Source organism: Sipha flava, unplaced genomic scaffold, assembly GCF_003268045.1.
Source record: "Sipha flava isolate LNK unplaced genomic scaffold, YSA_version1 378_pilon_pilon, whole genome shotgun sequence".
Taxonomy (NCBI): domain Eukaryota; kingdom Metazoa; phylum Arthropoda; class Insecta; order Hemiptera; family Aphididae; genus Sipha; species Sipha flava.
In genome coordinates, this window is record NW_020273085.1 from 198,148 (window position 1) to 250,426 (window position 52,279).

The 52,279-nt window shown below is 29.1% G+C and overlaps 2 protein-coding genes and 1 pseudogene across 4 annotated transcripts; all 3 read left to right on the top strand.

Moving 5' to 3' along the window:
* Positions 1 to 3,799: 3,799 nt before the first annotated feature.
* On the top strand, positions 3,800 to 17,596 carry LOC112688100 (elongation of very long chain fatty acids protein 7-like). Its single transcript, XM_025561125.1, has 8 exons — positions 3,800 to 3,985; positions 8,274 to 8,416; positions 8,659 to 8,849; positions 10,257 to 10,349; positions 15,207 to 15,263; positions 15,374 to 15,479; positions 16,986 to 17,122; positions 17,221 to 17,596. Exons 2-8 carry the CDS (start codon positions 8,323 to 8,325, stop codon positions 17,467 to 17,469), a joined length of 927 nt encoding a protein of 308 aa, XP_025416910.1. The 5' UTR covers positions 3,800 to 3,985; positions 8,274 to 8,322; the 3' UTR covers positions 17,470 to 17,596.
* A 7,608-nt stretch (positions 17,597 to 25,204) lies between these two features.
* LOC112688097 (elongation of very long chain fatty acids protein 4-like) lies at positions 25,205 to 38,336 on the top strand. 3 transcript variants are annotated; one of them, XM_025561120.1, is made up of 10 exons: positions 25,288 to 25,327; positions 26,468 to 26,521; positions 26,956 to 27,051; positions 27,195 to 27,385; positions 28,023 to 28,112; positions 28,658 to 28,729; positions 31,177 to 31,233; positions 36,406 to 36,511; positions 37,728 to 37,864; positions 37,943 to 38,336. In XM_025561120.1, the coding sequence occupies exons 3-10, from the start codon at positions 27,000 to 27,002 to the stop codon at positions 38,105 to 38,107; spliced, it is 870 nt and encodes a 289-aa protein (XP_025416905.1). In that variant the 5' UTR covers positions 25,288 to 25,327; positions 26,468 to 26,521; positions 26,956 to 26,999; the 3' UTR covers positions 38,108 to 38,336. The 3 variants fall into 3 exon arrangements, with proteins under 3 accessions (XP_025416903.1, XP_025416904.1, XP_025416905.1); XM_025561118.1 differs by lacking the exon at positions 26,468 to 26,521 and having other exon boundaries at positions 25,205 to 25,327; positions 37,943 to 38,333; XM_025561119.1 differs by lacking the exons at positions 26,468 to 26,521; positions 28,658 to 28,729 and having other exon boundaries at positions 25,205 to 25,327; positions 37,943 to 38,330.
* Positions 38,337 to 42,046: 3,710 nt separating this feature from the next.
* Positions 42,047 to 47,847, top strand: LOC112688093 (annotated as a pseudogene).
* The last annotated feature ends 4,432 nt before the right edge of the window (positions 47,848 to 52,279 follow it).

The following is a 52,279-nucleotide window of genomic DNA, read 5'->3' on the forward strand; positions in this document are numbered from 1 at the left end:
ATCTAAAAATGTAAAAATCATTAAAAAATGTGTATTTATGTATTCCCTATCCCCTCCTGAAAACCGCATATTAATCCGATATCACTGGACAGAATTATTTAGTGTTACCTTTAAAAGCAAACACACTGTATAGGCGAGAGCCATCAACAACTGTTATATCATCATCACGCCACATTTTCGAAAATAAAAACCATTAAAAACTTTTTTTTAACATTTCTGCTAATTTTTTTTATCTTCTTATTCCGTAGAAAACCTAATTCTAATAAGCTTCGGCATAAAAATTGGGGCGCAATGCAATTTTCGAAACACCAACCAAACGTTATTCTTACGTAAATTTATTTTATACTTGTAAACGATAAACTAGAAATTTCAATAGAAATTTAATTTTTAATTTCACGTTAAGCCAAAGTAATTTTTGTGTTTGTACGGATGCATTCTGACTATTTCAAAATATTGAAGCACTCAGGAAGTTAACAAGTCCCAATATACTTATCTTCTTTGTTTTTATATGCACAAATAATTTGTTATTTTTTTTTTTTTTTTTTTTTTAGTATGCTAGTAGAAGTATGAGTAAAAAGTAACTGCACCATCATAAAAACAATTTCGTTTTAGATTTCTTGACGTTTATAAACATTTTGACTTATAACGAAATGTACTCACTCATAGTACGAGCTAAGTATTATTTATCGATATGACATAAGCTCATATTTAAATACGTCATGAGTTCATAAGACAGTAAATCATATTTATTGTATGTAGATATAATTTAATAATACCTATATATATTGAACGGCCGTTTGAGGTAAGTAATTAAGTATATCTAATAAACTTTAATAATTAATTATGTAGATTTTACAGGTATTTTATGACCTATTCTGTACAGTAACAAGAACTACGATCACGAATATTTGGATGAGACGACCTTAATATTTAATAATATATAAAAAAAGTCAAATAAAAAAAAAAAAAAAAAACAACTTGTTGAATATTATTAATAATTAAGATAATATTTTTCACTTAAGATTAACATTCGATATATAAATAAAGAGAAGAATGAACAAATGTTACATTAGTGAAATAATAATTGCATATTAATAATAATAAATTTACAATCATGCACTGGGTGAGTGAATGGCTAGAAACGATGAAGGTGGGTGAAGTTGGCATGAATTTGTGAGAAAAAATAACAGTATACAAAATAATATTGCACCAGTTAAATAACGTACACGCGAGCATTTAAATAATAATAAGACGGTATTGCAATATCCGAAACTATTTGTTTACAAAAGGTAGGTCTTATGCTTTTATAACATATAAACATTGATGTGCTTCGAGTCGTGAGCAGTGGTTGACATACTCGAATAAGTGTCAACCACGTACCGACTGACTCGGGGCCTCAACGATTAAATAATCGGAGTTGAGGGGTCTCAAGGCGATAGCCGTGAAAATAGCTGTTTTACAGTCAAGCCACGGATGTAGCTACAATACCGAAAACCGCGTACAAAGCCGCTGGTAATCATGTCGACGGCGATCACCTGGGTCGTGTTGCGGACTGCGTGATGGATTCGGTCGGAAACGGTAAATCATTGTTTAGCAAACAGGGGGGCGCTCGTCAACCGATATTCACCGGTTACCGTTCTCCCGTCCACCATCGTCGTTCCCAATCCACGTAGATCACCGTTAATCCTTGTCCATCGCCGTTAATTTTCGTCCACTGTTGTCGTCACTATTATTCGCCGGTCATCGTCGTCCTCGTTCTCTTCGATTCTTCCAACGTGATATCGATCGTAAGAGTTTGATTGAAGGGAATGAGATAACATTTTGTCGAGATGCATGTTGTCTTGTTTGAGTTTCTGTACCGACTAATGATAACTATTGTGGACGGCGGTTTCCCGTGTGCTTAGTGATATTTTGACGTATCTATATGTAACTCCGTCGTTATTTTTTGTGTGAAATTGAGGTTGGTCTTGATAGAAAAATCTTGGATTTAACTTTTTCTCGGTATCCTCTTTGGAGTCTGGTTACAAAAAGAGTGGCTGGTAAGTTGCCTTTTTGTGTCCCATGTATCCTTGTTTGTTGGTATACGGCGCAGCACACTGTGTTTTGATTCGTCGAATAGTGTAAACTTGCTAACCTTGAAGAAGGCCTTTTTGTGCTTGGTATGTTTTTGCGTCCGTAACAATATTATTATCATAGGTATTGCAATGGCTTTACCGACTAGTAGCCGCGATTGTCTTATGGAAGGGTACGACATAACAGTACCAAATGTATACACGGCCCTAAAAACTTTAATTACACTTAGCATTTATTCGATTATAATTAATAATATATAATTAGAATCATATTAAAAAAAATTATTATGCTCTTATATTTTATATTCCGATCACAGTAGCTAATTCATACCTAGTATGTTTTTCGTTTCATTTAGTCATAAATACTTTTTCTGGTGAAGATTGTGAAATAAAACCATTACATTGTATCCTCTTGTGCGTGCTTTTAAAATTGCTTCAATTTGTATAATAATTATAAAGTATAATTTTCGCTATATTAACTTTGCAATCCAAAGAAATCTGAGAAACTTCGAATGACTATGAAACAGAATTTCATTCAGACCAAATTATTTGGACGACACGATTTGTGTTCTAATTCAAACAATAATTGATTCTAGAGATCAACGCTTTGATTGATTATAAATTGTATCGTCATTTTTAAGATTGTTAATTTAAAAAATATGCATTTGTGTTAGGATTATTAAAGAATTTAAAAAAAAAAATATATATATATATATATAATTGTTTTTAAATTACTACCCATAAAATTAGTTTTTGCAACCCCTTCTAGTTCCTTGAAAATGGTGAATCATAATATTTTAAACGAAGTACAATATTACATAACTGTACAATATGTAAAATTAGCTATCGTTGTGGTGAATAAAGTTAATTTATTGCAATATAATCAAAATTTTCTCTACAATGTCAGATAAAATATGATAGGTACGATATCGAAAGCACTAAAATTACCCAAACTAACTTATTAATATTTAAAATGCATATTGAAATCACTAAAAACAAAAAGTTAAACTAATTCAGTAGGTACTTAGTTATGTCAATATTACCATAACAAATGTGTATATTATTTCGCAACTAGTATCACATAAATTACTTTCATATTCATATTATAAATAATATTTCTACTTGAAAAGTGGGACCTAAATCACAAATGTATTCAATAATTATAAAAATGAAAAAAATCCTATTTATAGTGATAGTTAAAAAAAAAACAGAAATAAAACCATAAGATATTCTAATAACTTACGGTCATGGAGTACCAAAAATAATATTTATATTCAGTTATTATGTCATATTATATTCTGTATTATGAACAACGTCTTCAACTGCATTGTAACGTAAATACAAAGGTTATAGCACCCGGCTTATCGAATTTTTATTCTGATACATTTGCTGAGTACAATTATAAGATTGTATGCCTGATAATATCAATAAAAATTGGTAAACAACTAGTAACAACTAACAAGTAACCTGTTGATGCACATTAACACAATTTTTGGTATGCACGTCTTTGTATTAATAGGCATTAAAAACGATCATGTTTCCTTAAAAATAATAAAAAGGTATAATAAATAACCTATTGAAAATGGGGGCTTTACAACATAACGTATACATTAAACAAATTAAATCAATACGCACTCGTGACCGTACATTAGTTGGATTATAATTAGACAAATAGTTCACGAGAAGAATATGAATTTCTAATAAAGAAAGCACTATGCAATAACAAACAATTGCTTCGTCTTAATGATGTCAATGATGTGTACACATCACCACAAAGTACACGACACGTCGTTGTTTTTTCATAAAAATATTATATTTGTCTCAAGTCAAGTGCAATAAAAAGCAATTTGTTCACGTTGATTATTTTTCCAGAATTTAAGGTTCCAAAAAGTATTTATTTTCCTATAAATCAGGTAATTGTTTTATTATAAATACATTTTTATATTTCAATTTTTAGAACTCTTATTGTTTAGTTTTAACAGCGATTAAACTACATAACCAATATTAATATAAAGAACACAGAATTTCCATTAGGTTCTTTAGTTAAATTTTACTCGCATACATTATAAAGGACGACATTTTTAACGAATCAAATTGTAATCAGTACAGTTATTTAGAAATGCTTTAAATACATTTTTTGTTTTAGTAAAAATCAATTATACCAATGACGTATAAGTTTAAATAAATAATACATTCACATGTTAATAACACATCCGTACTACTAAATTTATTCAATCAAATTTAAAATAAATATTTCCGTACAAAGTTTTTTTTTTTTTTAATATGTGACTTTATTTTGAAATTATTATTATTACAATCTATACGTATTTGTACGATAAGCAATATTTAGGGCGGGTAAAAGAACTGGGAATGATACTGACATTGTAGAAAGTCTCACATTAGAGACACCTAGTGACTTTAAAGTTAGTCTTAGTATTTACCATACACTTATTACAATTTTTACAGTTTATACAATTTTTAGAGTTTATAGATTTATTAAGTCTCGATACCAGTTCCGCTTAAGACGCCTGGTCTGATTTTCAAGTAATTTTGGTAGAACTAGATCCTTGATGAGCTGGTTGGCGTTGGATTGAAGTTTTGAGCTGAGGCGTTTGTAATAGAGAGCAGCAGTTTCTTTGACTGAACAAATCCTGAGGTCGGAGTTAGTTGAATTATTAGAGAGAAACCATGGTGCTCCAGTCATTATGCGATAACAGAATTCTAGAAGGCTTGTATAGTTCTCTTATTAGATGTTTTGGCAGAGTCCAATATTACTACTCCGTATGCCCACAATGGTTGTAGGAGAGTTTTATATAATATTATTTTAAGAGTTAATGAGAGGTTTGAGCGCGGAAGCGGTCTTAATAGGTGAAGTCTTGAATTTAATTTTTTACGTTTGTCTTTAAGATAGGATGACCATTTCAGGCGTCTGTCGAATATCAAACCAAGATATTTTACTTCATTTGAGTGAGGAATAGTAATATTGTTCATAGTTATGGGAGGGCATATATGGGGCTTGAGTGAAAATGTGATGAAGGAAGATTTTGATTCATTAACTTTAATTTTCCATTTGACAAACCATTCTGAGATAATATCGTTGTGTGTTTGATGTTGAAGGCTTGCAGTGATATTATCTCAAGCTATTGATAAAAGTGCAGTATCATCTGCGTAGGTACCGAGGATTGCTTTTTTTGATTTGGGGAGATCAGATGTGTAAATCATGTACAGAAAAGGTGCAATTTCGCTTCCTTGTGGTACCCCGGCACCAATGGGAAATTGTTTTGAATGTTGAAGGTTGTGGCGAACCTTAAATGTGCGATTTTCCAAGTATGATTTTAAGATGAGATAGAATGAAGCGAGAAATAAATATTTTAATTTGAAGAGTAGTCCATCGTGCCAGACTGTGTCAAATGCTTTAGCTACGTCAAGAAAGACTCCAGCACAATATTTTTTTATTTCTAAGGCAGTTGAGATTGCATCAGCAACCCGGTGTAACTGGTTGATTGTGGAGTGATTCGTTCGAAATCCGAATTAGAAGTTTGGTAAGTTTTTATTTTGTTCGGTTATTACAGAGAAGCGCTTTAGTAGTATTTTTTCCAAAATTTTACCTAGAACTGGTAGGAGACTTATGGACCGGTATGAGGATGGTTTTTTGGGTGGTTTTCTTGGTTTGAGAATAGTGACTATAACTGAAGATTTCCAAGTGGTTGGGAAATAAGACAGACGAAGGGTAGCATTATATATATGTGTTAGATAAATTATTGTTTTGGTTGGTAGGTTTTTAATTACTTTGTTGGTTATAAGATCGTGACCAGGAGATTTTCTGTTAGATAGTTTTTTTATTATTCCGCTTATTTAGCTGGTGAGGTAGGTTTTGTGGGTAAAGCCATAGGTAGTGGAGAGTAGAGTGATTCAATGACCGTCTCTAGGTGCAGCGGTGGTGGTGAGATTGAATGTGGTGTGAATACTGTTTATAATTCTTCAGCTAATGTATCTGCTTTTTCCTTGTCGGTAACTGCTAGAGAGTTGTTTGGTCGTAAAAGAGGAGGTTTGGTTTCCTTTAATCGAAAAATTGATTTTTTTTTTTGCGCCAAAGCGAGCCATTTTTTAATGAGAGACTTTGTAAGTAATTTTTGTATGTGTCATTTTTATGTACCTAGTTATGTCATCAGAATAGTGAGTTCGTTGCCATATCGATATTGCTCTTCGTTTCTCAGCTAAAAGTTGCTTTAATTCTGGAGTTAGGTTAGATGGTAAATTGTTGATTGACCTCGGTGTTGAGGACTCTTTAGCTAAAATCTGAATGTTATTGGTAAGTTAATTGATTGCGCTATCAATGTGAGCAGACGATTTTAATTTAATATTAAGTATTTTTTTTTCAACTAGTATGTCTCTGAATTGACTCCAGTTTACGAATCCAGGAGTGATGGTTGGTAGATTTTGTTTGAGTATGGGTTGAGCTCCTATATGAAGTAAAACTGGGGTAAAGCTGAATCGTTTAAATTTGTAATGTAAGTTATGAAACAGTTTGGCATGCTGGAAATAAAGAAGTCAATCGTATTTGGATAATGTTTAGCATGAGATAGCCAATAGGTCAGAGTGGGGCTTGTTAATACTTTAAGATGTTTTTGCGTAATAAGGTTGTGAAACGCACGGTCTCTAGTGTTAGTAGAACGGCTCCAGGTTTGATGTTTGGCATTGAAGTCCGTACCTATTATATAGCTATGGTTGAAAGATTGAAGAAGGATGATAAGTTCAGGTGTAGGAAATGTTATTCCTGGGGGGAAATAACAGGATGATATCGAGATAAGCACAGAGTTTATTTTTAAGGTTGTGCTAGCTGATTGAATATTGCTGCTTCTAATTGATGATAGAGGGGAGTGTTTTATTTGTCTGGAGTTAATGAGTGCAGCTCCGCCATGTGTTGTTCCGTCTAGATAATCTGCTCTAATTATTTCATATTCGAATATTTTGGGTGGGGAAGATTTCGTGAGATGAGTTTCCAAAATAAGTGCTATTTTAATTTTTTTCTCATTAAGTACGATTTGGAGTTCATTTAGATGTTGAAGAAAATCTAGCTTTCCATAAGAATATGGTTAGTGGTTTTATATTATTAATTGATATTTTTTATTAGTTTTTCGATGACAGTAGTAAGGACTGAAACGAGTGGATTAATTAATGCTTTTAGATCATTTATAAATAATGACAGTTATGTTGTGAGATCTTGGTTAGGATTTGGGTTATTGGTTTTGGAGTGGGGGGAGATTCACTGTTCAGAGAAGGAAAATTCTGAGAGAAATTTGGATGAGGAAGTTCTTGATTAATAACGTTTGAAGTTTTAGAATATTGGTTTTTATTATTCCAATTATTGTTTTTAGATTGTGATAGAGCTATGGCATTCAAATCCCGAGGAATCAATTAGTTCTTTCATTTTCGTATAAAATATGTTGATATTTAATTGTGTATGTATAAAGATTGGAAGTGGCTTAGACGATTGATTTTTTTTTTCCCCCAAGCATTTTCGTTTTCATTTGTGTTGTCCATTTGGTCATCTTCGATAATAGGAGCGATTGGAGAGAATCGATTTAGAGAAATAAATATATTTGGATCGGTTTTCTTTGAAGAAGGTGAGGCTACATTAAGGGATCTCATAAGTTTATTGTTTGATTCGACTGCTTGCCAGATATAACTATTGGAGTCCGATAGAGATGTTTCTCCCCTAGAAGCTTTATTTGAATTGGTTAATTTTAGTGGTGGAATCGTTTTCTTAGATAATGGTTTGTCGGCCGAAGCCATATCAATATAGGTAACGACTGGATAGTGAGTTGCTTGCAGGCCTAAACCGCTGGGACACCGACATTAGTGGGCTTTATACGATAACAAAATATTATTATACATTACCGATTTGAAGCGGCGCGTCTTAATCAGACGATAATGCTATCGGGAGCTATAAAACGGCGCGTGTAAATTAACGTGTGGTCTCATCGACGACTAAACACGAACTGACCGTACAAAATTATTCGTAAAATATCTTATCTGCATTATTTTAAACTGTGTAATAACAATCTGATTTTGTGTTTACTCAGTTATTATAAGATTTTTGGACGAAATTTAAAAAAATATATAATCCAATTAACCTATATTAAACTGTTACGTAATGTTAATTTATTGATGTAAATATATTTTTTCTACTCGTACAAGGAACCAAACTTATGAAATTCGATTTTATTCATTCAAAGTAAATACCTTGATGATGACCGACACAAAAAATTATAATATACTTCACTACATAAATCAGACAAAACATTATATCAAGGAGATCGTGGAACGCGAAGTCAAATACGGTAAGCAATATTTGTTTCGCACAATAATTAAATTGTATAGTAGATATCATCACAACAGCACTCTAGTATAAAATAGTATTTATCACAGAATCTTATAGATTATTTCGAGGGAATCAACTTGAGAACATATATAACTAACGATTAGGTTTCAATCATAACATCATCATATTTTACAATGTATAGCTCGCAACACGTCTTTTGATAAAAAAATCGAATTATAAATAATAAATTATTGTTAATAGACGAAGAGATCGATTCGTGGCTTTTGGTAAGCAACCCTTGGCCAGTGGTCATGATAATCATAGTATACTTATTGTTCGTGAAGAAAATCGGTCCGAAAATGATGGAAAATCGAGAGCCGTACAATATTACGAACATCATTCTGATTTTCAACTTCTTGCAGTTCTTGTACAACAGTCTGCTTTGTTTATGGGTAAGCTCATGTCTTACAGAAACACCGATAATATTTTGAATATACAACTTGACTGTTTTATTTCAAAAGTTTTATAATACGATTTTAATAACAATGTGACACAGTGCGTTTAGGGTACAGTTAAGACACACATAAGAACTATTTTGAATCGTTTTAAAATTACTGAAGATGTAACGTACAATCGTATAAAGCATAGCAACATAAATAGTATCGTAACAATTTTATATCATTAATATTTTCCCTCGTAAAATTAAATCCTACAAACATTGTTATAAACGTTTTAAATCCAATAATAACAATAAAACAACCAAAACAACCGTAAAATTAATATTATACGACATTATTATATACAGATGACGGGTGAAAAAAATAGTAAGAGAGATGTTTGCAAACCGCAAAATCCTAGTGTTCCTTTAAATATATATAGCTATAATATAGAACGGACTCATACACATTTTAAAACGATAAGCTTTGCATATTCCATATTTGTTGTAAACACCTGTAATGCAATAATCAACAATATTAACTATTCTGATTTTTTTCTTTTTACATTAATTATTAATTATAATATCACAAATATAATTTTTGGAGATGGACGTTTGTATTTCAAGTTCATATACGCGATATATATTTAATAACATAGATTACAGTTAGAATATATAAATATATTTGTATAAATGTGTTTTTATGTGTGAAATATTTTAACTAATTAAAAACAACAAACGTACAGGGCGTTGCCTTCAATTGCACGGAAGTTAAGTAAAAAATCGCATATTTTTAATTACCCATTTTGCAATTGTATTTGTACGCTCGTTTGTGTAGATTATCATTCAAACAAAAAAATAATCAATTTAAATGACAAAAGAATTAATTAATAGTACGATATAGATTAGCATCTGTTATATCTATAATTTATTATAAAACACTGAGAGAAGAAATTTAAAACTATTATAATAACGCGAAAAAATATTAATTTTTAATTTATGCGTTCCATTCACTTATAATAGTTATGCTCAGTTAGTATTTCTGAAAACAATAATTTCTTCTGGGTCCAACAATAAAATATAATTAACATTCCTAACTGTGATTTTACTATTTGTACAACCAATATGACGTAAATTTTAATAAAAAAAATTTAAACCAAAAATAATGTTTTTACCAGAAAGATTTAAATGACACTTATTCTTACACCATATGCTTAGTAACACAAGTCAATGTAGAAATACTATAAATTAAACTATCTCTTTTCTTTGCTTAAGGTTATAAAACTGAAAAACGTAAACGACATAGTCCAGAGACGACATATTTTATTAAATAATAATATTTGTCATCACATTAAAATTTGTTATTAGAATAATACATTTTTAAGTTTTATTAAACGTTTACATTTTTTTTTTTTAATTTCAGATAATTTTGACACCCGGAATACCAAAGTTTATATTTTTCAATCTATGTACTATAACCAGAGAAACCCCACATGAAAAGTATCTAATAAAATGTGTAAGTATACTTTGATCGGATTATTAAAAAAAAAATTAAGAATTATTGGTCAACTGTGTTGATAATTAACACGAACTGATTAAACACAAGTATTTGACATATATACTTTGATATTAGTTATTGTGTACTTCCACATGACTTAATATTATGATAAAATTATCTATTATTCCCTTGTCATGAGATAAGTAAAACTTTTCGTCTGAAGTCGATATCCTTAAAGATAAATGAATACATATTTTTCACAATCCTGTTTTTAATCGGTCTTCGTGATACACGCGCGCATATGTACACACACACATACGCGCACATAAAAGGGTACTAGAAAAGTTAATGGGTTTTTATATTCGATTTCTCTCAACGCTGCAGAACCATTTTCACTCACCACTCCTTCGGCGTCTTCTGCGCCATGACTAACTTTCTAATGTCCAGCTGCAATTGTACCAGGTGATAGAAATTCTTCGATTTCCGATCAATAAATCTTTGACTCGTGATAAACGTGCTCGCTGCACTTTTATATTGGTCAATTACATTCTGACAGATCAAACCTAATCATGTGGATTTTTATTCAACTTATCCTTTTTGTAGGCTACTGTCCGTTCACGTTCGATACCAAATCTCCATCCTCCTATCCAACCTCATATCACCATAGAACTAACAAAAGTCCTTGAAAATATTTCCTGTCGTTTATTTTTAAACTTAATACTTCAAGAAAACGTTTCAAATGTAACAAATAAATCTTCTTAAAATGATTGACTCAAATTTTTCAGAAGTTTATCTTATGTTTTGAAAAAAAGTCAGTGTATTCTTATTTTAAATCATCGAAATAATTTACATTAACTTTATCGTATTAATTTGATCGTTTATCGTATTTTCAATCATATTCATGGCTTGTATTATTTATAATGAATAAATAATAGTACGTCATTGTATACATGAATGAATAAAGACATCAGAAAGTATATAGTTTGTAACCGACTTATGATCGCACTAATACAAATGTTATATTCATAAATCCTACACAATGTTAAAAATGTATTTAAGTATGAATGATATTCCAAATATATTCTGAAAAACGAAATTATGATCCTATAAATAATAAAATAAATAATTTTATTATATTCTATCAGTGTTTTCGGATATATATTTCGCGATTGCAACGAACCCTAATACGCCTCCCTCTACCCTATTTTCCACCAATTCAACCAAGCTACTAATTTTATTTCATTCTGGTTCAAACTTCAAGTATTTTCATAAGAAATACAAACGCACGCCGAAGTTCTGAACCCATATAATTCAGTGGGATTTCAGTTTTCGGTCTTCAGATTCTGCGCGAATTCTGGTGGTCACACGCCGATTTATGGCCATAGGCGTGTACAGACCTTAGTATTAAAATAGGCCAATCCAATTTCGAATCAGCACAAGGGCATATTTTTAAGGGGGGAAGTGGCATTAGTAACTCAAGAGTCAAATTTTTTTTGTAGTTATATTTATTATTATTTGGTTATAAAAATTATAACAAAACATAGTTCATAATTCCATTCTTCTATTATTAGGAGTTACAGTTTTAAATGCTCAATCACTTCATCTACATTGATGTTATGTACTAACTCTTAGTATTTTGAAAAATTTTAAATATTTAGTTTCTCCTCTACAACAAGGTTCTGACAGCCATTTAACCTATTTTTCAATATTTTTATCATTTAGTACATCAGCAGTAAGTATGTTTTAGCACATTCATTTCTGTGACTAGTGTATTATTGTATACATAAAATATGTCTTTTAAGAAATTAATATGGTGTTTGCTTACTTGAAGATCCAATAACATAGAAAAACTTTTTATTAGGTCAATTATCAAAACATATAATGTAATTTAAATACAAGTCCATGGAAAACCATGGTTAAAATAAAATATCACGAGGTGTATGATCGCAAAGGTTAGGCGAGAAACGTGATAAGTATGGAGTAAAACTGTTGTGTCTTTGATCCTTGTGCGGCAATGATTGAAATATCATTAAGAGCCGACGGAAGCCGTGGTTATAGTTCGAAAGGCCCGCGAGTCGAATGTATATCGCACTAGGCACGAGATCTAATGTTATTTTTGCTCGAATTAAACGTGTACGTGTGTTGTCCCAGTTTGCAAGAAAAGTTACATAACATCGCCTCTATGTTAAATTTGTGTTTCATAGAAAATATTTCCAAATAATATTTATGTGATATTGCATGTGGGTTGCCTAGAAATAATGTCTCATAAGTTACTGAAAAACATTGTATACCTGTTTAAAATTTACTCAGATGCCACAAATACAAATTAACACAAATGCGATGTTATTCTACAATTGTTTTATAGAAATATATATTTATATACTTTTTCTGGGGGTTTGTACGCTTTCAATAGTTATTGTTATTAGACGACGTGTGACGACCTCGGTTGACTAGCAACTGTAAACTCTCGTGTGTGTCTCGTGTACGGAGTTAAGGTTTTTCTTATTTTACTCTGATCAAGTAGTCTTAAAAGGAAAATTAAAAAAATCATTTTATACACATTTCATGTTATTAGTTGCTGGTGTTAAACTATTAATTAATAATGTTACATGCCAAATTCATAAAGAATTGGCTGAGATATTTTTCAAACAATTTATTTCTCAATATTCAACGTTATACGGAGATCATTTAATATCATACAATGTTCACAGCTTATTACATCTTCCCATACATTGTCCATTAGACAACTTCAGTTGTTTCAAGTATGAAAATTACTTACAGGAATTGAAAATATCAAAAAAATGTTCTAAATATCGTCTTAGAGAAATTTATTATAGGATTATTGAAAAACAAAAATTGTTTATAGCAAAATCTCTTCAACCACAATATTATATTATTAAAAAAGAAATAGAAAATCGCACACCTTCAGTACATTATAACATAACAGATAAGCTTTTCAAAGAAATTATTTTAAATGATTTAGGAATGAAAATAAATATTATAAACGAAAATGATAAATATGGAAGCTTAAGGAATAATTTTATTGTTAAAGTCAAATATATATGAAAACACCATAATGAAAATTATCTTAAATAAATAGTGCAATCATTTTCAAACTGTTCACCATTTTATTTTAACCCTCTTGATTCTTCAATTGTAGGTTCATACATAGTTGATAATTTGAATTTTTCAGAATGTTTTTCTATAAACATAAGCGATATAAAAAATAAATGTTTCCTTATTCCCATTAATTTAAGTAAAGCTATTGTAATGGAATTGACATATTCATTTTTTGAAAAAATTTAAAAAGATGTATAAAACTGATATATTATATTATATTTGAAAATACGTACAAAATAAAGTTTTAAATCCAGAAGAAAAATTGTAAAAATGTGTTTTGTTTTACTATTACAGACTACAATACTATAAATTAATGCGTATTTGTGGTTAATAAAAATTATAAATTATATAACTATGTTATTATTTATTCCTCAACAACCTATTTCTTCAATATTACCTATTATTGATTGAATAACGATTTATCTTTAATACAGATAAAAATGTACCTACATTAAATAACATTGAATACAATAATTAATAAATCAGGTATTTCAAATGACTATTTTCTCGTTCTATAGTAAATAGTTAGTAGTAGCTCAGTATGTTAGGCGTCCCCCATTAATACGTTAGGATAAGTTAGGTAGGGTAAGATCGAATCTCGGCGACGAACGATTAGTGCGATAAAAGTTTTCTTTTTATTTAATTTTATAGTAGATTTAGCTCTTTAAATATCATATTACAATGTTGTAGCAACATCGCTATGAAATTACATTCCTTCTCATGTAATTTGGTAATATTACTTTGATGTTATTTTAAAACATCTCCACCATATTGCCTGAATGACAGCGGTTATGAGCATTAGCAATCACATACATATTTTAACTACATTAATAAAACTTAAAATGTGATGTTACATGTTCCTATGAAACATCACTTGAATATCTACGGAATATGACATTGCACAATGGGGTGGTTCGATATGTTAATGCGACATAATATGCGTTGTACGAAAACCGGAAAGCATATCTTAATAATAATAATAATAATAACAATAACAATGATAATAACGCGCGAAAAGTCCGGTGCACAGCGTTAGTATCGGGTGGTCGGTGGTTATGTAAACACGAGAAACAACGAGACGAGTTAATTTCGAGTAGGTGTATACAAGTTACTTTTCGTCGGTTTATTTCAACGGCAACTTTCCCCGTCTGCTTCCCATTCTCATAAATATTTATGTACGTTTAAACTCGTCCAAATGACTACAGTCAATACGGAAACTTCGTTGTACTGTTAAATTGTAAATAAAATGCTCGAATGCCAATTACTTTCAGAAAGTCGTTGGCTATATAGCAAAACCGGTCGTCTCCGACGTAAATATTGGTTTCATTATTTTTCAATTGTGCTGGTCACGAGCCGACGCGTAAGATGCTCAGTAAATATTTTATAGAGCCACGTGTTTATTACATTTTTTTGATATGAAACGCCTTCCGTGCATTACGCTTAATATTTTCATCTCGAAGTCGACTTTAAGTACAAATAAATAAATGTCGATTGTACAATACGTTTTTATTTATTTACTATCTAATAACTCTATCGCAAGACCAATGCTTACGACTTGGTGCACCGTTTTCCACGCTAAAAATCGTGTATAAATCCATAAGTCCACAATAACAGGCCACTGACATCCAAGCACAGGCATAGCGCATGCTATAGAAATTACGACAAATAGGCGCGACGAATTATTTCGCTGCTGCGTATCTATATCACCCCTGAATAAACCATATACTAATTCATAATCATTTATTATTCCCGCAGCTGCACACTGTTTCATGGTTCTACTTTATATCGAAGATCATTGATTTATTGGACACCGTAAGTTCGTCTACAGTACAATAAACGAATAACACGATTTTATTTCCAAACCATTTTATCGCAACTGTATTAAATAATCGATTATTTAGACCCCCCTTGTTTTGCTGCAGGTGTTTTTCGTTTTGAGGAAAAAACAATCCCATGTATCGTTCTTGCATGTTTATCACCATACAAAAATGGTAATGACGTGTTGGCTGCATATTCGATACTTTAAAAGTAAATATTATTATATGCTAATCTGTGCTATAAATCTTATTTTTATAATAGTACTTCGTGGTTTGTACAATTGAAATCAACAAATACTCATTTGTATACTAAATGCATAACAACAAACTCAATATATTATAAAGTAATATTTGATTACGGTACCCGCTAAATTATACATGTTTGAGTTTTTCAGCAGTAATTGGATAATTTATAACTTAATATTAAAAATTAAAATGCTGACTTAAAGAAAATAATTTTTTTTTATATTGTTGGCCAAGTGGTTTCGTAAAACAAAATAAAATAATCTTAAGTAATAAAATTTAATTTTCTCTACTGAATAAAAATTTTGAAGCATAATAATGAGCAGTGGCGTACTATTGATGGATCAGACGAACCCCTTTATCTGTAAATATAAAACATATTTTATGTGAGCAAAATAGATTATAATATTACGTGACTATAATTTTGTGTTTTAGTTGATACGAGCGAATCATATAAATTCTGAATAAAAATATACATTTTTATATCAAATAACATAATACAGTCAAGTCGCGATAATTCGAACCTCGGTAACTCGAAAAACTTGACAACTCGAATTGTGTTTTATTCCCCTAGAAAATTCTTTCCCTATAAATTAGTTAGAAATCTCGAATAATACATATCTCGAAGTGAATTTTTATCCCCCTTCAACTTCAAGTTATCGCGACTCAACTGTATTTGTATTCAAATATGTTGAAAATATTTTTTACAGAATTGATCAGAAAATAAAAAAATAATAAATAAAAATAATTACCTACATTATCACTTCTGTCAAACAGTTAAATCATAATATTATATTTATGGGATATAAAAACGCTTGAAGAGTGTAATCTAAGGAATTATTTTTTTAAATCCGTACGTATTTCAATTTTTTCTCCAGTTAGAAATTATTAGTACGCCACTGGGCACTAATAAAGGACTGCGCAATTGATAGTGAGGACAATAAAAAGAATCATAAAACACTTCAAAGGATTTTTAATTTAGTATTAAATGAATTGGGTCTCACCGATTTACATGGCCGACTCAAAACCAATCCTGACCAAACGATGCTACTAATAACGATAAAAAGAAAAAATAATACTTTGAAATTCCTATTTACGCATAATATTTCATACGTACTATAATTTATTGTATACAAGCACTTTTATCGGACTTATTTAATTTAATTAACTTATTTTATATTTACTATCTATTTGCCTACTTATTATCAACTGACAAATGTATGAGCCGTTAACGTTTTAAGTTAACGTTGAAATTCTATCGGAAAATTAATCCAATAAAGATATTAAACATTGCAGTGTATCATAAATACTAAGTGTCCTGTTTGTATTCGTATAATTGAAATCAATTGTTCAACGTCTTGTACTCGCACACAATAATAATTCGTCTGCTTTAAAAACATTCGTAGCATATTCCATAAATTCGACTGAACTATATAATTTACAATTATTTTTGATATTGTATTATTATTTGTAGCCGAACATGCTGCTTACGGTGCAATGCTCAATTCAGCTGTTCACATAGCCATGTATGGTTATTACTTTTTAGCCGCTCTCGGACCGTTCATGCAAAAATATCTATGGTGGAAAGTGTATGTGACTCGATTGCAAATTGTTAGTAACCGATATAGCGAACCTAACCGAACATTTTAAAACGGTAACAAAAATGAAAACCGTGTATGATAATTATTGTTTTAATATTTTTTTTCTAGACCCAATTGTTTATCGCAGTGACTTACTTGGTGTTTTTATACAAATATGATTGCAACATGCCAAGAGTATTATCGTCCATATTGATTATCGATCTGTTTGCCTTCATCTATTTGTTCATGGATTTCTATAAGACCGCTTATAATAAAAATATAACGAATAAAATTGTTAAGCTCGACGTAAGACACAACATAAGTAAAGTGAAACAAGTTGATGAAATGGACAATACTGATAAAATCAAATCATCCTGAGTACGCATCACATGAAATACAAACAAATATTATTATTCAATAATGTGAATAACCAATCGAATCTTCTCGTTCATGTATATATATATGAAGTGTGGTAAAATAAAAATAAAAGTACATCAATATATAATTATTTTGTCTTTCATGTACGTTAAACACTCCATTTACAAATAAATACTGTCAATATTATAACAATTTAAAAAATATGATCATCTGTAATAATCTTAAAATATTTACAGCATTTGTATAAACATATTATTGTTATTACTTTTTTTATATATTTTAATAATGATGTATTAACTAATAAAATATTTCCATATATAAATATTTAGTTATTATGATTATGTGTTCTTAGTCATAAAAACATGTTATATAAAGAAAAAATAATTTAGTTTTATCAAACAAAATATTGATATCAAAAGATTTTTATTTTATTTTTTTAATTTGCCTTTATCGTAAACATTACAGAATGCAATTAGATTAACTATACATAGAATTTAAGTACCTAGTTAATAATATTTTTAAAAATAAGGTAAAATATAAAAAATAAAAATAAATAGAAATAAATGAACAAATAAAAATATTTATGTAAACAATAAAATAAGGTAGCTGGAGGATTTGATGAAATTAATGATGAAATAAATGATATGAATGGAGTGAGAGTTGAGGAGAAGGTTAGAGTCGGAAGTTATATAGCCAAAGGAAGATAAGAATGAAAAAAGAAGTTGTCTACTAGAAAGAAGGAAAGGGCAGTTAAATAATATTTAATAATATATTATATTGTGGTTAAAATCGCATATTAATTCTTCTTGAGTACTAATACAGAGTGGAGAAGAATTAAGGGAAAGCTTAGAAGAATGGTGGGGAGGACACTGTGCTCAATACGGAGAAGATTAAATCCTACGATCAGACGACTAGAAATGTTAAGTTTCCTGAACTATGGAAACTCAGGTATTATAGGGACAAAATATCTGTGCCATGAGGCGAATTTATGAGGTAAGGAGAACCAAACAGATTACCAAGTATTGCAGAGGAACGTACGATTGATAGAAAGGAGATCGAAGCAGGACTTTAGGAATTTTAGGAATAGAAAAATGTGTGGAGAAGTCCAGGTGATCAGATCGCTCGTTGCCGGTTATACTAACATGATTGGGAACCAATAAAAATTGACGATCTTATCATTGAGGCTAATTCAAAAAAATTAGGGATGTGATGATGAGAATTAAGAAAAAAAGAGAGGGCTTGAATGAGTTTGAGGAAAGAGCGAGGAGGCAAGCCTGTGAGTCAGAGATAATGAGGAATTTTTTGGTATCAAGAGTGAAGATGTACTGAAGAGCATTAATTATTACATAACATTCGGTGGTAAAGGATGATGTGAGAGAGTTCAATTTTTCAGAAATGGAAATATTTAGATTAGGAATAAAGAAGGAGAAGCCAGTCGAGCCAGATAAAACAGAGCCATCTGTGAAGACTAATAGAAAGCGTGGGAAATTGAGTAGGACAAAATTGTTAAACAAATAATCAATGAGGGAGTTTGGGAGGCAAGATAGTTCACTTGAGGAGTAACCGAGGAAATAAGGAGAGACGGTTACTTAAAGGATATGAATTAATGTTAAGTACAACGGAGTGTCGTACAATTGCAACCATAGGCCTGAGCAATAAATGAATGGGGTAAAATTCGTAGAAGAATAAGTGACAGAGGCTAATATGAGAAGCGTTTTAGTGTAAGTCCAAGAAGTATTGATAGAAACAAAAGTGTTGAAGAGGGATTGATTAAGTGAGGATAAGTATTTTATAAGAAACTTCCCAACAAGGTGCCGACTTCTTAGTTCGTTTGGAGAACAAGAACATTCCACCACTAATCTAATTAGAGGGGATGAGTGCCTCAATGATCGTACGAAGACAAGAAGCTAGAATGAAATTGATTTTTTTCCAGTGAGTAAGAGAGGCAGAGGCATAAAGGAATGATCCATAGTTAGATTAAGCTATGATGACTACGTTAAATATTTTTATGAGGCTAGAATGATGTGACCATCAACTAGTGTCAGTTGTGGTCCGGAGAAAATTGGCCAAAGAAAAATTATACCTTTGAGGAAATTCAAGTGAGGAACTTATCTCAATTTGGGGTAGAGTTTGATGCCAAGGTAAATGACAGAGAATGAGTGAAAAATAATTTGGTGTCGAGTATGATATGAGGATGAATAACTAATTGCCTGCTAATGAAAAACATATAGTGAACCTTCTCTGGAGCAATGGTAAAGAACGCGTCAGAGAGTTTGGATATGAGTGTACTTAAGTCATTGTTTCATTGTTTAAGGTATCAACGAAACTTTCAAGAAATTTGTTAGAAGAAAATAACACAATATCATCAGCGTAAAGAAGGAGTCGAAAGCTTTATTTTTGTAAAGTATTTTACAACGATATTTGAATACCAAATAAAAAGACACGAATACATTTAATTTTATCTAACTATTTCTTCATACAAATACGAAGATATTATTTTAATATCAATAAATTAAATATTTGATCTAACTTATTAAATTTAAAAAAAAATTCAGTTTCAGACAGTTGCAATTATTGTAAAGTATTACTAAAATTATAAAATATTACTTAATCGTTGACTTTTATACTAATATATTTGTGTATTAAATGAATGACATAATTGATTGCATTAAATTGATATTTTTGGTAGAATCCACATAAATGAATTTTTAATTATTTTACATCAATTTTATTTTATTTATTAATAATTGAATGGGACGCAAAAAATATAAAAGTACTAATTAATCAATGTAGTACATAGGAAATAAAATTAAATAAATATATATATTTATTTTTTAATTTCAACAGCCTAAGGATAAGAAATTGTTTTTACTATGATTTATTTTATAAGATTTAACTATTTCACGAAATAATACGAACTTTAAAAAAAAAAAAAAATCATTTTATTATGAAAAATATTTGAATTTCGTATTGCACAGAAGGATTAAAATATATATTTTAACAATGCTCTAGAACTTGCATTCGATTTTTTTAATGAAAAGTTACTAGAAAAAAAAAATGAATACGTAACGATTAACCGATAACCGATCATCACCGTACTAATATTTAAACACAATTAACTAGGTAGGGAAAAAAAATATAATTACTGATTTTAGAGTCTAGACGTTTTATTATCAACGAATTCCGTCGGGTATTAAAATTTCGGGCCACGGCTGTTATGTATGCCGAACACGTCCACAGTCACAGCTCACAAGCATAGAAACAACTGCAATCCGGCTAAAGATAATTACGATTTGCTGAGCAAATCCAATAATAATAACCCGCCGATTTGCATAAATGCAAAACCACGATTTCAAATCGTCGTGTTACAAACGAGGGATACAAACCGTTATAACCGAAATTTCCAACGTAAGTGCACGATACGATAAACCGACAATAAAACGCTCGTATACGTTATTATTATTATATTTTGTGCTATTCTACTATCGATTGCCGAGATGGACCGTAATTGGTGGCAAGTGAAACGTAACATTTATCCACTAACAACTAACAAATACGTTTTAATGAATCGATTAATTTGTTACTTCTTATTAGAAGAAGTTGTTTTCCGTTATTCGAATAAGTTAAGTAGAATTATAGATCAAAATCACCACAAAACCACAAATCACTTTATTTAAAATTATGACGTTATTATTAAATAATGTTTAACTATTTCGAGCTTTGGCTACATTATAATTATTTAATAATAGTAATATTATATGGTCAATCGTAGTACATCAGAGGATCATTTGAAAATTAACAACATTTACTCTATGGAAATATAGTCGCTCCTCCGGTTATATTAATTGGATATGATAAATTATACATGCATATAATAGCGTATTCTAGACTTATTTTTCGGGAGATTTCTTATATATATGATAAATGTCAGCGGACCTGTTAATAAAAATAAAATATAAGAAGAAATAAATAATAATATAATACAAAAACTTTATTTTTTTATTTTTTTAACTTAATGTACTAAATGCATGTAACATTATACAAAATTAATAAGAAAAATAAATTGTTTTCTTAATTTTCTTCTTTTTTGGACATAAGTTTACGGACGCCCTCTAATATACTTTATGATCCATATAGGAGTTCGTAAATCAAAGTTGAAAACATTTTGGTGTACACGTAGTTACAAGGTATTTATAAAAATAATGAATTCAATAATTAATGTTAACAACGGATCATCTATCTTATTTGCTACGATAAAAAATATTTATTTAATTTACTTTTCCATTTTGTCACTTGCACGATTGTTTGATACGCATATTCGAGAAGAAATGCTACTTTTATTATACCATAATTAACCATCCTACTTGCAATATGCACAGGGTGAACATACTTTACTTTAGAACCTGCAACCATTCAAAATTTGACAATATAAAAATTGAACAACGAAAAAACTCCATATTTTCTTAAAACAAACCGTTCAGTTTTTATTGATTTATCCTTTAGAGTTTTAGTAGTGTGCAGCTGAATGGCTCGGAAATAATTCATAATATGGTTTACAAGCGTTATTATGTTTTCGTCATTTCCGTGAAAATTATGTATTTGAGTAAAACATATTACGCTATTAAATTCGAGTGTAAAAGGAAAGTGATAGCCTTTATGCAAATATTATGTGTGTTTTTTTCTTTTGTTTTTAACTTTTCCGAACAAAGTATTTTTATCCAAGGGGCTATTTAATATTATGTATACGCAGCGTGTACAAATACAGCAAACTGTGATCGTAAAAGATCCACGCTTTTTTTTTGCGATAGCACTCGGCAATCAGTTATCAATGGTATCCGACACAATGCGAAAGCCACAAAATCGTTTGCACGTGTCATTTTCATGCAGTACACATAATACTGAACATTTGCCAATGAAATAAGGGTTATGCAATTATCGACCACTCCACTTCAGTACTGAGATAGTAGACATTGAGCTCTCATAACCGTATAGGCTATTCGTTCAAAAAATAAAAATAATAATAGTTCGTATTATTAAATAATGAATACTTTTTAACAAAAATATTTCATTGACCTTTTTATTTTACCTTTAATTTTGACAATAACCGTTATATAACTTAAACTTAAAGTTTGTCCAAAAGGACAATAACCGTTAACCTTTTTTTAAAAAAAAAAAAAAAAATACATAAATGTCGAAAATATTAAAATTATTTCTTTATAAGATCATAAAAGTATTTTGTACCGTTGATAACTTGGTAAGTAATTTTTCAGTATCAAAAATATTATCTTTATGTGAATTTTTTATGTGAATTGTTTGACTATTGATTCAAAAATGTACATAATAATTAATTTATCGTTATCAATAAACATAAGTGCATTGTTAAAATATAATTATGAGTAACTTGGCTCATCTATTATTATAACTTCAATTTAGTAAATAGAAATTAATTTTTAACTCAACTAATTATGAAAAATATTGATAATTTCTCTTTAGTAACATATTTAAAAGCATTGTTTCAAACTAAAGATATTTCTGATTTATAGAGTAAATTTTCACTTGATTGTGAAAAATATTTTAGTTTACTTTAATTTTTAAAGAAAGTGAGTTTTACCTTTGAGTATATCATAGTTTTTCAAAAAACTTATAAAATAAAAAATAGTAGTACGTTTCGGCATGTTAATTCCAAATTTATTTATAAATATTGAGAACCTATATTTTTCAATCCTTAAAATGTCTGTAGTATTCAAAAATAGGTTACATTATAAGCAATATTCAAATTTTTTCTACTACATCAATGTATCGAGTGTCCGAACTTTTTTTCGTAATTCATTTTATAAAGAATAAGGATTCCATTCTATTAAATTATATTAAGATTCGTAAATACACAAAAAAAAAACTTAAATAAAGCATCACAATTTTTAAATTTACTCAAATTTTGATTATTAAGCAATTAATTTTCGTCCAATTTAACAATAGTTTACCATTTATATAATTGTTGTAGATAAATATGTATGTAAAGTATTTCAACGTAAGTATAAATTTTTTTTTATGTTAATTTATTGTATCAAATTAAAGTTAATAGCACCAATGGAAATTATTGGAATAGTAATTGGATAAAGGGTGAAGCTCCCTACTAATCTGTATTAAATAATGTTTCAGTAGGAATGCAGTTTTAAAGTAGTGGCTTTGAGATTTTTACTTAATTTTACCTAAACTCGAAACATTGACTACAAATATATTTAATAAATTAATTTAAATTTAATTGACTCCAAAATATAGTATTAATAATTCTGAAATACAAGAGGCATCAAACTTCTGATCTTGAACTTAATACCACTCCATATCACCAAAAAACTTTGTTCAGCTATATAGAGCACAGCAGCGTAAATTTAAGGACTTACTTAACAATAGTTTATAGTATATTACTATGATGTTATACTATATCATCATGAAATGTCAGATATGACTTATTGCATCAGTCTAAATCACTCAATTTAAAACTCACAGCCGAAATATAATAATTATCATCATAAAAAAGTATTATTATAAAATGTTATTAAATGTATTTGATACATATAAAATAGTAAATATAAAATCAAAAGCATAATTTCGGCCCGAATTATATTTGATAGTAAATGAATATATAGATATAAATATAAATTGTATGCAAATAAAAATAAAGTGTAATAGCATCATATCTAGGATAAGATGTTGTTTTTTTATACTATTTTATCACTAATAATCAAGAAATGAAAAAAAAATGCTAATTTAGCAGATCAACAGGAAACTGATGAGTCAATGAACGATAAAATGATGAGATACAGAAGATGAATAACATTTAAAGATTCAAAAGGATCCTGAGTGGAATTATATGTAGATAATATGATTAATTTGAAATTGAAAATTTCTTGTTTTGGGTTATTATGGAAGCATAATCAAATCAATATAAAAATATAGAACCATACAATATTAAGTCAAGCAACAGTAAAAATATAATTAAGAATCGTTGACATTAAATTGTATCATGTTAATGTAGGTAATATCTGAGAATGAACATACGAGAAAATGACAAAACTCTAGTATTGTACAAAAAATTTATAATAAACATTTATTTCGTAACCGTTGTACCATAAGTTATACAGTACACTTACTCGGGGATCTCAAATAGATTTCGAAATGTGTCTAAAAAGCAAAAAAAAAAAAATTCCGAACATGACCTCTTTCGTCGACCATGTGTGCGATGATTTCCGGTTGAACGATAGAGTTCCTAGGAATTTTCCGCAATAAAAAAAAAAAAAGGACTCACAGAATTTCAAAACCTACAAGATCTTCGTTTTGTTCAAAACATATTATTTTTCATCCTAACAATATGTGAAAAATCTACTTCGTTACTATACATAATATAACATATTTCTTATAAATTAATTACGATGACAAACGGTAGGTATTAAAAGTATACAACTGACGAAAGCGGAAATTCCTCAATTCGTAACGAATTTATTCAGTTCTGCACTCTGTGAACCTCAAGTTAAACGTACATAGTTGGAATTTTCGTTATTCCTAATATTCATAATGATCATTATTATAATAGCAATTATTATTATTATTATATTATATCCTTACGTTTCCAATATGTGATCATCGTCTGGTTCACGGCTGCCATTAGACTCTCATTTTAAATATCGATTAACTAAATGTATTTAAGCATTTGGGTTTTATATTAACATACATTTTAACAAAATATTTGATCGGACGCACAACGCAAGGACGTTATTGATCATTTAATTTTACAGCCATTCGGGAGTTTACATCCGAATAATTCACTATAAAAATAATTTGTCGCCGCGCCTACTAAAAAGTAAGTATATACTTTATATATCAATCAATCAGATATATTTTTTTTTTTATGTGACCACATAATATATTATTATTATCGTCAGTAGGTTTAATTATAATGAATGTGTTAAACAAATCGATTCCATCTGTTCGAAATCGTTTTATATTCTGTTGCCTTATATCCTACAAAATCCATCTTAAATAATGGATTTAATCAACACACTTCTTTTTGGACATTACAAAAAATAAAATATACGTTGAAGTTATAAATTGGTAAGAGTAATAACGGCTTGAGCATAAAGACAAAGGTTAGATTTCCATCTATTCTTGTTTAGTTTTGCAAATAATTATACGAGTTTTATAAATATTTCCTCGAAAAAGTAGTCTACAAAAAAAGTATTAAAATATAGGACAGAAAAATGTTCTTTTCAATAAGCACCTACAGTTTTTTATTTCCTGGATAACTAACGACTTGATTATTTACACTTTTAGCTTGCAAACACACATAATTTATTTATCTATAAAGCGCATAAGCCAGTAGACACTAGGCTATAAATACAGCTGAAATTCAAGTTCGGATAAAATCTAATCGTTAAAAAAATTTATATTTATCTTGCACGTGTATAAAATTAATGTATTGTGACTGTCCGTAAAATATTGTTTTTTAATTAACTTTTAATTTTAACTCAGCTCATCTGCATATAAGCATATGCTTATTAGATGAACTTTAAACTTGTTTATTTAATTTTATATTTTCTATGTTATATATTTTAATTATTTCATTAAATATAACTACTATAAATTATACACAAACGTTATTAATCTAATAGCAATATGTATTATAAAAACAATCGCAATAAATCCAATACTAAAATATTATCAAAAATTATTAAAATACGCCTACTGTTCATTACGCGTCACGACAAATTTAAATAGTTTAATTAGATGTGTTTCTTTTACATTGTGTACCTATAATATTACACGACGTAAAAAGACAATAAATTAGTTTTCAGTTTTAACACCCATTTCTATCAAGCTGTACGAGTATATAACCTATAGACTATGAAGAGTATTTTTTGTCTATTATATTTCAAAGTTTAAAAAAATTACAATAATATAGTAATAAATATTATCATTATACTTATTTATGTGTTTTCATTAGGAATATGTTCATTTAATCATACTGTACGCTTTCGCTTCTTTTTTTCATTTGAAGGTAAGACGATATGACTGTATGTATGCTATGGCATTTTTCAATAAATAGTGAATTTTTGTTTAAAAATGTAACACTTTATTGCTTTTTTTCGTTAACGTTACAAAAAGTTGCATAGCAAATTATTAACGTTTTTAACAAAAACAAATATTAACAACGTTCATTTTTAATTATTTTAATTATTTCAAAGGTTATGTTTTACTTTTAAACTGTAACAGTCTCTTCGTGAAATAGTTATACAAAATTTTCAATTCAAACAAGCTATAAAATAAAAAATTAAAATTGTTTAAACTCAAAACCCGAGCTCGTTCATAATACAATTACATTTTTTTCTTGACCTTTTAGTTTTAGACAGTCCTCCATAACTTACATATTATTATTATTATTATTATTATTGGATGATATGACTGCAACGTAAATTATATTATTGTTTTTAGGCGATAATTCAAGTTTAATTTTGAAAATAGTAACTCGTGGCGTCATGAATGGTATGAATGAGGTGTTTCAGTTGATCCACAAAGAGTTCAAGTCTGGTAAGTCATTCGAAATGCATGCATAGCATTATATAATTCTTAAAGGCTATTTACTTTTTATACAAATCACATACTGTTTCATTAATCTATATTACAAGTACAAACACAATAGTTTGAAGTAATAAATTATTTTTCGTTCACAGACAACATGATCGATTCGTGGCTATTCATTAGCTCGCCATGGCCAATATGCATCATACTAACAGTCTACTTGACTTTTGTACTCAAGCTTGGTCCAACATTTATGAAAACTCGTGAACCAATCAACATTAAGTACATAATGTTATTCTACAATTTAATGCAAGTTGTGTTTAACAGCTATATTTTAGTTTATGTGAGTAAATACGAGTAGAAATCACTTTCGAAACAGCAATAAATTTTTGAATAATAATTGCACATAACAGAATTTATTAAAACACGTATACTTACAAGTCTGATAACTATACTGTCCAGTATTAGATTACATTTTATGAAAAAATTACATATTTCAAATAATTTTAAGACCATTTAGAATTTTAATGCGGTGATTAGGATCAAGATCCGTTTTAATGTTTTAACCGTATAACAAGGTTGTACTATAATACTATAAATTATTAGTATATTTTAAACAATTTTTCTTCTGATCGTCAAAATCATCTATATTATTGGCGAACCTTACTAGTTGCTGATTATATTTGGGTCCCGGGAAAAATACCCAACTAGGAAAGTGGTAATTAATTATAACTATGAGATTCAATATTTTTTCTCTATTTTTTGATTTAAAAATTGTCTCATCGGTTCTTCGACAGTTCTAATCTTGTAGTTTTTATAGTCTTATTAGGATTAATCTTAAAACACTGTGTATGTCTATGAAGTGGTCTCCACGAGTCAAAGCAACTAACTGTTTGAGATGACTCATTAATCATGTAGAACGCTTTTAAATATTTATTTATTTTATTTTATTACATATAATAATACAATTCATATTTCAGCAATTCATCACACCTGAATTACCAAGTTATTTGTGGAACTATTCATGCTATCCAGATAGTACGGGTACCAAAAATTATATCACACAAGAGGTAAGGCGCTAAAATATTTATTTTTTTTATATGGAAGCAATATATTTTGTTTACTAACTACTGATTTTCAATAATGTCTACACTTGAATGTTCAAAAAAAACACTTATCGTTATAAGTTAATAATATCATAATGATAAACTATTACAATTTCTATTTTAACGTTTACTTTAAAATGTTCTTAAAAAAGATGCAATTGTAAATACCTAAAACAAAAGAAAACATGTCTTTTAAATTAGTTTTCTTTTTCTTCTCATTTTTATATTTTTTTATCTCAAATAATTATGCTAACAAAAAAAAAATACACTTAATAAATTATTTTAATAATTTTACTTTATTAAATTAATAAAAATTACGAATTAACAAGTTCTTTGAATTTAAGTATAAAAAAATAAATAATGAGAAAATCAACAACGAATTATTCAAAAATGTCGGCATAGCATACTATTTATTTTTCTCTACATTTGGCATTTCTCATTTTATGAGGACAGTTTTTATAAGCATCAAGCTAGAAAAGTATGATCATTAACAAAATTATTATTTTTAGAATTTGAAGAAAAGGTCTTTAAAACTTCAAATCAATACTATCGAAAAAACGATTCTGAATGAAAGAGATCAGGTGAATCAGTTTACGTAACTTAAGATTATTGATATATTAAAAAACCAAATTAATTAATAAGATAGGTTGAACTTTTAATGTTCTAACTTCCACAAAAAAAAAAAAAAAATAAAAAAATTAAATGAATCGAAAATTGCATATACTTATAAACAACACAAATTTCAAATCATTTTATAATAATAATTCAGTCCAAAGAATTTAAAAGCATAAAACGTCTTAATATCTTAACTAAATAATGAGACGTTTTCGACTACCATGATCTTTCAGTTCCCGCACGGTAGTTTACTATTTTTGCTCCTGCCGATAAATGACTTGCCGGTGAACCACAGCCCGAGACACGTGGTGTTGGTGAGGACACATCACCGGATACTGTGGGTTATTATTATAGATGGATAATAATTTAAAATTAAATTAGTGGAATATATAATATTATTAATAATATGAACGTATCTTTTACGTAAACAAAATAATAGAAAGATCATTAAATATATATAAATGTAACATGTTTTTTTATATAAAAAAATATGTAGAAAGTTTTGGATAGATTACTGAGATCCCCCACTAGGATTCTGTGTACGGAATAGATGGTATAACGTTTACATGTGGGTCGATGTCACAGTGCTCCAGACATGTGTTTTTCCTAGCTTTCCTTGATCACAGATCATGAAGTCATATCCGTAACGTTGGTGCATAATGAAAATACGTAAAAATCAATATCTCGTCTTGTTATCTGTGTGGGACCAAAAGCACTGGTTCGACGAAAATATTACAGATGTATGTAGCTGAAAACGGTCGAACGATTTGCCACGGGTTAGTGCGGCGAGTAGACAACCGCCAACGGCATCGTTGGTCCATCGTCGCGATCAGCGGTAGGAGATTCTACACTCATTGGGAGTTCGCCTATTTAAGCTGCGAGCAGACGGTCACGGCAAACCCCGGCAATAGACCTCGGTGTTGTTCCCGAGCGTACTGTGGGACGGAGTGATTGGTATTAGTATTACAGCGGAGCAATTTCAGTTTCTTGCAAAGGGTGTGCAAGCATTTAAAGAGGCCAATTTTTTCCCACTACCAGGCCAAAATGTATGAATAGCAGTGATTACTGGTTAGCCACGGTGCATTCACAATATTAAAGATTAGAAAACTGAAGGCCTAGGTAGAAAGGCCATGAATCAATAACACTTAGGCCAATAGCCAATAATTTAAGATGAAAAAAATTCAGGATGTGCACTCGCACACCCTACTCATCCCCCCCCCCCCAAATAGCGCCACTGTAGTATTATCGTATGTAGAAGCCTGAATTCCAGTGACGTTACTATAACTAATATCGTTCGTTGAAATATTCGATTTCTTCAACTTTCCATTTTGTAGAGTTTGCGAAACATTTTTACAGCTTTCCAATAGTTTTTTTTTTTTTTGACTACAAAAAAACTATTATCAAAAATCTTGTATCCAATTTTCAATTGAAAATGTTATGAAATTATATATCATAGATATAGGGAATTTTCGTGATTATTATTGTTTTGTCAAAATTTAATATTGAAATGATCATACATTTTTTTTTTTTAATTAAATTCAATTTTCTTCATTGATCAATAATAGGTTTATATGAGAAATTTCATATTACATTTTCGGGACTTTTTAACAGACCAAAATTATTTTATCGACATTTTTTTTAAAAAAAAAAGCATTCAGAAAGACATTATGAAAATTTCAATTTTCTATAAATAGCTCAACAATATCTTTTGAAGACTATGCCATCTATAGTAAAAGGTAATAAACATTCAGTGAAAATTTTATGTCTCTACGATTATTATTTTTTGAATTAGGATAATACCAAAAATTCGATTGTTTTGAAAACCGGTAAGCTGTAAATGTTTCTTTATTTTTATAATTTCCCATGAGTTATTCGCAATCATTAAAAAAAAATGTAACTAACTATGCAAAATTTAGAAATCATCAGAAATATTTGATGTTTATGATGATCAAAGCAATCCTACTTGTCTAAATGATCGAAATCGTGTACACAGGCACAAAAAAAACACACTATGGTAAAACCAAAATTTATAAAAAATTTAAAAAAAAAACTTTGTTTCAATTGGTATCGAAAACTTTATGTAAAAATTAATGATAATAGATAGGTATTCATTTTATATGAAAATAAATTATTTTATTTTATTCATAGTTCAAATAGTTTTCCGGTTAATCTGTTATGCTGCATAAAAAGCAGTTTTTTGTGATTCATTGTATAACAATTTAAGGATAATATTATCTGGTTATTAAATCTTGTACACACTAATACGACTAGTTAGAATACTGTTCTTCTGTTTACCAAAACAGTCTACTGGCCGACATTGATTGTGCCACATAATATATAATATTAGTTATGGCTTATTATTTTATGTAACTACCAATTAACAAAATATTAACACGGGATTTATTTGTTTTAGCTGCACAAAGCTTCATGGTATTTTTCTGTATCAAAGATTATGGATTTATTTGACACAGTGAGTATACTGTAATAATATATATATATATATATAGACAATATTTAAAATATCAAATTATGAACATAGATTATATAAACCGAATGCCAAATCAACAAATATTATATAATAGGCAACCATTATCATACACTATACTCATTGTAAATAAATACTGCACATGTATGAATTACGATGTGTTTTAGTGGTGATAGAAGTTTGATGACCTATTATATAAAGATTATTCTTATTTAAGTTTTATTGCAACCCCGCACTGCAGTGGTGCCACGTAGGGTACCAAGTAGTCCAATTACAATGGTTTCTCGTGGGTCCAAGGGCCTACATATATTTGGAAGCCCCACTCTAGTCCTTGGAGCCGTTGGTTATCAGTAGCCGTCGTAGCAGGTTGTCCTCCGTGCTCTGTTTACCGTAACATATATACTTCGTAACCGTTTTAACATGCCTTCAAATAGGGGTCGCGGGTCTCCCCAAACCCGCATTCTACAACACGCCCCAAGAAAGAGAACAAACGCAGCTCCACTTACTCCACCCTTTCAAAGCAAAAACAAATTTACTCCGCTTCAAAACATCGACGACGAACTTGACCAAGACGGCGTTTCCACAAACGACAACGCACAGGACGCACAGGTTAGTCCCAAAATACCGCCAATTTACGTCTACGATATTTCAAATTTCGAAACATTTCATACTTCTTTATCTAATCAAACTTTTGACGAATTCTCAGTCACACATACAAAAAATTCATTAAAATTAAACCTAAGCTCAATCGAAGATTACAGATCGATTACAAAAAGTTTCAACGAATCTGAAATTAAATATCATACCTACCAATTCCAAACTGAAAAACAATTATCAGTTGTCATCAGGAACCTCCCAATTCCGATAACGGAGGAAATGATTTTCAACGAGCTGAAAGAACTTAACTTCGAAGTAGACACCGTGACACGTCTCCAAAACCGTTATAAAAATCCTATTCCAATCGTCGCCGTTCTCCTCAAAAAATCATCACCCGACATTTACTCTTTAAATAGATTGTTACACTGTGTAGTTTCCGTAGAGCCAAGAAAACCATCAACTGGCATCCCTCAGTGTACAAACTGCCAAAGATTCTCGCACACTAAAAAATTTTGTCATTTACCGCCCAGGTGTGTTAAATGCGCGGGCGACCATCACTATACCCAATGTCAAAAAATTCTAAAAACTCCTGCTAAATGCGTCAATTGCAACGGTGACCATCCAGCTAGTTACAGAGGCTGTACATTTTATAAAGATATAACAAAAAACAAAAATAAAACATTCGCTAATCCTCGCCATAACAATAATTATAGTAATTCAATGCCTAAACCGGCTAATCAGCATGTATATACTAACAAAGATAACACTAATGATCATATTACGTATGCCTCTGCATGCAAAAATAACTCCAACAGTAATTCAACTAACAACGCAGATAGCGACAACGGCTTCATGAAAACGCTCCTACCACTTATAAATACCTTCATCACTCAACTCATGCAGAAAATAATCGAAAATCTGCCCGTCATCATAAATAGCCTAAATCAAAACACTCATGGTTCCCCATAACGCAATTTTGCTAAATTGGAACGCCAACGGTATTAAATCCCAAAGGAACTCCTTAATGGCATTTCTTAACCATCATAATATTGACATAGCTTGCATAACCGAAACACATTTGTCACACACGGACAAAATTAAATTCCCCGGCTACACAATGTACCGCGCGGATCGTAACGCGCCGACACGCTCTATGGGCGGCGTAGCAATACTGTTACGCAACAAAATTAAACACCAACATTTCCCAATTCCTGTTCTTCAGAGCTTAGAAGCCACTGCAGTGCTAATTAATTTTAATAATCGATCTATTCTAATCGTCAGCGCTTATCAACCACCAAGCCGCACAATGCACATCGCCGATTACGACAAATTAATGAACCTACACAATAACATTATAATGGCCGGTGATTTAAACTCGAAACATACTAATTGGGGTTGCCGTGTCTCGAATCCAAACGGTATTAAACTACATAAATACATATCTACCTCTACATGTATAGTATCTGCACCAAGCTCACCAACTTATTTTCCTTCGGATATGAATAGACTTGCTGACATACTAGACATTCTTGTAACCAAATCAATTCAATTCAACGTCGTACAAGAATCCCTCTCTGAACTCGATTCAGATCACAATCCAGTAATAATACATTTAAATTCTCCATTGCAATTTTACCGCTCAAATGTCTCACTTTTCAAAGGTAAACCAAATTGGTGCACTTACTCAGACTATATAAATAATAAATTAATTATTCCAAAAAATATAACTACTGTCTTAGCAGCAGACAAAATTGCTGAACATTTCACCGAAGTCGTTACTGATGCTGCACGGGCGTGCTCGGTCACCTCACCCCAAAATCCAATTCAAAAAAATCACGGTTCACTACCACTGTTCATATTGACTTTAATCCAACAAAAACACATCGCCAGACGTGCTTGGCAAAACCAGAGAAACTCAGCAGCCAAAACAACGTTAAACAAGCTTACTAAACAAGTGCAAACCGCCCTTCAACAATTCCGCGTAAATTCATATAGCAAGTTCTTGTCAAATATTCATCAAAACGACTCAAGCCTATGGAAAGTCACAAAAAATCTTTTAAACCAAGAGACAAATTGCATTCCTCCTCTTCGCACTCCAACTCATCTCATAATTTCTGACGCGGATAAATGCAAATTTTTTTCGGAAAACCTTTCGAATACTTTCTCCCTGAATCAGTACGCACACAACCCTAATGATCTTAGGGTTTTAGATGTTCTGAGATCACCAAACTTCTCTGTACAAAATTCAATCAACTTTGCTACACCTGGTGAAATTAAAACAATAATCAAAAGGCTACCTAATAAAAAATCTCCTGGCCACGACAACATCACGAATCTTATGTACAAAAAACTTCCTAATAAGGCAATTATGTTCATGACTTCTCTATTTAACTCGCTCCTTCGCCTTGGTCACTTTCCGGATAACTGGAAAAAAGCAATCATAATACTCATAAAAAAACCTGGAAAAGACAAATCAGACCCCGACAGTTACAGACCAATTAGTCTGCTAACTTCGTTATCGAAGATTTTCGAAAAAGTCATCCTCTCAAGACTGCAAAATTATCTAAACTGTACAGACACAATTCCTAAATTCCAATTTGGTTTCAAAGCACATCATTCAACTACACAGCAACTCATGCGCATAACTGAACATATAAGCAACTCATATGAAAAACACTGTCACACGGGTGCCGTTTTCGTTGACATATCAAAAGCCTTTGATAAGGTTTGGCATCATGGGTTGTTGTACAAGCTCAAAATTATCAACACACCATATTACCTACTCAACTCCCTAACTTCGTTTCTATCTAACAGGCAATTTTCTGTTAAAATAAATGACAACTTTTCTTCTTTCCAACCAATCGTAGCTGGCGTCCCACAAGGATCTATACTTGGCCCAACATTATTTAACATCTACACATCCGACATCCCGCAATCACTGCACACAAACATAGCCCTCTTTGCGGACGATACTGTCATCTACTCTGAATCTCGCAACCCAGAAGCAATATCTGTACACCTACAAAACCACTTAAATACATTATCTGCCTGGTGCAAGAACTGGAAAATATCAATTAATCCATCAAAAAGCGTAAGTGTATTATTCAGTCTACGCCGTAATCCTACTCCACCACCGTTAATTTTTAACCATGAGCCAATCTCATGGAAGCCATCCGTCAAGTACCTCGGTGTAACATTGGACAAAAGATTAACCTGGTGGCCACACCTCTCAACTAAACTTCAACAAGCCTATCAACGTTTAGGGATGCTCTTCCCTATCTTAAACAGAAAGTCTTCCCTACAAAAAAACCTTTCCCTACTTATTTATAAGCAAGTACTACGTCCATTAATCACTTACGCCTGCCCTGTTTGGGGTAATTGCGCACAAACTCATCTCAAAAAACTGCAGATATTTCAAAACAAAGTCTTAAGAACGATAACTAACGCCCCATGGTTTGTAAGGAACTCAAGCATACACAAAGATCTTAAAATTTCAACCATTCAAGACCACATCAAGCTCACGGCTGTGAGCTTCTTCGAATCCATCCATAGGTCAACAGGCTCAATGCACTACCACATCAACACCAGACCACCTCCACAGCGCCGTCTCAAACGAGGTCGCCCACATGACCTAATTCCTCAAGACACTATCTAATTAATTCTCTAACTACTGTTATCATCTAATGTAAAATTGTAACTTATTTATTTATCGCACTTAATTACGCCAAAATGTATTTTATCTTTCATCTCTAGGTATAGATAGCGTAAGCTAGGAAAACCTTATTGTAAAAATTAAAAAAAAAAAAAAAAAAAAAAAGTCCTTGGAGCAAAGACTATAAATGCATAACTATTCATCTGAATCTTTAGATCGTTAAATAAAACGTAAAGAGTTAATAGTGCCAAATATGCAACTAAATATAAATATATAATAACTAATATAGATAACTTTAGTAATGTTGATTAAGTTGGTAGTTTGTATCAGGGTTCAGTAGGCAACTCCGAGATTTATTTGCTATTATGTTAATAGTTATGTAACTACAATATAAAAATAAATTATGATAAAGTAATAGATTTTTTTTGTAAAGCAAGTTAACACATATCCAATGCCTTAAATTAAATTACTAATCAAAATTATTATGTTGTAGTATAAACTTTTAAATCTTTAATAATTAATAAGTTATTGTAATTGAAAAACTGCCCTCAACAATACCAATCGGAGAAGATTTTTTTTTTGTAAAATTTTAAATTCAAACCCCCTATTAAAAAAATGTTGTACAGGAATTTTCAATATTCATAAATATATTTAAGGTAAATATGCATTTGAAAATGTATTTGGAAAAAAAATAATTTCAATCAAACAATAAATTTCAATCAAACAGTAAATAAATTTGGGGGCCCTATAATTATAATTGCACTGGTTCATGGAAAAACTGTGGGCGCCATTTCCGCACTGAATGTAGATATTATATATTTGCATTTTATAAGTATCAACAAATAAAATATAAATTTAAATATTTATTTTTTTTATATTTTTACTGTACGTTTTATTTCAACTTATAGGTATTTTTTATTCTGAGAAAAAAGGATTCACATGTATCGTTCTTACATGTTTACCATCATATTAACATGGTAGTTACTTGTTTTTTCCATTTGAGATTTATAAAAAGTAAGCATTTTCATTTATATCAGCGTTTCCCAAATTTTTTTCTGTCGGACCCCTTAGAGATAATAAAAATGATCGCGGACCCCTTAGTACAAATAAAAATTAAAAAAAATAATAAATAATAATACTTTGTATATTTTAAATTTTTCTTTCGCGGACCCCCTTCGGTATATGTGCGGACCCCTAAAGATCGTGGACCACAGTTTGGGAAACGCTAATTTATATTTTAAATTTTATTCCCGTATCAAGTTATTCTTAATAAATCATATCACAAATTACTATGGTAGTCCTACTTATACTACTGTATAGTATTCGAGGTGTCTGATTGGCATTTTTAAATCAAACACTATTGATACCTAACCATTTTAAGTTGATTTATTTTTGTACTTGTAGTTAAATTTTCAAATAATAAATAAACTTCTAACCTAAGGGATGATAAAATAATATTGGCTTTTTAATGGTGTTTCCTTTTTCGGAAAATAATTTCGTGCAAGATCACTTTACATTTAAAAACATAATATCAACACAAGTTTGTTTCAGAAACATTTTTAGTCCAATAATTTATGATTGCTTTAAAATTGAAAACGCCTATTGTAGTGTAATTTTCTTCAATTTTAATATCTCTAATTCCCGTCTCATTTTAATTTAGTTTACACTGAGAACTCAAACTATTTCATATTAAATTTTTTAATATAAGATTAAAATTAATATCCATCTTGCACATAAAACATTCATTTATATTTATATAACAAAAAAAAAATATACTTATATTATTTTTTACATTTTGTTAGATAATATTCATATTTTATTATTTTACTAGTTCCGAACAGTTAAATTAACTAAGAAAAACTATATCCAGATTTTTTTTTTTTCATAGTAACGATTGAGTGTATAATATTTCTTTATTAATAATTTTAATTTATTTTGATTTTGATATGGATCAATTAACATGAAACGTAACATCTCGTCCATTTCCAGTAAAATAATTTGTGTTATAATTCACTTCCAAATCTTATTATAATAATAATGAATACGACATTAATAACTATCGTAATGTGAGTACTTGTGTTGTTCAATGTTTTTTTTTTTTGTTTTTGTATTGTACAAATTTATATATAGTACTAAGAAATACACTCGAAATTGTTTTTACAAATCATGCTGTCGGTTTTGAATTGATATAAATTATAATATGTATATATAATATTAAGATGGTTTACAGGCGAAAACGCTGCATTAGGGACCATTGTCAATTCGTTCGTTCACATAGTAATGTACAGTTACTATTTCCTTACGGCACTAGGACCAAACGTCCGAAAACATTTATGGTGGAAGAAATATCTGACGTGTATACAAATTGTAAGTATAACATTACCCGATTAAGACGTTAACTGCTTTATTCTAGTTACTGTCCAATTAATAACGTTATGTTTCCAGATACAATTCATTATCGCCATAACGTACTGCATAAGCCTGTACGCGTTTGACTGCACCTATCCCAGATTATTTATTGTTTACGTATTTGCAGATATCGTTTTATTTCTCTACATGTTTTTAAAGTTCTACAAAAAAACGTATAAACCAATCGATAAAACCCAATGAACACCGAAACTAACTCTATGTAGACGTGTTTATACATCGTTCACATACCACAAATTAATTAATAAATAAATACATTTATAATTAATTTATTATTAAATTAATACGATAATATTAATTGTATGTCCTTCAATTCGATATATTGATGTGTTTTAATAACCTATCCTTTTTATTTTCGTATTAAAGTGAACAGTAATGTATGATCTTCTTGAACAATAATTTATAATTAACTTTCATTATTCAAAGACTTAAATAATTTATATTATAGAACAATCATACACGTAGAATATTTTAAATTTAAAATGAAAGGGAATCGATCAACATTTTATACTTGTTTTGGGAGGAGTATTTTATATTTTTCGTTTATTTTGTGCCTTCTACTTTAATTTTAACTTGAGATCAAATTACAAAGTACAACAAGTAAACTAGTTTAATAGTAATTTTTAAACGTTCATTTAAAATCTCTCAATGATTAATATCCATGTAACCATAGCTTAGATCTAGCTGTAAAAAAAAAGTTTAATAAAACTATTACAGCATTCAAAAAACTATAGATTATTGATTATTATTTAACTTCGCCTTTAGATTGACGAGATGGACGAGATTGACCAATTTAGTAATATTAAGGATAATATTCTTTATTATATTATTAATTTTATTGTAAGAAAACTACATAAAATTATTGTACAATGTGCATAGACAATAATATAAAACAAACAAGTGAACTTAACTTTAGTCATAAATATTTTTATTCTATATTAATTAATGTAAAAAATAGAAGAAGGATTATAAAAGAGTTTGAATAGTGTTTTGAAATTAGTTAAATACATTGAAAATTTGTTAACCAAACTAACCTGCTATTTTAATTATATTATGCCTGGTTAATCTGTAAAAATAATAATCTCAATCAAAAAATTTTTGGAATTATAATCATAATTTAATTATGATTATAATTTCAATAGTTTACAAAATATGACCAGTTCCAATAATTCATTTTGCAAAATCATAAATTAGATTTAGTAAGTAACATTAATCTGTAAAAAATACTTAAAAATTCAACTACAATATGTCGGTAAAGCAAAAACTTAAAATATTGTTTGTAAACGACATCAATTAACTAAATTATTTTTTTTTAATAATATGTAATAGGTACTTTATGTCTATATTATAAACTAATATGTGAAAAACGTTTATATCATGAAAAATATAGTATTTGTGATAAACATTGTTTTTTCCCCTTTAAATATATTTAACTTTTATATTTTCTCATTTATTTAAATTTTACTTATTAAAGAAATAGTGAGAATAGTACCCAGCAAGTATTTAATATTTTTTTGCCAACCGAAAACATGGTGGATGTAAGATAGTATTAACAACAATAATACTGATCACTAAGGCTGTGATTTATATGCAATAAAATATAATATGCATTTTATTTATCAAAATATACAAAAATATGCAAAAACAAGTTTTTATAATTTCTAGAATTATTATTTATCATAGCTTGTTATTATTACATTAAATATTATTTTAAACTAATATAGTTTATAAGTCGTACTAATGAAATACTTCTATACTGTCTCAAAATATGTATTAGAGACCTACACGGGCCAGACCCTTAAACATTAAATCCAGGCTGAGCCAGGATTTTTTTCAAATATGACATGGACTCCGGGCCGGGCTTTCAAATTTTTAAATCTATTACGGTCCGGGCTGAGTTTTTTCAGAATGTAAAAAAACTTGTACAAAAATTAAATTTTAGTGTTAAAACATTCATTAGGGTCAAGCCGGGCTTTGAAATATATCTTTAAAGCTTTAGGCTCGTTTCACAGCCGAACATTCATATGGGGCGTTTTTCAATTTATATTTTTTAAGTACATATTAACCGATCACAAAAACCCATACACTCCCTCATCAGTTCTACGTATGAACTTAATTATTGTAATTTTAAAATTTCGTGGACGATACGCACGACTATGAAATGGACAGTGTTGGGAATAGATAATGCAAAATGTATCTAGATAAAGATAATAGATAAAAAATTAAAATATCTAAATAAAGATAAAAAAAGATATTTTCAAAAAATGTTACTTTTTGGTCAATATTTCATATTCTAATAATATCTATGAAGACTCAATTATAATCATTATTATCAATAGGTACCTAGTGTTTAATGTTTGTTATAGTAATGTAGTGTACCATTAAACAGTATTTATATATAATGTACAATATTAAATTATAGTTAATCACTAAAATGTTACACAAAAAAAAAAAAAAAAATGAAAATTGCTCTGTACGTATCAGGATGAATACAGAATACATAAAAATTATTTTAAATTAACAGTATTGTTTTCCATATAATATTAATTTGATGATATTCATTATTCTATAAGTAGTTATGACTTTACAGGTTCCACGAGTGAAGTTATGACTATTCAGCATATGAGTTACATGTGAATACTAAAATCAAATAAGTACTATATTTGGAACTTCCGTAGAAAAATAAGAAATTAAGTTTAAAAATACTAAAAATATTTTCCCGACGTGAAAATACAAACAAAATGTCATACCAAGAAATAATAATTGCTTATTAATAATACACAAATTATGATTATGAATAAAAAATCTATATATATAAAAGAAAGTCGGGTTAGTTACAGAATTTATAATTCAAGAACAGCTGGACCGATTTTTATGATCTCTGATTTTTTGGATTCGTTTCCGTACAAGAATAAAAATAACTTTAATCTTGACAAGAATACAGACAATTATCTAGATAAGTAAAAATTTTATTTTAGATAAGTAATTAGATAACTTAACGTTAATTATTTAGATAATATAAAAGATGACAAAAAATCTACCTAGATAATTTATCTAGATAAGTCCCAACACGGGAAATGAACCTTAGACGTCAACAAAAAATTTGGATCTGGCCCGTGCAGGCCTCTAATAAGTACGTTGTTAAATAATGTGTAGATAATTATATTGGTCGCCCGACGAAGGTAAGATTAGATTTGTAGTATATTGACGATGATTCGAAAAATAAACGTTTATTAAATAAATACCATTTAAAATTGACACCCAGATAGCAATTGTGTGATGATAATAATATAATATTATTATTATTACAGTACATAAATAATATTATATAAAATATGTTATTGTAATAACATAATTTTCTTATTAATATAATATCGTTTCAGTAATTCAATAATAATATTTTTTTTATACAGTAATACAAATATTATTTTAAGTATTTTATAATATAATTGTTATAATATTTTTTCCGTATTTAATTATTAATAATATTATAATATATTTTATGCATGGTAATAATAATAATAATAATAATAAAGTTATCATAATATAATTATTATAATATTTTTGGTAAAATTAGTTAATAATAATATTTGAATGTTTTCAACATACGGTATTATATTAATACTATTTAATTATAATTAAGTAATGGCAGGGACGGCATGAGGGGAGGGTTCTGATTTAATTGAACTTAAAATATTTTATTAATAGAAATTATAAGACTCAATATTTATTTTGCCCAGGGCCTCGCAAACTCTAGCACAGTTATTGAGTAAGGGCATTGATTATAAAATAGAATCTATTCTATAATCAATGGTAAGGGTATATATAAAGTGAAATACCTTGCTTTTAAAATACAGATTAGGCATAATAATAAATATTACTACGCATAAAGATGAATAAGAGTGTACCTAGCTATTTATAGGTACATTGATTTTAAAAATTTTTGTCAAACGTGTTTGAAAAGTGTATAATCAGTAACCATTAATCAGCATTTATAATTTATGTTGGCACTTGGTGTACGTGCGGGATCGTCGCGAGTCACTCATCTCTCCAAGTTGCAATATGTAGTATGTACCCTATTGTTATTCTATAAATATATTTCCAGTAACGGACTCTTATCGTACGGGATCGTCACACGTCTATCGTCTCTCCAACTCACAATACGTACCCTACCAATGGTTTTACCTATTATTCTATAAATAAATATATTTCAGTAACGGGCTTTTAATTCTTATAAACATTTTGTGGATGTATTTGTAATTCTGGTGCCGCTGTTTGTAGTGTGTTTGTGTCAATTTGTCAAGTCACACTTGAATATTTGATTGTGTTAGCCAATTTGACATCGCCATCGCTAATATTATTATACTGATTGAAGTGTACAGTGTAGTATGTGCACGTAATATTTTAAAATTCTTAGTCGTCTTTGACACTATAGTATTATACTTATACTAGTATTATAGTTTTGTGTTTCAACTTGATCGAGATCTAAGGTAAGCTATAATATAAAATATTCGTTTTGCATGCTAGCGTATTACTTAATATTTTAAATTTTTGTATAACCACACGAAGATAATAGTGTGCAACTAATTATTATATGTATTTGTATCAAGTCCGTATCTAGAAATTTTTTTCAGGAGGGGTCCAAAACATATATAACTATATTATAATTTTATTGGATTTAGATTTTAACTTTTCATATTTGGATAAAAATAAGACGGAAAAAGATTTAACCTTGGTAAATTATACTTAAGTAAAATCCAATTATCCAATATAGTATCATACTAGTGTGACTTGCTCGATATAAAACCATGAGTAATAAGTTATAACAATTCTTTACCATAATCATTCTATCAATACAGTATATTGTACTGTACTGAGTATGACCGCACATTTTCCACAGTAAGGAGGCCACTTTTAAATCTAAATTCCTGGCCTTAAAATCTGTTTAAAATCAGACTCCACATCAACCATTATAAAACTAAGTGGTTGTATTACTGTATTAGTTTACATTTGTTAGCTGTAGTTAAATTTAATAAGAGTAATATTTACCTATTTCTAAAATATGTTATTATTAAATGATAAATTTTAGGCAATTATAATCTCTAGTTATTCACTGTTCAATTATTGTTTTTCATTACCTACCTAAACTAAAAATTATGCATTTTTTGGGTTCATTTTATTTACCTATTTCTTATTTTTACAGTTTTTTAATTAACTATTAGGTACCTATTTGTAATAACTAATAACTATTTTATTACTGTATTTTTTTAATGTTCAATGATAGTATCTATTCTATATAAATAACAATTAGTTGAAAAATGTTTGAATTCTAAAACCTTAAAATTGTAAAATTGTATTATTAATTATTCCTAAAAGCAATGTTATAAAATAGGTTTATAAAAAAATGTTTAAACATCAGATAAGTTCTCGTTCCAAGAGAAGAAAAATTAAAGAAGAGATAGGCACTTTTAATTTGGATACTGCTCCAGAACCCTACAGTCGTTTAAGTATATAATATAGGTTATCATATTATAATTAATAATAATATGTACCTAAGTATTTTCTGATTAATTTTATTTTTACTATTTTTACTTAGGTATTTCATCATTAGATTTAGAGTCTCAACCAGTAGATAGGTAGTAGTTTAGTTATAAACATGCCAATAACAAACAGTTGTCATCATAAAGTGTAATTTGTGAAAAATAGACAACATACTTTTAGTTCAGATATTGAAGAAAATCCTATTAGGCCTGAGATATTTGATAAACAACAATATTCAAATGTATCAATTGATGACATAGAGCTAAATAATTATTCAATTGAGTCAGAATTAATACAGTGGGTTTTACATAATAACATAACTCATACTGCACTCAATGGAGTTTTAACAATTTTAAAAAAACACAAATGGTTTTCTTGTCTGCCAAAAGACACTTTTGTTAAAATCAAAATCTGTCAAACGCAATAGCATTAAAAAAGTCAATCCTGGTACATACTATCACTTTGGTATTGAAAATAGTATTATACGCCATTTTTTAGATAGTTCTTCAAATGAAGAAATTAAACTAGTCGTAGGTATTGATGGATTACCTATTTCTAAGAGCAATTCTACTCAATTTTGGCCAATATTGGCATACATACGTTCAACTTCGAATCATGTTTTTCCTATTGGAGTTTATTGTGGGACACAAAAACCTATTGACAGCAATGAGTATCTAAAAGACTTTGTCGCTGAAGCTGAACGATTAATTTTAAATGGTATTTACATAAATGGCAAGTTTTATAAAGTAGTGCAGGATGTTGTTTGTTGTGATGTTCCGGCAAAATCATTTATTTTAAAAATTAAAGGACATAATGGATTTTAATCGTGTACACGTTGCAAAATTGAAGGGGAATATATTAAAAACCAGTTGTGCTTTCCTTATTCTGAACCATCTAACCGACCATTTGAAATAACACATCATGATTATGTTCAACGAGCTCAAATTAGTCATCATGTGTTTTCTAATAATTCCTGTTTTGTAGAAATACCCAGATTTGATATTGTTAAAGGTTTTTCATTAGATTATATGCACTTGGTCTGTTTGGGTATAATCAAAAAACTTCTTATGTTGTGGATGAAAGGCTCTTTAAATGTTCGTTTGCCATCATGGAAAATTAATCAATTATCTGAACTAATAATTAATTTAAAACCATTTTTTGTTTGCGAGTTTTCTAGAAAACCTAGAACATTAATTGAAGTAGCTTGTTGGAAAGCAACTGAGTTTAGGTATTTTTTATTATATATTGGACCAATAGTATTAGATAAAGTGTTGAGTGATCACTGTTTTAAAAATTTTAAAGCTTTAAGTGTAGCTATAACTATACTTTTAACACCAGGTCTTAGTGAATTTGTCCAATATGCAAGAAATCTTTTAGAAGATTTTATAAAATCGTTTGAACAAATTTATGGACAACATTTGGTATCTAGTAATATTCATGGCTTAATCCATTTAGTTGACGATTATAAAAAATGACAATGAGATAGATTCTAAAATTGTTAGTTTACCTTTGAAGAAATTATTTAAAGAATTTATTTTTATTAAATTAGGTAAATTTTTTTCTATAATAACTTGAACTTCAAACAATAATAATTACTAATTATTAATTAAGTTTTAAAAATAATAATTGTTAATATATTGTAGATCACGAGTTCTCAACCTGGGGGGCGCGCCCCCCTAGGGAGGCGTGACAAAATTTCAGGGGGGGCGTGAAAATGTTGAAAAAGAATACGAAAAATGAAAACGTTGCCGTTTTCTACGCCGTGCATTGCTGGTGTGTTAATCGCCGCCGGGGTCGATCAATAGACATACACCGAGCGATTATTATGATTTTATAAGATTATACAAATCATATATTTATGCTCTTTATATATGCCCATGTTGTAGATAATAACATCTGAGATTAATAAATTTGTTTCATGGGGATAATATTCATCCAAAACTAAATAAAGAAAAACTGAAAGGTAATTATTTTATTGACTAACTATGTAATAACCTTGATTCTTATCAATTAAAAATAAAATAAAAGACTACTGATTAGAAAAAAAAAATTACATTAATTAATTATCAATTTTTGTAACATGCTGTTTATGTACCTATGTATACGTAGCATATTAAAATTGTTTATTAATTTAATTTAACTTTTAGTTTAATTAGCCAATAAAAATGTGGAGAATAATCAGTTTTGATTATGAAAATTCAGTAGAGGCTGTTCCTTCACACTTGATGAAAAATAACATGTGCGCCTGGCCAAAAAAAGATGTTAAAAAGCATATACAACGTAGGACTAATCCAAATAAATTTGATTTTAATTATTTTAAATCAAGAATTTTGAAAAAAGGCATTGGTAAATATTTTATTAATAGGAAAATTGTTTTTATTTTTTACTAATTATTTACTTAATAGGAACATTACATGAAGCTAGAGATAAAGTTAAATTAGCAGAGGATACAAGTGACCTATCTAATATTGAAAATTCAAAATGGAAAAAAAAAATAACGGCTATAAATTTAGAACCTCCTCAGTATATTGAAAAGTTACATAAAAATAAACGAAATGGTAAATATCTATTGAATATTTACTTTTTATATACATGATTTAATTTATACAAGTACTTAAATAATATGTATTGTTATAATTATTTTAATAACTAGTTAATTGTCTTTTTAGATGATTTAGATGCTAGGAAGGTAGATTATGATACTTCAATAACAATGATGACCACCCAAATTGCAGAAAACAGATACTAATTATAGTATATTTACCTTTTTTGTTTTAATAAATTGGTTATAACTATTAAAGTTTTCATTTTGTAATTCATTTGCAGATTTTGACCACGAGTTAGATTATAGTTATAAAGAAAGCAGTACAATAGAGAATTATAAGACCCAATCGTTAAAATTTAAACTAAATATGCCTGGTTTTAGTTTCTCTGATGAAGGTATATTATAATAATTGAAGCATATATATATAAAGCTTTTATTTATTGATATTCAATTATGTTGTTTTAAGATAATGATGTTCAGATGTCAGATTGCCTTCAAAAATAAAAAGAACTCTTTTTAAACCAGTAAGTACATAAATTCAAGGTATTTTACTATTTATATTTGATACTCTAATTTAGTTAAAAATTATATTTTATTATATAACACATTAAATTTATATATTATTAACAGAGAATTTGTCTTCATAGACTACTCCAGAAAGTACTCATGAAATATCATCCATAATCTATACAACATCTTCTCCATTTGAGGTCACACTACAAGACAACTACCAATCATTAATCCCTGTTGTGCAAGAAGAAATAGTGTTACGAGGTAAATATGTTACCTGTTAAATTATTTAATGGTCATGACTTATGACTGAGTATGTATTATATATTACAATATAACTCATTGTTTTCCTTAAATTATATTGATACCAAAAAGTTATCCAATCTTTGTCATAAACCATCTACACCAATTAAACACAACTTTAATAATGATTTAGAACTCAAAAACATAATGCCTAAACCATATACATCTAAACAATACAATAATTATATTTTTAAAGATTTTATTAAATTAATTAATATTTATAAGAATTAATAATGGTCTATTAATTTGTTTAAACATAGTATTTTCCCCCATTACAGATATATTGAAGAGGATATTAAATGTGGTATTAAAGATAAGATATGATGTATAGTCCATTCAACAGAAGCAGATTGAAATGGAACATACTCTAACAGATACAATACAACAAGTAAATGAAACCAAAGGCTCCATCCCCAAAATATATCAACAGAAGGAGAAGATTTTTATTTGATGATCCCCATTACGGATGAAGAACAATTATTTATTTTTGAAGAGAAACTTTTGGAAAAGTCTTATAAATCATGTGTTGTTAGTGAAAATATGTATAATATTTTTAATTTTCATGAATTATTCTTTTATTAACAGTTTTAATTGTATGAAAATTAAGAGAAATTTATAAATGAAAATTATCAAACACATTTGTATAGGTAAATGAGCTCAAACGTCTTCAAAAAAAAAAGAATTTAATTCTATGGTACGAGGCTTACTAAAAGCACTTTTTAATGATGATGTCTTAAAAGAATATTTCTGTTCACTAAGATCATGTGCAATAGTTTTTGGTGAGTGCTTTCTTATAATATGTTATGTTATTTTTTTCCAGTTCAACTATATAGTTAATATTCCATGACAAGTTAATAATCCACATATTTTATTACAGAAACCATTAGAAAAATGAAAAACTTCCAAAGTTCGACTAATGCAGCTATTGAAGATCCAATTAAAAAATATATTACTGGTGCTGCATTTAGAAAATCTTCTAAAAATATAGATTAACAACAAATTTAAAATTGCCATATTATTCTATTTAAACAAACATTTTAAAGATGTAAAATACTTATTTATTAATCTCAATTAAGTACATATTTGTATTATATTATTACTAAGTGTGTTATTTTTTTTTATGTTACTTTATAGGATTAGCCTATAACTATTCTTTTAAAAGCTATACATTTATGTTTTCCTTATTTTAAATAAAAGAGATATTTAAGAAATATTTTTTGTTTACTGGCTGCATTTTAATATAAATATCCATACAGTCTTGAAATGGTATGTAATAATAGCTATAATATGTTAAACTGAAATGTACAGCAGGGAATAAGTATTAATAGAAGCTCATTGGCAACTGTTATCTCTATAGCCTAAGGTATGGCCTAAGCTTATGGAAAAGTTATAGGAAAAGCTTTTTACAAAATTCATAAAAAGCTTGAGTCAAAATACTGCTATCATTTTGTAAGCAGAAAATGTAAAAAAATATATTCAAATTTTTAGCTAAATGTTAGGCTTAAAAAACGTAACATTAATATTACAAAAACTTGTTGAATTATTATAATGTATTAATGAGAATGGAAAACAATTAAAAAATTATTATTTTGGAATATTATAATGATATAGTTCTTAAATTGTTTTTATAATATCCTACAAATATTATAATAATGATGGTATTGTAGCCAAAAAATATAATTATAATATTATTATCACACTTTTGTACTTAATTTATAATGAATTAATATTGCTTAAATAATATTACTCATTTCAAGTGAAATGTCGTAATAACGTTATTATATTATGATTTTGCTATCTGGGGCAATATTATAAAAATTTGAAAATATAAGCATAAAAGTTAACAAGATTCTCAAAAATCTATAAATATGTAATTATATGCATATGTTCAAAATATGCAAAAATCTGTAAAAAAAAAAACGATTCTATTTAATCGACTATAATCCAAATCGTGTACATACTGACAACCAATTAATTTGAACTGAAGGAAAAAAAAAATGCAAATGCATATAAATCCTAGTCCTACTGATCACTATCCAACATACATATACTATACATACAATATAAAAGTTAGAGGTTGTTATCCCATACATAAAGTTCTAGATTGTGCAAAAATAGATTTCTATGTAGTTTATACTCGCACACGTCATCACATATAAAACGTATTCCATCAGGACGCTATCCTATATTAGTATAAGTATTCTGTATAAAATTCGGAGTATAAAAAGAACAAATTCAGGGAAACTTAAAATCTTACCAACATTTTTGGAGATATAAATACATCAAATAAAAATATTTTATTCAATAACATATACCCAGAGACTTTTTTGTATGTATGTGTGTGCGTGCGTACTATGTTCAATTGTTTATACTATTTTATCACGACATTTATTTAAAAGTCTTGAGTACCATATAGGTTCTTATAAGTTAAGTTTAGATAGTTATAGTTCCTTGTAGATATATTTGAAAACAAATTTTTAAATTTAATAAATATAAAAATAAGTAGGTTTATGTTAATTTATTAAAACAACTTTTAACAATTTTTGTTATGAAACCAAAATATATATATATATATATATGTATATATATATCAATTCTTGCAGGTATTTTAAGAATTGTATAATTTACTTAAAACTAATGAATCTTGTATATATATAATTACCCGTCTTCGCACGGAACCGTCTAGACCAAAACATAGTTTTTAATGAATTATTATCTTACACTATTTAAAGCCTAGTATTGTGTAACTATTGGTTATAAAAAAAAATAAAACGAAATTTTAAATGAATTGGTATGGTAGTTTTGATTATACGCTGATTTATCCGAATTTGTATCATCATGAAACGTCTTTGTCAGTGCCAATATTTTATAAAATCTCTTTTTACTGCACGTCTCCAGTATTGGAGAGACCCCTATGTCAAATTTCAAGTTCATAAATATTTTCGTTTTTTGAGATTTAGCATATAATTTTTTTTTTTTGACGGTTCTCAACTTCGTAAAACAAAACTTCTCACAAGATTTCATAGTTATAGCTTTAGCGTTTCCATCTTTAGCAATATTTTTTATATTTACCACTTTTCGTTTTCACCATTTTTTATCCCTTTAAAGATAAATTTTAGAAAACCCTTTCTTATTACACATCTAGAGTATTTGTGGAACTACTATGTCGAATTTTTAATTCATACGATCAGTCGCTTTTGATATGTAGCGATCATCAATGAGTAAGTGGTATTTGATTTTTATATGTATATATAAATATAGATTACTACTATATTATATACAAATTACCTTAAGGCAGCAGTTCCCAAAATGTTCACCGCAGTGCCCTGATGCGCCACGGTGTCTGTATAGGGACATCTAAAAATAAATTTTCCTTATAATTAGTCATGATATGACTTGGGAAAGGACATCTTTAAAAACCCTTGGTTCAAAAAAGGCCGCCGTGAGTCAAAAAACTGTGATAAACTGTGATTCTATAATATAGATTCAACATCAACTATTAACAATTATTATATGTTATACTATATTATAGTTGTATAGTCAGTTTAATCTATAAATTATTATTATTATCTAATCGGAGTCGAAGATAATGTTGGCTGCACTACTCAGTCATAGGATAAATTAAATATACTTATATATATTTAAAAATTAAAATTTTAAATATATTTAATCTATGTATTTAATACATATGTATCTAATATATTTAATCTATAGTCATAGTTACTTTGCATTTGTAGCAATTAGTATTACACCGTGATTACGCCCGTACATGTGACTGTTTGCGTTTGTAATAGTTTCATTTTACAAGTAAATCCAAACATTATGGCCACTAAAAAAAGAAAAATTTGTAATGAACATCGTTTTTTTAATAATTCTTGGGTTAATTTATACTTTTTCGTCGAAAACAAAGGTAAGCCATTATGTTTAATTTGTCAAAAAATTAAATTTTTTCTTAAAAGCAATTTTTTCCAGTAACATTCGTATTTTTTACACTCATATTTCTATGTAAAATAATCAAATATAATAGCAATACAATTATTAGTATACATCATATGTAAACATTTTTTTTTAATATGGCCATTGATAGACATTTGAAAAAAAAAATATGGCCCGTGTGGTTCAAAAGGTTGCCGACCCCTGGTCTTAAAGAATTTGTGGGAGTTACGTCACCACATCACTCCCCTACCAGTGACGGAGTCAAGCATAACCTACTTGGAGACGGTCTGGAAAACGAACTCTTCTTCCGGAACGTATCCTTTGATCCTCCTTTGTAATGATATTGGGTGTAGATATCTGAATTTCTCTCGAAACATCTTCCTTAGAATGGTCGTCTACTATGATGTAGGCCGGTTTAAGTCTATCAATAGTTACTCTAACTTTTTTCTTCTTTATATCAATGACAAAAGTTTTTTTATTTCGACTTATGACTCTATAGGGACCATCACAGGGCATTTGTATTCCATTTTTGGGTCCGTTATGTCGAATGAATACGTACTCTGTGGTTGCAAGGTCCTTGAAAAAAAAGTTTTTCTTCTCGCCATGTCGTGTAGCATTGACAGGTCGGATCTGCTGAATGTGATGTCGAAGATCTTTGATAAATTCAGCTGCGTCGTCGAACTTGGCAGCATTATCTTTTGACGTTAGGAATTCACCAGGGAGTCTAAGTGGCTCTCCATAGACTAATTCTGCAGAGGTGGATTTAAGATCATCGCGCCAAGCTGCTCGAATGCCCAATCAGACTGTCGGAAAAGTTTCTGTCCATTGATTATTTTGATGACATTTAATGGCGGCTTTAAGCTGCCGATGGCTTCGTTCCACCATGCCATTTTCTGATGGATGATAGGCCGTGGTTCTAAGATGGTTCGTGCCAGTCAAGTTATTAAGTTGCTTGAAAAAGCATGACTCAAATTGTCTTCCCTGGTCTGTTGTTATACGAAGAGGGGTACCAAATCTTGCGATCCAATGCGTATAGAAAGCTCGTGCTACAGTTGCCGCTTCTTGATCTTCCAATGGAATTACCTCAGGCCATTGAGTAAATCTATCGATACACGTGAGGCAATAGCGAAATCCTTCAGAATAAGGCATAATGATTAGATTTAAATGAACATGTTCAAATCTTTGAGACGGTAAAGAAAATGAACTAAGAGGTGCTGTGACATGGCGCGTGATTTTGGCTCGTTGACATTCTACACATGCCCTCGCCCAATGTCCGCAATCTGCGTCAATTGCTGGCCACACGAATCGCTGTTTAACAAGCTTCGTCGTGGTCTTGACACCTGGATGTGCAAGGCGATGTATATTATTGAAAACTTTACGTCGGAATGGCTTTGTGACAAAAGGCCTGGCGGTTGAAGTTGATACGTCACAGAACACTAAGACATTTGTACCTGGTAATTGAACTTGCTTGATTTGTAGTCCAGTGTTTTCTTTTTCGTATTTTTTTAATTCATCGTCTC

Coding starts and splice junctions, on each gene's coding strand:
- LOC112688100 (XM_025561125.1), top strand. CDS start 8,323: ATGATGACCGACACAAAAAATTATAATATACTTCACTACATAAATCAG. Junction 15,264..15,373: donor TCATTGATTTATTGGACACC/GTAAGTTCGTCT, acceptor GTTTTGCTGCAG/GTGTTTTTCGTTTTGAGGAA. Junction 15,480..16,985: donor GCATATTCGATACTTTAAAA/GTAAATATTATT, acceptor TATTATTTGTAG/CCGAACATGCTGCTTACGGT.
- LOC112688097 (XM_025561118.1), top strand. CDS start 27,000: ATGAATGGTATGAATGAGGTGTTTCAGTTGATCCACAAAGAGTTCAAG. Junction 28,730..31,176: donor TTCTGAATGAAAGAGATCAG/GTGAATCAGTTT, acceptor TATTTGTTTTAG/CTGCACAAAGCTTCATGGTA. Junction 36,512..37,727: donor CCATTTGAGATTTATAAAAA/GTAAGCATTTTC, acceptor GATGGTTTACAG/GCGAAAACGCTGCATTAGGG.